At 38.1% G+C, this 72,089-nt stretch overlaps 3 protein-coding genes across 3 annotated transcripts; all 3 read right to left on the bottom strand.

The window, feature by feature from the left end:
- Window positions 1-11,445: 11,445 nt before the first annotated feature.
- LOC120526510 (trace amine-associated receptor 1-like) lies at window positions 11,446-12,489 on the bottom strand. The gene has a single exon (XM_039749675.1). The coding sequence runs from the start codon at window positions 12,481-12,483 to the stop codon at window positions 11,446-11,448; it is 1,038 nt and encodes a 345-aa protein (XP_039605609.1). The 5' UTR covers window positions 12,484-12,489.
- Window positions 12,490-39,918: 27,429 nt separating this feature from the next.
- LOC120526509 (trace amine-associated receptor 1-like) lies at window positions 39,919-46,898 on the bottom strand. The gene is made up of 2 exons (XM_039749674.1): window positions 46,809-46,898; window positions 39,919-40,989 (listed from the first exon to the last, which is right to left on the bottom strand). The coding sequence occupies exons 1-2, from the start codon at window positions 46,896-46,898 to the stop codon at window positions 39,919-39,921; spliced, it is 1,161 nt and encodes a 386-aa protein (XP_039605608.1).
- A 9,412-nt stretch (window positions 46,899-56,310) lies between these two features.
- LOC120526508 (trace amine-associated receptor 1-like) lies at window positions 56,311-62,378 on the bottom strand. The gene is made up of 4 exons (XM_039749673.1): window positions 61,974-62,378; window positions 59,958-60,034; window positions 57,036-57,352; window positions 56,311-56,963 (listed from the first exon to the last, which is right to left on the bottom strand). The coding sequence occupies exons 1-4, from the start codon at window positions 62,376-62,378 to the stop codon at window positions 56,311-56,313; spliced, it is 1,452 nt and encodes a 483-aa protein (XP_039605607.1).
- Between the last annotated feature and the right edge of the window lie 9,711 nt (window positions 62,379-72,089).

Raw genomic sequence — 72,089 nt, 5'->3', positions numbered from 1 at the left:
AAAGAAGAAGCCTTTGATTTCAGTCTGTAACAGCCGGTGTAAAGTTTTGCTACCTGTAAAAGATATCACTGAAGCCATATCATCAGACACACAAACCCTGGTGATTAATGTCTTCTTGGTATATTGTATCTTGGTAACCAGTATCTTACGAGAATATGAAAACTTATCATGTGCTTCTGCAATTAACAGTGTATTTAATCAACAGCTGCAATTCACTCATTGCCTTCCCTGTAGTGCATGGCTCCATATGTATAAAATAAATAAATATCTATGATGTGAGGAATACTCAAATGTTCCCAGGATCTTCTATCAAATCTTCTACCAGATCTTCTACCAAATAATGATTTTGTGGGCCATTAATCAGCAAAATGAGTCTGTGGCAAAAATTTAAACAGTGTCTTCTCAATAAATATAATTAATATAACAGCCAATAAAGACCCCTAAAATATGAATCCCAGAAAATTAATTAATTACAATGCTTATAAAATGTTTTTCAAAACTTAAACAAATGAATTTTGTAGCTCTTAGGAAACGACTTTCTAGACTATATAATTTTCTAGACTACTAGATTAATTTTCATGTATTTTCACAAATGTGTGCAATGATGTTCCTCTTAACTGATATAACTTCAACAGTGAAACATCAGCTCCTTCAAACCTGATGCTTAAATGTTTGAACACTTTACATCCCAGATAAATAAAAGAGGAACCAAACTTTATTGCACTTTTCCCTCTGTCCTTCCTCTTTATTCTGTATCAATCTAGAAGAAGATTTGAACAAATTCACTGTAAAAAGTGAGATAATGTTGAAAATTAAAAAAAATATATTTTCAAAGATTATGCACAAAACACTTAACACTTGGCCTTCTAGAAGATTAAAAAAGCTAATGATATGGATTTCACTAATAATAGCTCACATAATTAGGCTAGGAGACCAATTAAAACAGATGTTGGCTAAAACAAAAACCTGCAGCCCCAGGGGAACACCAGGACCAAGTTTGAGAACCACTGATTTATCACTATCACTAAATGATTATCACTTATTGTAGACACAGAACACACATGAAGTGTGTATATTGAAAATAACTACTGTATATTATTTGCCCTATACAATTCCAGACACCTAACTCCCAGATAAAGAGACATCAGCTCTGAGAATTTTACATCTGACTTGACTTCAGGTCCTTCAGTGGAGGATGGGATAGCAGGCTTCTTGCTGTTTTGTGCTGATTGACACGCTTGCAAAAGAATGACTCTGATGAGGAGCTGCAAGGGAATTTAAGGTAGCCTGGCATACCAAATATTTTTGTAGGCTTCAGGAGTTCTAGTCAAAACAAAAACAGTCGAAACCAAGGCCAAACCTGAAATCAGAGTCAAAAGTAGTAAAACAAAAACAGTTAACCTAGAAAACATTCACAAAATAAATCCTTGTTTTTTCTATCAAACTTGGATAAATAGGAAGTGCTTGTTGTGATATTTATACACAAGAACCCCTGATGTCACAACCACTAATTTTTGGGTCATTTCCCTAGGAACGTGGCAACAACCGCTCCACGAGAAGGTGGGGAAACCGTAAAATAATTCAATTTTTTCCTAACTACAGGAAGGGACATAAAGATCTCTCACATTTTAAGTGAGAAATGTGCAGGCTGTAGAGGGGGTAGAGAGGTGGGGTAGGTCTCATTCAGTAGGTTACCCATCATGAGTTGGACTGGTGAATATTGGGGCTTTGTTGTTCAAGCATACTATGAGAACAACCATTTTTTGTGACAGTGACGCAGAGAGCATTCCGTATATGCTTTGCGTTCGGTCGAAATGCATCTGTACCAGATCGGAAAATGATTTTACTATGGATTTCTAGACTTTGGGCAACTGGGTACACACTGAAAAGAAAATCACCTGGCAGACCTAGGACAGAACATGTATAGTTTCAACAGACGGGGCCACAGCTCACACAGCACAACGTTTGCTCTCTTTAAGGGGAGACATGAGGTGGCTGGCACAGTCACCAGATTTAAGCCCATGTGACTTTTTCCTTTGATGATACCTAAAGGAAAAGGTTTTCAAACATCATCTTTGATCTCTTGAGGATATGAAGGAAAGGAACAGACAGGAAATCGACACCATTTTGCCTGAGATGACCCGGACAGTGATGAAGAACTTCTGGGAACATCTTCAGCAATGTATCGCCAACGGCAGCCTCCATTTATCTGATATGATTTTTAAAACCCATTAAAACAAAAGTTTTTTATGTACTTTTCAGAAATATATATATTTTTTATTTAGATAGCTTTGTTCATTTTTTCTATCCCTTCAAAATCTGGGAGATCTTTATGCACAAATTCAGAATCTGTGTGTTAAAAACAAACCGTACACATTCATTTCCAGGAAAGACTTCAAAAAAGGCACAAAAAATTAAAGAAAAATGCAACAGATGCTGTTTCTGTTTTCAGAATTATTCTTTGGTGTGAAACGTTACGAAAGGCTTCTTCAAAGTTACAGTAAATTATTCCATGTGGCTTGCTTGTATCTGCTACTCCAATTTCCCATTTGTAAAAATCTAATCGATTCATTTGGCAGGATTTTTCTTCAGTAAACCTACAGTGGTTGTTGTTTAGTGTGTTTTTTTTTTACATTTACATTTTTTACTTTTGCCCGAGCAATTCTATTTATTTTTTCCTTTTGGTGTCGTACCGTGTTAGCCATTATGAATGTAGTGAAAAGTCAAGCAAAATTATACCTTTTATTGGCTAACTAAAAAGATTACAATATGCAAGCATTCGAGGCAACTCCGGCCCCTTCTTCAGGGAAGATGTAATTTTTTCCTTTGCAAATACTTGTGCATTTATTTAATTTATTTGCAATTAACTTCTCATATCCACTTGAGGCAGTCAAGATGGGGGTCGGGTTGGAGAGGACCTTGGTTACTGGTGTCTTCACCAGCTAAGTGAGCTATGGGAGAGCTGGGACCTCATGCATAATGCCGTGTGTAGAATTCACACTGAAACATGGCGTATGGACAAAAGCAGAAATGTGCGTACGCACAAAAAATCCAGATGCATAAATCTGTGCGTATGCAAACTTCTATATTCTTCCACTCCACAAATCCCAGTCAGCATGAAAAGTAATGCACGTACACGCGTCTGTTGCTCCACCCCGTCTCCTACCCAGAATTACGCCTCTTTGAATATGCAAATCTATATAAATAGCCCTTAAGTTCAGCTTTCCATGAAAAAAAAATGTCAAAAGCACAGGGGGAAATAGAAGAATTTCAGCGAATACCAAGTGGCAGCAAGGAAAAACATATGATTTGTTGGTTTAAACAGTGGTATAAAAAACAATATTCTTATTTTATGGAGGTGGCACTGGCCTTGTTTTCAGAAAGGGTTTGTTTTAGTGCAGTGTGGGGACATGCCGCAGACCTCTGTCACCAGTTGCACAGGGTTAATTGAGGCATGGAGCCTTCCCGTGCAACTGGAGACTTAAGGAGGGGTGGTATGTAGTATAGTGGGTCCATGGCTAGGAAATTATGACCAATTTTAAATAAATAATCATACTCTGAGAAGGTGCGGGTTCCAAATGGGTGTGAGTGCGTTTCACTCCTCATGTAATTGGGGAACTGGCTGACCATGTTGCATACACAAGTGGAGCATTCAAGCACCCCAATGATGCCACAGGGGGAGCAACTCCTCGCACCCATACCCAATTCAGCAGCAGAGGATTAAGCAGCCTGTATGCGACAGAAGGGGTGACCTGAAAGGATAGAAGAATGAAATAATAGTTCACAGTTCACAATAAATATGCCAAAGAGTGCATAAGCAATAGATTGCAACAAACAGAACTTCAATCTGCACAATGCCACACCGATTTACATTTGCATTGTAACAAGCCAAAGAGTGGTTACGTTGATCAAATGTGAAAAGGTGGCACTGGCAGTTTTTGCTTTTCATTTGCTTTTTCAGTATTTTTTGCAAGTTAATTTGCAATTTTATTCCATCTAATGGCACAGCCAGTACCAAGTTATTTCTTCTGCTGCATTTTGATTTTTCAGGCTATATTGTTTCACATAATTCACTAAAAGTCAAGCATTGTGATAGAAATGGAACCATTTGCAGCAAGAATCTATTGCCATGTTTACATTAGTTGACAAATTTATGTGCTTGACACATATATTAAGTTGTGATGTTTAGATTATTACATTTTAATGTAGTATTACATTACAACTTTTTTATTAATATTTTACTTCTTACCTTATAGCTTATTTCCACTCTATTGATTTTAAAGGATTCTACAATCACCATGCCTATTTGGAATAGTAACTCTAAATCATCATAATTATTGTAATATAACTAAATAATTATAACTCCAAAGACATCTACTGAAGATGTTGTTTGACTAGCTGAGCTGTCTTAATCAGTTTTTATCCTTAACTAGCAAAATACCTGTGCTTTGCAGCGGAGAAGTAGTGTGTTAAAGAAATTATGAAAAAGAAAAGAAAACATTTTAAAAATAATGTAACATGATTGTCAATGTAATTGCCATAGACTTTTTTTAGTATTGAGAGTGAATTTGATGATTGCAAAGAATTTAATTTATGATTGTAAACATTATGTATGAGAAATGCACATTTCTAGAATGTAAGGATCTCTTTGTAAATGATGTTTGTAGTTCTGCCCTCGGGCTATAAAATAACCAAGCTGTCTGCTGTGCTTACTCTTGAGCATGCAATGTACAGTTGGCCATGTGTGAAGCAATCTTGTGTCAAGTCAATGGCAACCTTTTTTAGAGTCTGGCCCTGTGCCTTATTTATTGTCATAGTGAAGCAGATCCTTACTGGAAATTGGAGGCGTTTGATTTGGAATGGGAGGTCAGAGGGTATGAAAGGGATGCAAGGAATAAATACAGTCTTCTCTTTGATCTGTAGCCTGGTGCCATTACAAAGTTTTGGTGGTTGTAAGTTTCGTAGTAAATTTGTAATTGGTGCGGCGACCTTCAAAAGTACAGTATGCAGAGGCTTGCCCAGAGGATTAAGAGTGTGAAGAAGCTCTACCGGATAGTGCACCACATCCTTTAGTTCTACAACAGCGTCGATAGACTTACATGTTTTTGTTTCGGAAGTCAGTTGGTGAAGTAAAATGGTGTTTATATGTGAAGACATGTTAGAATAGCTCTCTCCCTCAACCATGAGACGTCTTTTTCATGCAGATTTCGTAGATTGGGGTAAACATTTTCAATAAGGGTTTGTAAGGTATTCACCAGGAGACAGAGATTGTTAGGAACATTGGTTTTACAGTTCTGTTCAATTGAATTGCCATTACCTATTTTGATGAGGAGACCAGCGATCTCTCTGGCTTTTTTGTCTCAGTTTAAGTAAACCCTCTTGTTTATTCTTAATGTAAGAATGTTGGTCTTAGCCCATAGGTATGAAGACTTCAGACATGCTTTAACTTTGTCTCCAGCCAACAAGAGTGTCAAGCATCCCATCATTTTTGTTGTGTTTCTGATGTCTTGTAGGGTCTTGACTAAAGCCTCAACACCTGGGGCCTCATGTATAACGCCATGCGTAGAACTCGCTCTATAACATGGCGTAAGCACAAAAGCTGAAATGTGTTTACGCACATAAAAATCCAGATGCAGGAATCTGTGCGTACTCCAACTTCCACGTTCTTCCGCTACATAAATCCCGATCAGCGTGAAAACTAACGCTCGTGCACGCGCATTATGTAACGCCCCAAATCCTCCCAGAATTACGCCTATTTGAATATGCAAATCAATATAAATCACCCTTAAGCGCAGCCTTTTGTGAAAAGACAATGGGAAAATATAAGAATTTCAGCGAATACCAAGTGGAGGCAAATGAAAAACATACTATTTGTTCAAATAAACCGTGGTATAATCAACAAAAGGAAGTTGATCGAGTGACATAGCGTGTTGGAGAAACTTGAAAGCTCACATTGACAAATCGCACAGTGCCGGAAATAAAAAAGAAGTCACATATCAAAGTCGCCGTGAAAAGCCGAATTGTAGCCCACTGTCTGAGTGTCATATGAAAGCTTATTAGGGTACAGAGAAAAAAGGCACACAGTGGGGAAAAAAGCAGGAAATGTCAACTTCAATCTCGACATTTCCACTTTAATCACGTAGTTTATTTTGTCATTAAAGTAGAACATCATAAACTTCATCTTAAAATCGTTTAATTAACCAGTTTCTCAAATCACATCATAATTAAAGCACGTTAAATGCTTTGTTTTGTATTTGATCTTCTATGTGCTCAATGTGTGTGAATCACTACTTGCTTCTTAAACCGGCTCTCTTCCTCCAACTGGACACAGAATCAATTACATTCATATTACAGCTCTCTGAATAACTAAAATACTGAGATGTATATGTGATATCATTTTCATGATGATAGGAGTTAAAGCACGTTATTAAACATGTGTTTCACTTCGATGAAATAATTTATTGCAGCAGTACTCAGGGGCGGCTCTAGGCTTGTGGTGGCACTGGGCAGAGGAAGAATCGGTGGCTTCTTTGCCCGCCCGTCAGTAAGGTAGCTTATGCACAGTGGATGGCTACCTCCGTTGCGGACACTGCATAGCCGCCTCGTGCTCATGACACAAGCATTTAACTTTTGCCGAAATTTGTCGCTGTGTTTTTAGCTGTGTTGTTATTTTCTTTCTGTTTTATATTCAATATATATTGGCGTAGCTGTCACTGCAGTCAGTGCTTTTCTTTCCCCAAGTAACCGATCGCCATACAATCAGCTCTGTAATAGACGTTAAGCCATCTGTAAGCTTAGCCGATTCTTCAAAACGTTTAAAGAACATTGAAATATCTTCGTAGTACATGTTTAATTATTCTATCCTTAACGACACTCCCAGTGAAGAATATAGATTATTTAAATGAAGTTAAAGTTTTATCTGTATAATTTAATAAACATATTTTGCTGAATCTTATAAATGATATCGTTTCTGTTTCTGAACCGCGAGGTCCGTACAGGAAAGGCTTTAAAACATTTTGCAGTGGCTGAGACAGCGTGTCCTTGAAGCTGTATACCGATAATTCCCTTTCCGATCAGCTGCTGCTGTGATTCACACTCAGATACAGTGATATAAATACTCCGAGTGGTGCAGTGAGAGAAATATTGAAAAAGATGATCCGCTGTGGCAACTCCTAACAAGAGGAGCTGAAAAAAGAAGAAGACGAAGAAGTGAGAGTAACAACACTAAAGCAGTTATGGTATTTGGAATACTATGGCTGTTCCCTCTACCATTATATTGTTACAAGTTAATTACAATCAGATGCATTACACTAATAAACAATATGCGGTTAGTTTCGGTGTATTTATAAAGCCGCGTCAGGAAAATAAGGTGTAACCACACAGGAACAGTAGCACAGCTTTGACGCTGGGTGCCGCCAGTCTGCAAAACCGAGCGGAGAACTTGCGTACGACAAGGTATGAGGTACCGTGGAAAAGTGCGTGGATTTACGCCAAGTGTAGGTTTTATACATCGCGATTTGAACGTGGAAAAGTTCTTACGCAACGTTTCTGTGCGTACGCACCGTTTATACATGAGGCCCCTGCTCTGTGTGCCATAGATCATTCATCCCATACAATGAGCTTACAATCGTGCAGCACTTGCGCCATTGGGGCTCAGTTTAGATATGTTACACATGGGGGAATTAGTATAGGTGAGGTTTAGAGGTAACCTGAAAGAAGAATGAGTAGTCCTTCCACCCTTGAAGCGGTGGAGTAAAGAAGAAGGGACCAGTGAGCATGCTGAACAGCTGAGCACGGACAGTGGGCATGTGGAAAAAGGAAGGAGGACCGGGGGTGGATCTTGTGCATCTCTGCCGTAAAATTAATCCTCTGTTAACGGAAATAAGGAATGAAAGTGCCAAAAGGAGAGGTCAGTTTTGAAAGTTCCTTACAGCATAATGGTGACAACTGACAAAAAGAAGATATTATTTTCTACAGTTTGTTACGGGGCATGGTTCAAAATGAAACATACTTAACGTTTGTAGGTACAGTATAAAGGATGAGCATGGGAAATTTCGGCTTCTTACATATATTGGAAGTCACAGAAATGACTTCCTTAGAAGGCTGGTGCCTTTCAACATCTGCAATGAGATGCTGCAGATGTTCTATCAGACGGTTGTGGCGAGTGCCCTTTTCTACACAGTGGTGTGCTGGCAAGGCAGCATAAAGAAGAGGGATGCCTTACGCCTGGACAAACTGGTGAGGAAGGCAGGCTCTATTGTAGGCACGGAGCTGGACAGTTTGACATCCGTGGCAGTTTGACGGCCGCTGAGCAGGCTCCTGTCAATCATGGAGAATCCACTGCGTCCATTGAACAGTATCATCTCCAGTTAGAGGAGCAGCTTCAGAGACAGACTGCTGTCACTGTCCTGCTCCACTGACAGACTGAGGAGATTGTTCCTCCCCCACACTATGCGACTCTTCAATTGCACCCGGGGATGGACATTAACGTTATACAAAGTTATTGTCTGTTATACCTGCATTTTTATCACTCTTTAATTTAATATTGTTTTTTATCAGTATGTTGCTGCTGGTGTATGTGAATTTCAAGTTGCTTTTAAAAAAAAAGTATCTATCTATCTATCGAGGAGGGGTTTCCCCTATCTATATATACAGTTTAGGGGGTACACCCATTCACCCCCTTGGGTGTTACAATAGGACATGAAACACACTTAACATTTATAAGTACACTGTGAGGAATGAGCATGTGAAATTTCAGCTTCCCACCTATATGAAAAGTGGAAGAATTACTGATGAGTCAGTGAAGGCTTTGCTTTTTATATGTATAGATACAGCAGGTCACTTCCAGGGTAATTATGTCAACCTTTCCTAGGTGTGTATGTGTGCCTTCAACAGATTCTGAACTCTGGAACTTTCTTTTTAGATATCTTGAAAGGTGATGACATCCAATGTTGGAACCCACTAAGTCCAGTTTGAGGTCACAGTGGCTCAGAACCTATGTAACTACTTACACTTACTCCCTTACACTGGGGCTAATTTAGTATTGTTTACTTGTTTACTGCTGATGTAGGCTCTGCTGGTCTTTACAAGATTGTTATTCGCTCTGATGTCACAAAGTAGTCATGTTACTTGTATACACTGAATTTGACATACATTTACTTACTGTATTGGTGTCACTGTAGCGGTCAATTTCACTACAATAAGTATGCAGTTAGGACATCACATTCACATTTTAGTTAGTCAGACGCTATGTACTTGACTCTATCTTCAGCATTCTTTTGTCCATTTGATGATGTGATTTGGTCACTGTATCTGTTTTTAACCCTTGAATTGATTTTTTCCTCTTCTAATACTGTGGTTCCAGTTTTAAATGGTTTTTCACTGAGATCACCACTGTTGTGGGTTCATATTATGGCTACAGTCATGATTATTTTAAACTGTGATGTTAGTCGCTGGGCACATGACTGGGCAACGTGGTTGTATGTGACATAATTGCTTACAACATGTTTAAGAGGGCACTTTGTGGTGCTTGATATACAAGCTTTGGAAAAATAATAAAAACAGCATATCAATGAAGCAAGGCTTATTGTTATTTAGTATAAATTTTTCTACATTTAGTTAGACTATGACTCTTCTTTTGTGTATTTGGCTTTGATGATTGGTTTTGAATTGTTCCATGCCCTTTTCAAGACTGGGCTTTATCCCATCTCCTTTGCAAATTCCAATACTTAGTCTTCACTTTTTCATCTGCAATTTTTAAGCTTTGAGTGTCTTGCCACCTGTCACCTTCCAAAAATTACAATTATATATATACCTGTAGGTGCTTTGTCTGTTCACATAGGAAAAGTCCAGCAATATACAGTAGACCTTTACCAGTTCATTCATAAATTCTAAGAAAATAGTCCTGTAATAATAGACTATTTTAGATAGTGCCTATTACTTTAGCACAAAATGACCCTTGATTTATAGCATGTGTTGCAAAGTCTAATATGGAAAAGCTGTTTTGGATGCCCTCAAATTAATGAAAAAATGTACATCAAGCTCAAGGAATAAATCTTCAAAAGAACATAATAAATATCATATGGTCCCTTGGTAGAAGAAGAACAATGTTTGACTGTCAATAGATATGAAATGTTTATTGCAGATTAGCTGGCTATTTCAGAAAATATTGATGCTGTACAGCTCAGAAATCTTCAAGTGTATCAACTCTGAAGATCTTAATGTTTGTGCTATGATATGCAATATTCTGAGGGTTTTATTTTTGTTTTAATGTGGTTGGTCCCGTTTAACCCTATAACTCAATACTGATTCTTACATAGTAGATTGTGCAGAAATGCATATTGTACTCCTCTCCCACTAGTTACTTATAGTTTATATCAGATTGCACAGTATTCATGAAAATTAACACAAGGTCAATTTCCACTGTGAGTATAAAAATTAAATGTATGTACATTTGATAAAGTACAATTTTGATGCTTGCTTAGGCATTGAACAGAAAACTTAAAATAATTTGCAAACATAATAAAATCATTCTGGTGGTTTGATTATTAATTTTTTAGACAAAACTATAATATGTAATTAGATCATACACACCCTTTATGAAGCAGGAAATTATTCATAAGACAACAAATACTGAATGTTGTTCTTGTGTAAATAGGGTACAGAAGAAAAAGAAGTAAATTCAACCACATATAGTTTTTTTTTTCTTCTTTATAGATTAGAGATATATTTTACATTTGATTAATAAAATCAAAATTAAGAATATAGTATGACAAACAAAGAAATAACTTAAAGGTGTATAAATGAAAATAATACATGAACAACACAAAAGACAGTGTATCTAAATAGAGAAAAAGGTACCATGATTAAGATGGGATTCTGTGGTATCCTAATACAAAATGCTATTAAAAATCAATAATTTCTCAATAAGTATATATTGAAAAATACATTTCAAATTAATTATAATAGCATTCTTGAATTCATTTGAGATTTTTTTTTATTAAGTGATACATTTAATGGCAAGAAAGATATCCATGCCTAGAATTTGACACCAATAAAAAAATAACATTCAGCTGGCAAAGTATATACAAAAGAAGAAAGCAACATTATTAAAATGACATTTAAATGAAGGATACCATAGTGCTTGTAGTTATTTTGGTAACAAACTACATAAATTACTGACAACTTTAATATATTTGACAAAAAATATAATAAAATGAAAAACATTAAAATACATTTCAGATTATATTAAATAATGTAAATAGATAACAGATAATGACATGATTATGACTACAAGTTAATTTTATATCAAACTACAAGAAATCATATGAGGTCTTCCTCTTCATGTACAATTAATATATACATGCTTAAGGGTTGCATTAAATATTTTGGGAAAGTATTAATGCTCTCTGCTACTAGTGAGAAAATTGCTATTGGGAGAATAATTTAGTCACTTAAAAGTTTTGTCCTAGAAGAATTGTTATGGAAAATCTTGCCACTTGCAATTAGTTTAAGAGCTTTTCTGAACCAGCTGTAAAAGAAACCATAAACAAGAGGGTTAAATGTGGAGTTCATGTAACCAAACCAGGTTAATAGTTCAATAAATAAAGGTGACATAACGTGATTCAAAAGGGGATCGATGATGTTGCACAAGAAAAATGGGAACCAGCAAACAAGAAAAACTCCCAACACAATTGCCAGCGTTTTTGCAGCTTTTGTTTCTCTTCTGCTCGTTGCAGCTTGTTTTTTTTCTTCAGCGGTCTGGTTTAGATGTCCTGTGTCTCTTATTGCCCTGGCCTGCCTTCTGGCTACTGCAAAAATTTTCAGATAAATGCATATCATAACAAAGCCTGGGATATAAAAAGAGAACAATGACGATGCAAGACCTGATGCCTCATTTTGCATCAGGTAACAGCTCCCCACACATTTCGTATTTATATATTGTTCTTCTATTCCTTTTATATTTAACTCAAGAAATAAAATTACAAAACCAAGCACAGCTGACAGAACCCAGCTAATAAAAATAAAGATAAATGTTACAAGGGCAGTAACAATATTTCTGTACCTTAAAGGATAACATACAGCAAAATAACGATCAACAGATATTAGACAGAGATGAATGATTGATGCGGTGCAAAGCATTATAGCTGAGCTGAGATGAAACTTGCAGAAAAAATCACCAAAATACCAACAACTTTCAGCAATTCGAGCCATGAGAGGTGGCATTACAAAGCCCCCTAGAAGTAAATCAACCATTGCCAAAGAGAGGATGAGATAATTTGTTGGAGTATGAAGCTGTCTGAAGTGTGATATGGAAATCACAACCAAGAGGTTTCCACATACAGTCACAACGATGATTATGCACATCATTATATATGTTATTAATGAGTTATCAACAGAATAGAGTTGCTTTGGACAAGAATTATTAATTGACTCATAGCAAACTAGTGTATATTTAGTAATCCTGTTTTCATTCAAGTTCATTTTTCTGTAAAGTGGACTTTGAAGTGTCCTGTCCTAAGGAAAAAAATAATAAATTCCAGTTTATATGCAGAATATTAGGTCATCAAAATTAAATGAATAAAATTTAACTTAGCACACAACAGTAAGATCTCAACATTTTAAGACAAGAATTCTATTTTTCAATTTTCATTCTAATGCAGCATGTTGTTTAAGATAAAAACTGTTAATTACAACTCTGAATGATAACTATGATAGGGTGGATAAGTCAGAGCAAAAACAATCAGAGTTCGCTACCTCCAAACCTATCACTTTTGGTCTTTTCACAATTAAAGAGCTAAATTACTTTTATATTGCTAAATGTCATTACATTATACTGCACATAATTTAAACCATCCATCCATAATGTGAATCTAGATTTAGGGTCATGGGCAGACAAATGAGGATTTACTGAAATTATTTTTTAAGATGACATTTCCAAAACATATAATTTTCCACCCAAACTAACAGAGTATGTTTCTTAAAAATTATTAAAACCAGTTAATTTTCACAAAGAATGACTTGATCATATTTGTCTTTTCGTATACCTTTCAGATTTGATCCAATATATTAATTTAAATTGCAGTAAATATACAGGAAATAGAAGTGATCTTTTCACTTTTTAAATTTGTATTTTGTATAGTACTTGTACTCTCCAGTACTACTAAGAATTATTATTTTTTATTTGATCATTGTCCATTTCCCAGTTTGGACTGCCCTAAGTCAAAGTGATTTAAAAAGTCATGCTTTTAAAATATTTTATTTTTGAAAAAAGTAACAATGGATTGTTGATTGAATAATGGTGCAGTTATTTGCTTAAATAAAACAACTAATGAAAACAAAAAAATTATATCAATAAAATCTTTCACCATCCTTTTTTTCTAAAAACTTTAATTAATTTATTCAGATTTGTATAAACCTTTTCACACAGCGTAGGGCGCAATCCAAACCTTAGTCAGGCTGTTTTTTTCTTAAAAATAAATGTTATAGTATCCATGCACTACTGCAAGCTTTGTCACTTTTTGTTAGTGCATTTTATATTTTCATAATATTTTCACTCAATAATAAGTTATGTCATAGTATATATTAATTAGGAAATCTTGAAAGTGAATGCATGTGTAGTTGACAGATATATTTAAAATAATTTGTCATCACAGTATCGTGTGATTTAATATGTATGGTATACTTTAGCAAAAAGTATACCAATGTTAATGTGACAAATCAGAATGTGCTATGTGTATTTTAGTTCAAATGTTTCTAATGCTTTTTTAAGTATTAATCAATTTCCCTCCAATGTACATGTATTGCCATTATGTTTTCTGCAGACAAATAGCATATTTATGATTTTACTTATGCTTTAGTTACGTTTTACTTACGTGTTTTTAAATGAAATGTATTAATATGATGTAAAATTTGTCTATAAATGATAGAGACTGAAAGCTTTCTCGAAGATTAAAAGGGAACTCTTTAAATATATGCTTCATAAATTGAACCAAAACTCTGCTGTTTTCTTATGATACTAATAATTCGCAGTATATACTCTTCATAGAAAAAAAAAAAATTAATATGACATAAAATTAATTACATTTTTGTTTTTAATGATTGTTAATCAATTATTTAAACATAAATGCATCATTTATTTAGTTGAACAGTGGTATTGTCTTAATTGAACCTGATCTGGTTGCAGTTTAATATGGTTAATGTTTTTATGTTTTCTTATAAATTAGATAAATGAATAGCTGAATATTTATTGCAATGTATTGAAAATAAATGATACATCATTATTTTAAATGTTATGCTATGTCTATGCAATTGTGCTTTGCCTAGTAATGCATGCAAAATAAATGGATATATAGTTAACTTCTAACATAAAAAAGAAGACCAGTGAAAATGTAAACTGTAAACAGATAAGTCTGATCACATACCTTAGTTCGAACCCTTCTGCTACTACAGTACTGCATTTCTTTAGGAAGACTTTTATATACCTCACCAAAGCATAACAATCATGAAAATCAGTTAACTACCTTTAGCATTTGGATTTATCACAGACTTGAAGACAGCTAAACACACGTTGTCATCCTGAATTTCCCAAAGGATTGTTGAGTCTCCCAGTAGCATTCAAAGTTTATCCTAGATGATTAAACAAAAACACATTCTTGAAAAGCAATCTAGATACTTAAACTGAAATGCTTACAATGCTTGTTATTACTGTCATTTTTTCAGCGACACAATTAGAATTTTTATGTCAAATAAAAACAGAATTGAAGCCCCAACAATATGTTATATTTTAAAAATATGTAAATATTCTGTATACTTATTCATATCAGTGAATGAAATACTGTACAACTGAGGGAGGGCTGGAATTTGAAATTGTCCTGTAACAAATATCTGTAAGTGTGTGAAGATGTTTTGTAGTGAAAATCAAGAAAATTGTTTAATCTCACATTTTCATGGAAATCAATGAAAGCAAAACAAGTTAATGATAACTAATGCTGTACGACAGCAAATGATATAAGAAATGTCCATGCGAAAAAAAAATCTCACATTACTTTTATCACATAATCCATAATTCTCACATCCAGTCATTTCAAAATTTTAGTCCCATGTGATTTGTGTTTCCTGTTTATGATGTGCACTGATTTTTAGGGAAGCATGTATTTAACAATATTTTAGCAAATAAATCATGCATTTTGCAGTATATGGAAAAATGGCTAGCTAACTGAAATGTGCATTATGCAAGACAAGTAACATGCCATTTTATTTTTTTCCATGGATACTTTTTGTATTGTTGACAGTTGTACAGCATTGGGATTGGCTTACATTATGTTGTAAACATTTTTATCTTAGTTCTCCATGAATAGGCTTTTCTTAATCATCACTTCAAAAAATATTATTTTGGATGTAGTATTCCTATAATATGATTGGTAGTAAATGGAAGATAGTTATTAATAAAAAAGAGAAAGGCATTTAAGAAAAATCAACACAATTTCTATTCTAGTGCCAACCTAGCAGGTGTGCTTCCAGCACCTTCTGCTTCCTGTCATTGACTCAAATTTTAATTGCAAATTAATTGTAGGGTTTTTAGTCAAATGATTGTGGTATATCAGGTCCACAGCTCTCTTAGCAAAGGCCGTTTTAGTTTAAATAAATAATCACCGCGCTCGCGGCTTAGTGAGGGGGCGTGGTGGCTGTAGTAGATCTCAGGGCGATCTGCAGTGTGGGCATTTCTCACCTAGTGCACAGGTGAGGGACTGCCCACATCGATGGTTGTTTCTGGGATTGCTAATGTGCAGTCGCTGCTATGGTCCCCCTCAATACATAGAAGCGCGAGCCGGTTAGGAGTAAGAACAGAACGGACTAAGAACAGAGCAGAGTAAAAAAAAAAAAAAAACAGGAAAAAGAAGAACAAGGAAAAGAAAGAAAGAAAGATAGAGGTGGCTGGAGAAAGCAGGACGCGAGAGAGAGACAGCCAGTGTGTGGATGGAGAACAAGCGTGCAAAAGAATGCTCACAGGCAGCTGTTTGGAAGCCTGGGTGTTAGGCCGACACCCAGGAATCGTAGTAGTGGTCGCTCCCGCTGAGTGATCATGTAGCAGGAGTGACCAGTGAAGGGCAACTGGCCGCAGAAGACCGGAAAGGCAGTGTTAGTCGGGAGGCTTGGTGGTGGATTCTCCAACGTGTGTGTCCTAGCTGCTGGGTGAGAACCAAGCCTCGGGCCTGGGATGAGTACGTCACCAAAGCCAGGGATTGGGAGGCCCCCAGACCCGTGTAAGTAGGAGAAAGGACAGTTGCAGAGAGGGCGACTCTCCTGCTGCGGGGCCCAGACAGGTGAAGCAGGAGAGACGCTAGAGTAAAAAAAACACCGGACGTAAAACTGTTTTAAGAATGCTTCCAGCAACGTTTTAACCTCGTTTTAAAGGATTGTTTTTTTTATGTGGTGTTTTTAACCTCCACATTTCTTTTATGGATTATTTATTTAAGGAAGATCTTTTGGGAATCACTGCACTATTTAATTGAACACTTTAAACACTGTTTTGTTTTGTTGGATTTTAAATAAAAGCACTTTTGCACTTTTATACACCATCCCCTTGCTCCATTGTTATTGACTCACTGCTTAGCTCATCACGGTTATAACTATCGACGGTGTTGGGTCCAAGGGCTCCCAAACAGCCGATGGGAGCATGAAGCTGAATCCGCATTGTCACAATGATACCATGCCACTCTCTGCTTTCAATCTTTGCAGTGTCATCTTTTTATAACGTAATATATGGCCATCTTCCCTTCAATATAACAAGTTTACAGTATATTCAAGTTTGCTTCAAAAAGGATTGCTTAATAAATATTGGAATAGTCTGAAAAAATTAGAGCTTGTGTAGGAAATTAATTTCAAAAGTATTTTTTTGTCAGACAGCTGAAGGGTTGACCACTTATTAACACCTTCTTTATTACTTCCCATTAAGGTGCTGTAGTTGCTTTTTAAAACATCTCCTTATGAACTTAATTCTCAAATGCTGAGACTGTTTAGAGAAAGTCTGTGGGAAAAGCTTCAGTACAGTATGCCGTGGATGCGAATTAATTTGAAAAAGGATGTCTTTATCCAAATAAAGTTTAAATCAAGAGATGTTATAAAATTAATCTAATTACTAATAAGATTGGTAATGGTATATCTGGATCAATAATGAAAACAATAACAGGTAAGTAATAATAAAAAATGTCCAAAAAAAACAATAGTAGCTAATAATAATAGCAAATAAGTGAAAAAAGTGCAACACTGCACAGATATTGCATACTCTTTTTATATAATACTCTACTGTGGCTTCGTTTGTCTGTCCAGGATTTAAATCACCTGTAGCTCTCAAACTGTTTGAACTGTTGACCTGAAATTTGGAACACATATACTATGTGACATCTACTATCCACTTTCATGTGATGCTTGACCTCCAAGGTTATTCCTCTTTTTATTTTTATTTAATTTTATTGTAGAATCAACTCTTGGCAGCAGCCAGCAGGGCAGTCATATGACGCATGCGCACAGTTGTCTTTCTCGTCCCTACCACCTTTGCCTTGACTTCCCCTACCTCTTCATATCTTAAATCATTTTTGAGGCAGATTGAAGACTTAAGTGCCAGCTTAAGTGAGAAATTAAAGAAAACATACCAAGTAATTGCAACACAAATACACACGAAAAGATGCCAACAAAAGAAGAGAAGAAGCGGGTCGCTAGGTAGAGAAAAGAAGAGCTGCTCAGGAAGCAGCAAGCGCATCAACCTCTGAGCAAACGAATACTAAACATACAGAGAAAGAGGATGAAAACTAGGAATGCTCAAGTCAAGTGTATTCACTGCACGTTATTGTGCAGTACCCCGTTATTGGTTACATATATTTGATGTAATGCATTTGTTAATAACTTATTATCTTAACTTACAACAAGAGTGTTAAAAATTTTATATCAAAAAAAGAAACAAGGACAAGAAGGATAGAAAAATGATAAGAAAGAATAAAAAGACCTGCAGCAAGCATTCAGGTTCAATTGTTTAAACATAAAATGCACTTTACTATCTTATATTTAAATGTGTATTTTCTGTGTTATTCTCTATCTAATTATACCCAATTTATTTTAGGTTAATCAAGCTAATATTACATTTTAAGTGTTACATAATTCTTAAAGGTGTGGAAATCTAAAGCCGTATTATTTCTTGGAAACCTATCAGGAACAGCTCTAAGTAGTACCTTCTGCACTATTTTGTTTTGTTCATATGACCTATATTCTAATCCATTTTCAGTCCAGGCCACTTCAGCTGCAAATCCTGTTTAGGTTTGGAAGGTAGCAGGTAGGAGATTGCTTAGTTTCTTCAGAGGTTCTCTAGGATTATTTAGGTAATTTGTAGATGTAGCCAGCATGTACAACTCACAATTTAGCAGGCAAAAGCTGGCCATGATTGAAACCTGCTACATTAAGCTTATGGTTCATCTGATTTTAACAATCTGATTTTTCAAAGGTTGATTGACAAGTCCCAAAAGATATAAACATAAGATATAAAGACAAGTAGTAAGTTCTAATTTAATTTCTCAAGTCTCTATAGCATAAAATTGTAACTTTTCTTATTCCCAGGTTTTACCATATTTGATAATAAACTTCCCAGTTAAGTTCTATGCTCTCTTAAAGTTTTTTCTTGGTTGATCATAATAGCTGATCAGGCCAACAGTGCATTTAATCAGGTTCAACATGCCATATGTTCAAAACCACAAATATTTTTGCAAAAGAGTGGAACCATTTCTGATTGTATATACATCAATCTCACATGCTAATGAACTTTAGCATAACACTGGATACAGTAGTCATTGGATGCTAAAAGCCAATCCCAAACCACTGCCTCAAAGTGACCAGCCTTGCAATGAATTAACCACTTGCTACAAATTTGTTTCTAAACCTGTCATCATCACTGTAAAAAATGTTTCTTTGTAAAAGTAAACAATACTCATCCTACATACAGTTTTGTTTTAATTTAGCTTACATTTTTAAGAAATAAACTCAAAATAGCACAATAAAATTTACTTAATCTTCCTAATGAGAAGTCGAGCAAAATGACACCTTTTATTGGCTAACTAAAAAGATTACAATAAGCAAGTTTTCGAGGCAACTCAGTCCCCTTTTTGCCTTCTTGCAGTATTTAATCAGCTCTTCTTCTGTGCCAGTTGTACAGAATACTATTGCTCAGGTGTTGGAGCATCACAGCTACCAAATTAACAAACCCATTGTGCAGGAGTTGGCCACAACACTTTGCAAAACCCATCATCATCTTGCAATTGGAAATCATGGTCCACTTTCTACTTGGAAGCGAAAGGGTTACTACAAGAGCCATTTCACTATTGTTGAACCAAATGAATATATTTTAGATTCCAAGAAAATAACAAACTTTTCAGTATATACCAATTCTGAAGTCTTTGAATCAGGTTCTCAATTGCAAACATATCTTGGATAAAGCTATCATCTTTAATGAAAATGCATGAGAAGTGGAAAGTGGAGAGCCAGTGTACAAATTGTTCCTTGGTGGCCTAATTTTCAAAGAGATCCCATTAAATTCACAAGATTTTGTTGTTTCTTTGATACTTTATTTGGACAATTTTGAGATTTGTAATCCAATTGGCACATCAAAGAAAAAACATAATATTTGTGGAGTTTACTGTTTGCTAGGCAGTCTTACCCCTGGTTGCCATTCAGGTTTGTCATCAATATATTTGGCTGCTTTGATTAAAAGTAATGATGTACCATGTTATGGGTATAACAGAGTGCTGTAATGTTAGAATAGCATGGAGTTTATGTTAGCAAGCTGGGGAAACCTGTAGAAGGTACAGTTCAGCTTGTCATTGCAGATAACCTTGCTGCCCATGGTATTGCAGATTTTGTTGAAAACTTCTCTGGAACATATGTGTGTTGATATTGCACAGCAGAAAAGTCAAATATTCAACTGAAAGAAGGTAGGAGTGATGAATTCTCTCTTAGGACGGAGGAAATTCATGCAGGACATCTTAAAACAGTTAAAGAAAATGCAGTGACAAGTTACTGTGATGTTAAAAGAATCTGTGTTTTGTCAGAGAAGCTCTCATTTTTCAGTGTAACAGGGGGTTTTCCACCTGATATAGGACATGACATGTTTGAAGGAATTGTTCCAGTAGAGCTAGCTCTGTGTCTGTCTCTGTTGACCTCCAAGATTGTATGACCTAAATTAGTCGATTTTCTTTTCAAGTTGAGAGATCAAACAAACTGCCCTCATGCTGTTCCTATCAATTTTGCATCCAAAAAAACAGTTGGTGGGAATGCTCATGAAAATTGGAGTCTCCTGAGGTTTTTTTGGTTGTAGAGTTCCCAGTGATGAACCAGTTTGGCAAATATTAACAGACCAGAAAGATATTGTTGACTTAGTGGTAGTTCATCAAAGAGGTGTTTCCAGATTTAGCTCTTTTGCCTAAACACCACCACTTCTTGGAGCACTATCACCCACTCATTCGTCAGTTTGGTCCGCTAATTGCACTTTGGACGATTCGTTACAAGTCAAGGCATAGCTACTTTAAAAGGCTCATGCTGCACATTAAATGTTTTGAAAATGTGCTACACTATTTGACAGAGAGACACCAGTTTCAAATAGCATATTACTTGCATGAAAGCTCTATCCCCAAACCTTGTTTAGAAATAACAGATGTATCCAAACTTCCACTAAATGTCCTAAACAAGGATATTGCAGAAGCTTTAAGACAGAGCTATGCTGCGTATATTATGCATGCTTTTCAAAAAATGTTGCTTACAATGGGGAGAACTATAGAACTGGGATGATTTTGGCACATGGTTCATTAGGAGGATTTCTTGAGTTTTGTGAAATTGTTCAAAAAGACAAATTTTCTTTTGTTGCAAGAAAATTAAGTGCTTAGTAGTTGGAACACTACAGAGCCCTTGACCTTTAAATATCGCCTGATAGAGAAGTCCTTCTTGTACAGCTTCATGAATTAATGGACTCAAACCCACTTTCAGCCTACTTGGTTTCAGGCATGCGGCTCATAACACTTAAGACACACATTCATTCATAATAGATACATTTTTGAATACCTAATTTGATCAATTTAATTTACCATTCTTTACATTCAATGAAATATCTTGATTTTTTTTTCTTAGATTTTGTTGGCATGGGCAAGACTGAGAGGATGTTTTAGGGTTGTTTTTGGCAAAGATGATGCCAGTAAAATGAACTTTCAGATCAATGAAGCCATAAGGTTACAATACTTGGATAATAATTTTAGGAATTTTGTTAACATAACAGACATTTCTGATATTCAATATTTTGCAACCTTAAAAGTGATTCAATTGTAAAGTCTAGATGTTCAAAGTACTTCAAGACCTTCAAGTGATGATTCCTTTTCTGTGGTGTCAGCAGATTCAGATGACACTGATCCTTCAAAAAATCTGAGTCCATTTCATCCTGAACCCTGCCATGGCCACACATTTTCCCCATCCCTCATTTCTCTTATCAGGCTGAGCTTCAATTGGAAAAAGGAAATGCACAATACATGCCCAAAAAACAATGTTGATGATCAGCTAAAAAATGAAATCAGATATACTGCAGAAATTAGCAGAGATTTTCAAATTCAAAGAATATCCATCAGATGCTGACCTCTGTGAGGTTTCAGAAGACCTAATGCTGTTACATCCCTGTTTAAAGGAATCAGGTTAGTACAATGGTTGCTATGGATGGAAACAGAGACAAATGTAAAATGGGAAACTATAAAAGCCAACTTAAGTGCTGAGCTTACTGTAAATTTACTCAAAACCAAAGCTGATGAAGACACTATTCAGTTTTTTTTCAGATTTAGACAGACACTCCAGCTCATCAATTTCTTTAGCAGCAAAGATGGAGCCATACGAGTCAAAACTACAACTACATGACTGCTTTGGATCAGGTACAGTGAAATGTGGCCTTATCAGAAAAGCTATGTGGCCTTATCTGAAAAGCTTTTAAGTTTGTCATGATACAAACCATGCAAAAACAAGACATTATTTATTTAAAAAATTATATATAAATATACATTAAAATCATATTACTGTTCTCATTTTCAGACCAGTGACATCAACACATGCTGTATCTTGGTGAAGATGACAAGTTCCTGATAAAACACTATCTGGTAAGCACAAATAAACTCGTCTTTTCTGCAATAATTAATATTGCTCTGTAAAATTTGCCTCCTACTTAATGACAGTATTATTAATTCTAGTGAAAGTGCATTTCTAAGAGTCATCTAGGGAGTCTAACACTGATGATTTTATCATTCACTGTGCATCCACAATAATTAATATGGCTTGAACATTTGGCTGGGACATAATGAAAAAATGCTACTGTTTTTCTAACCAATGTTCTGCTCCAAGTTCAAGTTATTGGAATTTTTTCCGACCTATTTTTGCCTTTGACTTGGTGAAATGTTCAGCAGCAGGGTGGGTTACTACCATTGTAGTATTACTTGTGCAGTGTATGCATATAGTTTACTTTCTTTCTGGAATTATGTCCCACGGGATTGTCAAAGTAAGAAAGCTGAACAAGCATTGGGAAGAATGAGAATTCACTTTGAGATGTTGGGATAATCATTGAAAGTGTTGAGGTGATGAATGAACTCTCTTCATTTGCCTCTGCTTGTGTAACACTGTTTGGACTAATATACACACTAAACTTATGTTATCCAAATGAATTGAAAGTGACATTTGAGGTGTTTCAGAAAATCTTCATTAAACTAGATGTATAGAAAAAGCTGTACATCTGTTACTTATTGTTAGAGTTATCTATACCTATATCCTGGCCCAAAAATCTTAGTATGTTATTATAGTTTGAAGTTGGCACATATCTCACACTGGTAAACGTTGTTCATGTTTGAAAAGATAAAAATCTTCAGGCAGGCTTATATGAACTTTACTTAAATGGAAGAAACAGTTCTTATGATGCAAAAAAAGTAGAATTTGTATTAAAAATACATTAGTACCATATGCAGATTATAAAAGCAATTAACATATGCTATAATTGCTCAAAATTAATATATGTGCATCTAAAAACATTAAAAAACAGGATGAGAAAAAAATAATACATATTGTGAAGTGATGTCTAAATACTGGAAGGACCTGGGGAGAGAACTTGCACAGGGCATTAATTCCCTTGGAATGCTATATGGGTTGCTACAGCACTGCGGATTCCCACAGGACTACGTGGTAGTTGCAGTTTGGTACAGTCCTGTTGGGTTCCGTGGGTGCCACCAGCGGGGTTTGCAGGAGCAGCAGAGCTCTACCTCACTGGGCTTCTGCCTCATCCAGAAGTGCTTCTGGACCATGCTAACATGTCATCGGAAGTGCTCCTGGATACAACATTAAAGGAGCCAGATGCCACTGCCCCAGGAGGAAGTGGGAAAAAGCTTGCTTGAGGAGGAGTGGAGGCAGAAGAAGGGAGATGGAGAGAGAGATAGAGAGACAAGGAGAATAAAAGACATAGTGCTTTATTATTGTGCTTGTGATGTGTACTGGGGCTATTTAAAGGAAACCAAAGAAAAGAGTTTCCCACAGCTGAGTAAAAGTGTGTGTTGTGCCATGTGTCTGCCTGTTTCCGGTTTGAGGAAATTGGATTTGGGGAGCTGGTGTGCCCCCAAAGGCCACAATACAAATAAGAACCACTTTATGCCTAATACACTAATATTTTGTGAAAAACAGAAAGGACCGCGATTATAATTGACTACAGCATGACAAACTAACATGGCAAAATTTTACTTTTGTCTGTACCAATTCATATATTGTAAGCGGTTTATTATGAAGAAACGCAGTGGGCCTGTTCTAAGAAAAACTAATATGTTCTATATAAAAGGTTTTTATTCACTTATATGCAAGTATATTTGACATGTACATTGTCAAATTATTTTGTTGTGTTTGCTAATAAATGCATTCAAGCTCACATTTATTTAATATGAGCGGGTAAACAATTTATGTATGCAGACAGTTTAATATCTGGATGTTGAGTAAAATTTGAAAACTATATTTTGGTGAGAAAAGGTGCACAAATGAAAAAAGATATAGGTGTGTGTGTGGTATTTTTTATTTATTTATTTTTTTGTTTATACAATTACTGTATATAATTTCTATATCCAATGTTTTACATACTGTAAAGTTTAGCTGAAATGCATTATTAAAAGAAGTATTAGATTTGGCCAGATTAAGCCAGTTAAATTGCTGTCTGTCTGAAATGTATATGCAAAATGTTATGTATGTTCATTGTATATGAATAAAAACTGAGCAAACAAAAATTCCCCACGTTCTTTTGAAAACTGTTTTGTATGTAAAGTACTAAATCAGTAATTTTGGGTATTTTGATTTGAATAATTCTGTCAATTTGCAACATACAGACCAATCTCACTTGAATAATGATGTTAACATAATCCCCAAAGTCCTAGCTATAAGGATTGAGAAAGTGCTCCGTTCAGTAATATCACAAGACCAAAACGGATTTATTAAAGGTAGACATTTGTCTTCCAATCTTTGATGCCTATTTAATGTAATGTATTCACCCATAAAGTCCAACACTCGAGAAACCTTATTATCTTTGGATGCAAAAAAAGCATTTGATATGGTTGAATGGGATTACTTATACACGTGCATGGATCAAACTACTTGTATACCAGTCCAGAAGCTTCAGTTTGTATTAACAACACAATCTCAGACTACTTTAAACTAGAATGTGGTACTAAACAAGGATGCCTCTTGTCACCACTGCTATTTGCAATCACCATTCAGCCATTGGCTATTCACTTTTGAAATGTATCAGAGATAAAAGGGATTTTCAGAGAAGGACTTGAACAGGAAATATCACTATATGCAGATGATATGGTACTGTACATATCAGACCCACAAAATTCAGTGCCTGCAGCCCTAACTGTACTAGCAGAATTACAAAAGATATCTGGACTCAAAATTAATTTGAACAAAAGTGTGCTTTTTCCAGTGAATTCTCTAGGAAAAAGCATTAGATTAGACACCTTCCCCTTTATCATTGAAGATCAGTTCAAATATCTAGGAGAAAACATCACAAGTAAATATAAAGTTCTTTTTCAATAAAATTTTGCAGTTTGAATGGATAAAATTAAACAAGACGTGCACAGATGGTCTACCCTCCATCTTAATTTAGCATGGCGAATTAACACTATCAAGATTAATTTCCTTCCTAATATACTGTTTCTATTTCAAAACATCCTCATATACATTAACAAATCATTTTTTTAAGAAATTAGATTTAATCATAACCTCATTTATTTGGAATTCGAAATATCCATGCATCCAAAGGGCGACCCTACAATGACCTAAATCAGAAGGTGGCATGGCTCTACCTAATTTTCAGTTTTATTACTGGGTGGAAAACATAAAAGCTATAAAAAACCTGCACACTGACACAAATAGATGAACACACACTAGCTTGGTCTGCAGTAGAAGTGAAATCATGTACTACCTCTTTATATTCCTTGGTTTGTACCCCAGTAAGTACAAGGTATCATCAATATACTAACAAAACAATCGTCCTTCATTCACTCAGAATATGGAAGCTCTTCAAAGTTAGAGAATATTTTATCTGAGGGACCTCTACATGATAACCACCTTTTTCCACCCTCTCAAACTTACATGTTTGCACGTTTTTAATGTTTGGAAAATGTATAGAATTAATTTATTTCTAAGTAAATAATGTTTTTGCATCCTATGAACAATTACACTCTAAATTTAGTTTCACATGAACACAATTTTTCCACTATTTCCAAATTAGAATTTTTTCTAAACAAAATCTTATGGGTGGGTGTTGAATTGAATGTAGCTTTGTTAAGTTTGACTTGATTGTATAGAATGTTGTATGCTTTAAATAAATTTGATAAAAGTTAAAATAAATAAATCAATTATTTGCATAACAAAGAATTGTTAGCACAACCCAATTTGTAATTCAAAAGTAACCTGTTTATACTGGTGTGCTCCAAAAGAACATACACAGGCTTGGTCCGCAATAGAAGTAAAATCCTGCAGTACTTCTTTGTATTCCCTGCTATGTGCTCCAATAAACACACGTTATCGGCAATACACTAATAACCCAATTGTGCTCCACTCACTTAAAATGCTTTCTACATTGGTTCCAGATTCTAAGACGGAGAAGCTTCTATCTGTGGCACCTCTGCAAGAGAACCACCTCTTTCAACCTTCGCAAACATATGCAGTTCTTAATATCTGGAAAAAATATGGAATTAATTTGCTTAGAGATCTTTATATAGACAACGTCTTTGCATCCTATGAACCAGGGGTGCGGAAATCCAACGCCCGACTCGTCCGACATGGGTAAATTGACCGTCGGATAAGCGTGTTTTTCTGGTTTAAGTTGTCCGCGGACAAGTGCAATTTTCTGGAGAAAAAAGAATTATATGTACTGTGCAGGGCACATTTTTACCACTACTTTCAAAGTTTAAACATTTGGGTACGTACTTCGTGCTGTAACAGTCTACTTAGGCATGTTCTTCATGTCTCGAATTGGTATTCAATATTGTTTACAAAATGACGGCTGATTTTTCAAAGTATTGGAGATGCGGTCATTTTTTTCATGTTGACATTACAATGTAATTTGATGATTTTTCATTATAATCGATAACTTTTATATATTATTGATAAAATGTATTTTTTTACATAAAAATTCGGTCATTTCACCTACAATGCAGTTGTTTTCCCCATATAAAGCTTGTTAGGCAGTTAATCTTTCCCGAAATTTGCGATTTCACATTGGTTGTGATATATTGAGGAGTTAAGAAATTTATTGTGTGACATCAATTTTGGTGAGCTGTCTATAGATCGTTTTTGATTAGAGAATTTTTCAAATAAAACAAGTTGGTTTTGCGCTGTCAGTTTATTAAAAATAAAGAAGAAAACATTCCAACAGTTTCCAAATGATATGAAATATCAATAAAAATCTGCACTTAGATGCGATTATTTTTTTCCTGACAACATCGGTAATATTTACTTCTTTGGAAATGTACCATCTTGCGGAATTTCGAATACGTCATTAGGAATTACCTGTGTAACCCATAATGCACTGCAGTAAGCACGTTGTTCTTGCTATATGCATGTTGCTGAAACTGAAACAAGTAGCATTGCGGATGAGAAATGGATCATTGCTTGATTAAAACAGGCCCTGAAAAACCTACGGGAGCGTATTAAGGCCAAGGTGAAAAAAATAAAGACAAAAAAAATGTAAATGTCGAGATTAAAGTCGACATGTTGACTTTATTCTCAACATTTCCATTTTATTCTCGACATTTACATCGAGATTAAAGTCGACATTTCCACTTTATTCTTGTAGTTTATTTTATCAGTAGAATGTTGCAAACTAAATTTCATCTTAAAATGAATGTTCCATTTACTAGATTTTTCTCATACCCTGTCATAAATTAATGTAGCACATTAAATGCTTTATATTAAGTGTTCCCCGACCCAGTTGTTAATCTCTGTGCGCTTCTTAAACTGACTTCCTCTTGCACTGAGGAAGCGCCGGCAGCAATCGCCGCACATTGACTTCATGATATTCCTGCTCAATGAACATTCAGAATACTAAGATAAATACTTCATATCTTTTTCACGATGAAATGCATTAAAGCATGTATTAGACATGGGTGGCGGGGGGCACGGTGGCGTGGTTGTAGTGCTGCTCCCTTGCATTAAGGGGTCCTCAGGTCTACGTTCAGTGTAGAGAAGTTTATGGCAGGTGTGACGAGGCTCCAAAAAACTGGATATTTGAATGGGCATCACACAGGTTTAACTGAAATATTGTGTAAATGTTGGGTTCGTGATCTGAAGGTCGCAGACACAAACGCAGAATTCAATGGATGTTTTTCTGAGCAGGCTTTCTTTATTGCATGTTTGCTGTGTCTATCTTACGTACTAAACCCCCAGTTCCTATCCTTTGTCTTTCTCCATTGTGGCCCCGGCCGTGGCTGGAGCCCGGCCGGGACGCCCAGGTGGACGTGAGGAGGGCTTGTGCCTCCTCCAGACCGCGAGGGGGCGTCCGTCCTGGTTCTGTTGGGGCCACGGGTTGAGGGCATGGAAGCCCTTCCCTGTAGGGGCCCGTGGTCACCGCCAGGCGGCGCCCCGATGCCGGTTTATCCCGTGCGGTTGCCGGTCGGGCTGGAGCCCGCCGGACGCTTGAGGACCGGAGGAGGGCGAGTGCCTCCTCCAGACAGAGTGGGGCGTCCGTCCTGGTTAGGCAGGGGGCCTCGGGTACAGGGCTTTGAAGCCCAGCCCTGTAGGGACCCGCGGCCACCACCAGGCGGCGCCGGTGCCTAATTATCCCGGGAGCCCGCACTTCCGCCACACCAGGAAGTGCCGGGGAAGATTTGTGTGGCACCCGGAGAGCTGCCAGGAAGACAGCCGACACTTCCGCCACGCTTGGGCGTGGCTAAGGACGGAACACCTGGGGCTCATCCGGGAGCCTTATTTAAGGGGCCTCCCTCCAGTCAGTGGTGGAAGTCGGGAGGAAGCAGACGGAGCTGGAGAGCGAGGACAGGAGGCGGCCAGGACATAGGCACAGAGACTGTGGGCCCTGGACTTTGGGGGATTCAGTGCCAAGGGCGCTGGGGTTGTGAGTGCACGTGATTTGAACTTGTCATTGTAAATAGTGTAAATAAACAGTGTGTTGGGCAAAAATATGCTGTCCGTCTGTCTGTGCCGGGGCCAGCGTTCACAGTGGCGTAGTCGGCAGGATGCTCCGCCTGGTTCAAGGCGGGACCTGTGTTATTAAATCAAAATATTCTGTGAACGGCCCGCGCAGCAGCGACCCACACACTGGCCGCGGAGCGCCCGCACAACCGCGAGAGCGTTCGCCCAGAAACCGCCACCGGACAGCGGAATGGCATTCCCCGGGGGCGGAGGAGAACCGACATCGCCGAGCGCAGCGGGCTCCAGTCGCGCTGTCGAGACAGACAGCCAGGCGGCGTGGCAGCACAGAAGGCCACACCGAGGCGGGGCCTCGCATGACGGGATCCGGAGGTAAGTGCCCTGCCCTGCATTCATCGGCCCTCGGGTCGGTCTTACCTTCATTTCTACAGGGAGGGACGAACCGGATCCGCGTCCGTGGCAGGAGCACGCCGCGCCACGGGCTGTCGGCAGCGCGGCGACGGCGGCAGCAAAGAAGGCTGCGGAAACGGAGCCGCTGCGGCTCAAGGAATCGCCGCAGCCACAACGCGGCGAGGAGGCACGTCTCCGCACTCGGAGCAGGGGAGGCAAGATGGCCGCGGGCCGGAGGTCCCGCCCGCTGACAGGCACGGGATTGGCCGGTGTGTCTTGCGTGCCCGCCGATGATTGGATAGAGGCGGCCCAAGGAACGCCAGTCTCGTGCCAAACCGAGACCCGATTGGGCCAGAGGGAGTGGCCCAGAGGAGGCAGGCGTCGCGTGGAGCTGATGGACAGGTAAGCCCACCGACGTCTGTCTCTCTCTCTCCACCAGCGGCTCGGCGTGTGTCGGAGGAGTCCCTTCGGCCCGCCAAGCCGTCTTTAGAGGAATTGCTGCGTGTTCTCGCCGCTCAGTGTGAGCAGCTGATGGAGATGGCGGTCGCGTCGAGAGAGACACCGCGTGAGACGGAGGATCGGCGCGGCGCTGGAACCGGAGGCAGGCAGAACACGGCGGGAGTGGTGAGTGTTGCCGTTCCCGTAGAGCAAGTGGGGAGGTTTGCCGAACATGGCTGTGACCGTTACGGACGATCAGCTCAAGTAAGCAACCTCCCGACAGCAGACGCCGCGGTGCAGACGGCTAGCGCGGCGAGGAGCTCGAATATGCAGGGGCTGGTAGGATCGGGCTGCTGAGTGCCCTGGGTCCTAGCGCCCTGCGCCCAAGCCTGCAGCTGTCTCCTGTCGCTCTGCCTGGACGCAGACGGGGCTGGATTTGAGCTTTTGCTGTGCTCAGACCCAGACCGTCAGCGCGTCCAAGAAAAGAAGGAGGAACCGAAGGGTGAATGCCGGTTCCTCCGATAGGAGAGGACGCGGCGCTGGGTGCGCGCGTCCGGAGAAGGGCCGTCCTCTGGATGGACAGAGGAGATCCCCTGGGCGGCTGGGCGAGCTGCCTGCGAGAGCGGTGCCGAGGCCGACGAGCGGACGGGCATGGAACCTGCGGCGGAGGACTTCAGCAGGCAAGTTGGGGGCTGTCGGAGGGGGGCAGGAGCACGGTCGATACGGAGACCGACGGGGCACTCGGGGAGAGTGTCCTGGCTGTGCTTCTGGCCCTCTTTTCCTTTTTTCCACAGGCCCGAAGCCCCGACGAGCGCTGAGGACGACGTCGTCAGGGACCTGCCCTCCTGAAACGGGCCGCTCCGCGGGAGGGCTCCACGCCGAGAGGCCAATAGTGTCCCAACTGCGGGGAACAGCGGGGGCGAGAGCGGCGCAGACCACAGGGGCGCGTTTGCGCCGGCGGGGGTGCCGAAGACGGATGTCCCAGGGTGCCGTGTTGGACCCTGGGGACATAGTAGGACCCTCGCTGGGGACGTGCTGCCCTTTCGGGTTGTGCCGTTCGGACCCACGTGTCCTCGCTAGCGGTGGGGCACTGTGGCCCCCGGCCGGGACGCCCAGGTGGACGTGAGGAGGGCTTGTGCCTCCTCCAGACCGCGAGGGCGTCCGTCCTGGTTCTGTTGGGGGCCACGGGTTGAGGGCATGGAAGCCCTTCCTGTAGGGGCCCGTGGTCACCGCCAGGCGGCGCCCCGATGCCGGTTTATCCCGTGCGGTTGCCGGTCGGGGCTGGAGCCCGCCGGGACGCTTGAGGACCGGAGGAGGGCGAGTGCCTCCTCCAGACAGAGTGGGGCGTCCGTCCTGGTTAGGCAGGGGGCCTCGGGTACAGGGCTTTGAAGCCCAGCCCTGTAGGGACCCGCGGCCACCACCAGGCGGCGCCCCGGTGCCTAATTATCCCGGGAGCCCGGCACTTCCGCCACACCAGGAAGTGCCGGGGGGAAGACTTTGTGTGGCACCCGGAGAGCTGCCAGGAAGACAGCCGACACTTCCGCCACGCTTGGGCGGGCTAAGGACGGAACACCTGGGGCTCATCCGGGAGCCTTATTTAAGGGGCCGCCTCCCTCCAGTCAGTGGTGGAAGTCGGGAGGAAGCAGACGGAGCTGGAGAGCGAGGACAGGAGGCGGCCAGGACATAGGCACAGAGACTGTGGGCCCTGGACTTTGGGGGATTCAGTGCCAAGGGCGCTGGGGTTGTGAGTGCACGTGATTTGAACTTGTCATTGTAAATAGTGTAAATAAACAGTGTGTTGGGCAAAAATATGCTGTCCGTCTGTCTGTGCCGGGGCCAGCGTTCACACCATATAACCAATCACTACAGGATAAACGTCTTTGTGAAGTTAAAACTAGTTATAAATCTAGACCTCAGAGTTTTCAGAACTTTAAAAAAAAAATTCATTATACATGTTTAATTATGCCATCCATTCAGAGGTCTAAGCTTATAACTAGTTTTAATTTCACAAATACGTTTATAGTGTGGTGATTGGTTATGTACAGAAAGAAAATGGATAGGAACTGGGGGTTTAGTACGTCAGATAGAGACATGAGTTTAAAAGTAAGAAAAAAGTTGGTTCAATTGATAAAGCGTTTACTAAAGCTGAATGCTCAGAGGTTGAGCGTTATGCTAGACTTATCAATACTGCCTCTTTAGAAGAGTTTGACCCACGGCCAGCTGTGGAATTTTGGCTGTCACCTGGAAACAGGCACATCACTCATAAAAAACCTGAAAAGTCATCAGCATCCACTTCTTCAGGACCATCAGTCCAGGAACCATGCAGTTCAGCTCAAGCATAAATGAACAGCATTCAGCCCATGCTGTCTTAGATAGTAAAGATTCTTGGGGGAGAAGATGTTGCAAGACAAAAGCTGAAGAACATGGCAGAAAATGAATCAGGACAGTGTTCTATTATGTAACTGTAATATATGAAAAAAGAACTAGTGTAGCTATAATGAACGCATTGTTTATTAGCCAGTTAAAATAAGGGAATCTTTTATATAATGTTCTAGAGCAAGGTGGCAAAATACTACTTCCTGAAAGAACTTTTTTCAGTTTTAAAATGGAAGGCAGTTTTGGCATCAATAAAAGAGATCAGAAAAAATAAACTATTTTTCACTTTTGTTATTTGTTTATGGGCAAGTGAATTTAACTGGCGGACAAGTGGATTTTCTAAGTTTACTTGTCCGTGGACAAGTAGAAACAAATTTGATTTCCACACCCCTGTGAACAGTTACATTCCAAATTTAACATTCCAACTACACATTTCTTTCACTATCTTCAAATCAGGAACTTTGTTAAACAGAACCTTCCAGATTTTCCTCATCTTGCACCTACATCCATGCTGGAAAAAATATTGCTCAATCTCAAGGACTTAGACACCATCTCTACAATATATAAAATCATTTTACAATCCCTCCCTTTCAAAGATCCAAGAGGTCGCTGGGAAAAAGATCTCTCAATTAATATATCAGAAAAGGAGTGGAAAGTAGCAATGCAGAGAATTCACTCGAGCTCCATATGCGCAAAGCATACAATTATACAACACAAAATTATATATCGAGCACATCCGTCTTGCCTAAAACTCTCCAAAATGTTTCCAGGGCAAGATCCAACCTGTGAACGCTGCAAACTAGTTCCAGCCTCACTGGGTCACATGTTCTGGGCCTGCACCAAATTAACATTATTCTGGACAAAAATTTTTAATTACCTTTCAGACAGCCTTGGACTCACAATACTTCCTAACCCATTAACAGCTGTGTTTGGGGTTCTTCCAGGGTGGCTTAAAGTGGAGAAGGACAAACAAACTGTGATTGCATTCACTACAGTTTTGGCACGCAGACTTATCCTGATAAACTGGAAGAACCCAAACTCTCCTCTTTTAAGTCAGTGGGAAACTGGTGTGTTATACTATTTGAAATTGGAAAAAATCAAATACTCAGTTAGAGGATCCGTACAGACTTTTTTCAAAACATGGCAGGATCTAATCAGTAATATTTTAAAATAATCTCATAAAACACAGAGAATGTATTAATTTAGGTATGTTTACAAGTCTTAAATTTTATGCTCTTTGGCTTGCTCTCCCTCTCAGGGGTGGGGATCGATTTGCTCTTAACTAAATTTTTCTTTATGTAAAACTTGATTGATTTGTATGGAATGCAATAAAATTAATAAAAGAAGGGAAAAAAAGTAACCTGTTTAGACTGGTGTGCTCCAAAAGTATCTTTCCTTAAATAAATTTCTCATAAATTGCTGAAGTCTGAAGAACCTTGTATTGAAACTGAATTGGTATCAAGATCAAAATATTATTTTAGACAAGGAGGTGTGAAATGAATGTTATAGGACATAGGGCAACAGTGCATATACCAGGGCAAAGAGGTGCAAACATCACAATGTGTCCAGCCATATCAAATGCTCATCATTCATTCCAAAAGTTGGGCCATATAACTCTGCCAGGCTTTGTTGATTCATTTATGAGCTCTACAGACAAATAAAGGTTTCCAAACAGGCACTGAATCCAGAGGTCATTAGTACATGCTATGTGGTCAAATCGGACAATGTTCCATTCCATCACGCATCTGTAGTGATGGACTGGTCAAGGACTTTTCTATGCAGGTCTGTGAAGTTCCTTTTTCTATATTCCCTATTCCTCAATCCTGCTGAGGAGTTTTTTTTTCTGCATCTTGTAGGAAGGTTAATGACCACTGTCCTTTTGATCAAATGGCATTGTTGGATGCTATGACCGAGGCATTTAGGACAATCACAGTATCAGACAGTCAGGACTGGATCAGGAATGCCTGCAGAAATATCTATCACAGCATTGCCAGAGAAAATATATTTCTGTGATATGATTTGATGTGGCTCAATATTGGAGACAACATTGATGAGAGAGATTGAAGGAAAAGGCAAACCTTTGCTTTGCATTTGTAATGTTTATCATACATACAGTAATTTCTTGGTTTCCTAAAGTGAGCAATCTTCCAAAATATATGAAATATAGTAAAATTAACAGACCTACAAAAAAGATGTGTGTGTGTGTTCTCATACATGCATTTAATTCTGTTGGACCATCGGTGTGCGTACTGATGAGTTTAGGTCTAATCAGTATTTTATAGGGTGGATTACAGTAAATGTCCTGTTGCATTTCACTATTAAGACACCAGCACTACACTGAGAAACTGATCACTCTTTGTGCTTCATCTCAGTGAGAGTTATGTTTAGTGTTCTGCTTGTGATTATTGAATGAATTCTTGCACAGTACCTACTGTGATGTTTTAGTTACAGTGTGAGTGAATTAGGCAGTTTTGCAGCATGAATGTATGGTTATGATTGGAGGAGTCAGTTTAAAAGTCAAAATGAAGAGTTTATCAAAGCACATTATTGTTTCACAGGTTGTGTTGAGTGTGTTGAGAATGTGGCTTTCGTTTTGAACAATTATGCTTAAGCAAATCAGAAAAACTGTAACTTCTTTTTTGTCTGTAATTATACCACCAAATATTTTTATGAGAAAGTTGGAGATAAATTTAATTTGCCTGTCAAATGCACTTTCTACATCCTTCAATATACCATTACATTTTGCAAGCTGCAGCTTTTCCTAAGTGGTCATTCATAGGAAAATCAAGCTGTTGAAGGTCTTCATGTTGGGAAACATAAGGGACACTGGTCTGTATTCATTTTTTGGAACAGAAACAATATATAAGGTGATTTCTACAGCAGTAATTTTTCTGACAGATTGAAAAGATAATAGAGGACACCAGAAAATCATGTGTATAGGCTCCTCAGTTTTCTCCTCAATTGATCATCAGTTATGAATAGCCCAAAATGAAGGTCAGAGTCATCAATGGTCATACCAGATGCAGTTGGAAAGCTAAAATGCATGCAGGGAGTTGTCAATGCAGTAGAGATGATGTGGGGGAATTGACGAATGACTGTAGGAAGGAGTGAGACAGGACAGGTGCAACAGAGCCAAACCTGTTAATAAACTATTAATAATAATAAATAAATAAATAAAATCTATTTATTGTTGATGAGAGAAGTTAGAGGAGAATGGTCAGACTGGTTCAAGCTAAAAGAAAAACAGTTACTCAGATAACCATTCTATACAAATGTGATGAGAAAAAAAGCATCTCAGAATGCACAACATTTTGCAGTAGATTGTCTAGAGCAGCAGAAGAACATGTCAGGTTTCACTCCCGTCAGCCAAGAACAGAAAACTGAGGATGCAGTAGGCACAGTCTCACCAAAACAGGTAGGTTAAGACTGGAAAAACATACCCTGGTCTGACGAATCTCAGTTTCTGCTGAGGCACACAGATGTAAGGGACAAAATTTGGCACAAACAGCACAAATCCATGCACCCAATCTGCTAGGTGTCAATACTCAAGGCTGCTGGTAGTAGTGTAAGTCTTGGCAGACATTGAGACTGTTATCCTCAATCAATCATTGCTTGAATGCCTCAGCCTATCTGAGTATTATTGCTCACCATGTGGCCTTTCATTGCCCATCTTCAAATAGTTACTTTCTGCTTGATAATTCACCATCTCACAAAACAAAAGTCATCTCAATGTGGCTTCATGAACCTGCCAATGAATTGAGTGTCTTTATAGCCACCACATCAGAATCCAATAGAAAACCTTTGGGATGTAGTAGAATTGGAGATTCACAAACTAATCAAAATAATCCTGTTCATATAAAAGATGTCTGTACACCAATACTGTGGCATCCACAGTTGAAAGAATATAACAACATTAAATTCCATTAATCCGTGCAGTAGGCTGGCGCCATGCCCAAGGTTAGTTATCTGCCTTGCGCCCTGTGCTGGCTGAGATTGGCACCAGTTGGATAATTAATGGATGGATAAATTCCATTAAACATTGTTATTTTTGTTACATAGAAATATGACAGGTATAAAAAATGAAAATATTCTTGCAGATTAATTTCCACCATCTGATGTGAAATCATTGTCAGGAGATTCCCCAGTAAACCTGGCACTCTTCACTACCTGTGTGGATAAGTAAAAAATGCTAAACACATGATAAATTTGAATAATTTTATTTATTCAAGATTGTTCTTTCACTTTTTCCCTTTGCAAATTTCATTTCCTATACTGGTGTCTGTTATTTTTTTAAGCTGTGTGCTTCTTGAACCTGTGAACCCCCAAAAATTACAAAGTTCAACAATGCAAACATTTATCAGTGCTGTCTAGTAAAGATAGTTTCGTAATAGCAGGCTATACTATAAATGGAGTTTGTGTGTTTTGCAGCAGATGCTGTTTGATTAATTGTATGCACAGCAAAGAGTAATACAGGAAAGCTGTTCTGGATTCTGTCTGTATATCAGAACCATTGTAGGACAAAGTGGACATTGCCAGTTCTGCTAGGGTTTAGTGGCACAGCAAGTCTGTTAAAGTAGCAGAATTAACAGGGATGCAGACATCCAGTTTCACCTTACTCCTGCTTTTATTCCAAAGTAAGGGACTGATCTCTTCATACCAGGAACAACCTATATTTCATTTGATAACAAAGGTGTAAATATGTCATGTCCAGCCAGCATTTCCCCCTTGGCTGGAGTTCAAAGCCATTTGTTGTGTCTCATTTTATGTAATTTTTCTAGTAATGTTTAATTATTATGTACATTTATCTTTTTTTAGGAGTAATGTCATAGGTTATGTCCCTTGTGTTTTGTGGATGGTCCAACAGGGGCAGGACCACCTGCCAATCACCTCCAGGAATGGCCCTCCATCCTATTTACAGGAGGACCTTCCATAATCCCTTGAAGTTCATTTTGAACACACTAGGGAGTGAAGATTTTATTTTGAGTATCCATGCCTTTGTTTTGCCTCATGATTTTCTGTATTCTTCAACCTCTGCTTTGTTTCTGATCATGCCCCTGGATTTTGTTTTGTGACTTTGTTAATTGATTCTTTGAACCTCACTCTATTTTTTGACCATCATTTTTGGATTCTGATTTGGGACTTCTCTGCTGTGTTTGCCTTGCCTCTTCAGGTGTCTTCTTGTACTCTGCAGAGCTTTGTGCATGCATGGCCTTTGTGAAAATAAACTTTTTATTATTTATAAAGATTTGTCTCAGCCCTTTGGGTTTCTAGTCAGGGTTTTTAATGTTTTTTTTCTCCTCTAGTGGGCAATTTTTAATAGTGTTTTTGATATCTGTGCTCTTGAGACTCCTGAGTCACGGCAAAATCAGAGATGAACTGATACTTTTGCAGAGGGCCCCCTGCAACCTTCTTGAGTCAGATGTCACTAAATACATTCAGGCAAGAACAAAGCCCTATAATTTAAGGAATGACAACTTGGATGAACAGAATAACTCACCTATAAGCAGACCCTGATTTTGTAACTGGAAGTGACTTTAATCCAATCATAAGAGGTTCTACCTTTCTTCATAAACTAGTTACACTCATCCCACCTGGGTAGATTCTCTGGACACTTTTATTTAACTGTCTGTAGTGTTTCTTAAGGCACTCTCTCTGGGGCACTATAACCCAGGGGAAAACTATGCTCTCACATACTCCAAAATGACCTATTGCTGAAACCAGAAAGCAGATGATCCATTTTCTCTCTTTGGGGAGCTAAAAGCTATGAACATTTTTTTTTTTCTGGATCAGAAAGCTAAGATCCAGCCCTCCAAGCCAAGCACAGTACCAGTGGTCTCAGAAGATTGAGAAACAGGTATCACTGCAAGAAGGGAACTTCAGCATCTAAACTCTTGTGCCAGTAAGATTAATGTTTTCCCTATGAAACCGAAGAAGACACAGCAAAGGGTCTAACTGAGGAGGAAAGCACTGCACACTACTGACAAAGAGTCATACAGCAAACAGAAAGAATTAAATCCTTCCCTTGCACCCAGAACAGCAACAGCTCCACGCAACACTGGACATCATCTTTAAAGACTTGGAATCATAAAACTATTTATCTGTACCAAGATAGCAAGTAAACTGCCAGCCATTTCTGTGTTATATGTTTGTCTGTTTATTCTGTCTGTGTACAGTATTATATATATAATATATATAGCAACATCAAAAGTCAAAGACAGAGTTTCTGAAATGGGAGTGAGCAATACTGGAACACCACAAGGAACAGTCCTGACTCAATTTGTCTTCAATCTGTACATATCCCTCTATAAATATAACAGAAGGTCATGTAACTTGCAGAAATTCTGAGAATACTCTTCACTTAATGTGGGGGATTAGACAGAATGTGGGAGTCATGTGGAGGACTTTATTTGTTGGTGCATTAAGAATGGTATGCAACTTAACATCTGCAAAACCTAGAAACTGGTTATTGACTTTCACCATAACAAACAGTCTCTATGTCTGGTCTCAGGAAATTGATGTAGAGACAATGCACCCCTAGAAATAATTGGGGGGGTTCACATTAATGATGGGCTGGACTGATCATAGAGGAATTATGTAAGAAAGGGCAAACAGTCACTTTTTACTTTTTTCCTTTAACGTGGGAAGTGACATCCTTCACATCTTCTATAACTCTGTGATGGCCAGTGCGATTTTCTACGTTGTGGTAAGCTGGACTGGTAACTTCACTTCAAGAGAGGTCCACTAAATCAATAAGTTAATTAAAAGGGGAGGCTCAGTTATGGGACGCCCTCTGGTCTCCCTGGAGGCAGTTTCAAAGGGGAGAATTAAAACAAAACTTAGTGTTATTATTATCGATGCTTTCAGCCAACAAATTATTCAGCAGCAGTGTGTCAAGAAATGTTACTGGGGCTCCTTTATACTAAAAGCAATACACCTGCATAATGTCTCACTGTGACTGGGACTCTCAAGTCAGAAGTTTTTCTTTTCATTTTTTTGTGTGTGTTCAAACTGTAGTGTGTGGGAATACTTAAAAACCATTTTAGTTTCTGCTTATTTATTTTTAATTAATTTTTAATGCAAATATATGGTAAGCATATTTTATGAAGCTGTTGTGACAACCGACAGGAAATTATTAATGAGACAAAAAAAAAACACTGAATTGTTCATATCTTTTTATTATTGTGTAAAAAAGATGCACAAGGAAAAGAAGTGAATATCTTTTAAGAAAAAATGTAGCCTCATTTTAAATCTAGAGACATTTTCTACATTTGAATAATATCTAAACTAATGAACACTTATAACATATAATAAAAATTACATTAATACAAATAAAACATATGAAAAATATCAAAGATAATTTATCTGAAAAGAGAAATGTGCAATTATTTTGCAGATGATATTTTTGAGGTAGGGTTTTACAATATCCTAATTTTGGATGTTATTTAGAAATACATCATTTGTAAATATATGTAAAATTAATTTGCAAATCATTATTAAAATATCTCCATTTTCCTTCAAAGTAATACATTAAATGATTTAAATAACAGAGATATATAAGCGTAGAACGTGACAGTTGTAAATAATAACATTTAGCTGGCATTGCATTTATAAAAAATAAAGCAACATTATGAAAATGACATTTATTTGAATGATACCATAATGCTTATAGTTTTGTAGTGGCACATCACATACATTAATTGATAACTTTCATATGTCTATTACGGTATACAATACATAAAATGTAAAACACTAAAATACATGCCATATTTTATTAAATAATGAAACCATCTAATAATCATATAATTACAATTCGATGTCAATGTGTTGCTTATCATTTTTCGGTAGAGAAAAGTCCATTTTTTTAATCTTTTAAACTAAAAGCAATAAAATCATATGAAGTGTTCCTTAGTTGTGTGCAATTAATGTAGGGATTCTTAGTATTAATGTTAAATATTTTACAAATGTTTTACTGCTTTCTGCTTTTAGCATACACAGTGCTATTGGTGGAATAAGTTAATCATTTAAAAGCTTTGTCCTAGAAGAATTGCTTTCAAAAATTTTGCCACTTCTAATTAATTTAAGAGCTTTTCTGAACCAGCTGTAAAAAAAGCCATAAATAAAAGGGTTAAATGTTGAGTTCATGTAACTAAACCAGGCTAACAGTTCAATAAATAAAGGTGGCATAGAATGATTCAAAAGCGGATCAATGATGTTGCACAAGAAAAATGGGAACCAGCAAAGAAGGAAAACTCCTACCACAATTGCCAACGTTTTTGTAGCTTTTGTTTCTCTTCTGCTTGTTGCAGCTTGTTTTTTTTCTTCAGTCGTCTGGCTTTGATGTCCTGTTTCTCTTATTGCCCTGGCCTGCCTTCTAGCTACTGTAAAGATTTTTAGATAAATGCATATCATAACAAAACCTGGGATATAAAAAGAGAACAATGATGATGCAAGACTCGATGCCTCATTTTGCATCAGATAACAGCTCCCCATACATTTTGTACTTGTGTATTGCTCTTCTATTCCTCTTAAGTTTAACTCAAGAAACATAATTACAAAACCAAGAACAGCTGACAGAATCCAGCTAATAAAAATAAAGATAAATGTTAAAACGACCGTAACAATATTTCTGTACCTTAAAGGATGGCACACAGCAAAATAACGATCAACAGATATTAGACAGAGATGAATAATTGATCCAGTAGAAAGCATTATATCTAAACTGAGATGAAACTTGCAGAAAAAATCACCAAAATACCAACAACTTTCAGCAATTCTGGCCATGAGAGGTGGCATTACAAAGCCCCCTAGCAGTAAGTCAATAAGTGCCAAAGAAAGGATGAGATAGTTTGTAGGAGTATGAAGCTGTCTGAAGTGTGATATGGAAATCACAACCAAGAGGTTTCCACATACAGTCACAACAATGATTATACACATCATTATATATAATATTAAGGAACTGTTGACAGAATAGAGTTGTTTTGGACAAGAATTGTTAATTGAATCATAGCAGACTAGTGTATACTTAGGAATCCTGTTTTCATTCAAATTCATTTTTTTGTAGACTGGACTTTGAAGTGTCCTACCCTAAAGAAAACATAATAAATTCCACTACATGTAGAATATTAGATCAGCAAAATGAAGTTAATAGTATTTCACACAATAGTTACATTTCAAAAACTTTTGAAACAATAATTCATTTGTTTAGTTGTCAGGCTAATACAACATGTTGTTTATGATAAGGATCCATGAGGATGACATGGTTTATGCTATAAATCAAGGCTGATAAGACAAATAACATTTGTCATTTTAAAAGCTAAATTGCTGTTACAGTATACTGAAAAATTTCATTGCATTACACCGAATTGCCATGAGCAGTTTCTTAATTGTTTTCTCAAATTAACTGATCTCTTTAGAAGTGCCACTTCCAAAACATGTAACTTGACCTCCCAATGCAAAAAGTGCATGTTTCTTACATACTGTTAAGTATTATTTATAAATAATACTGACATAGATTTTCTGCAGACTAAAATGTGCAATTTTTAAAATATGCTATATGTATAACTAACACGCTAATTGTTGTTTTCTGATAATGTTCATCATTTGTACTGTCACAGAAAAAAAACTAATTTATATAAACGATTTTAGGATTTTATAATTATTACTTAAAAACTTGAATTTCAAATTGTTTTAATAAGCAGTAGTATGAGTTGCATTTTAATATGGTTAATGCTTTTATTTTTTAATTTAAAAAGTAGATTACATGAATAGCTGAACCTCTCTTGTGATATCCTGAAAGTAAAACATAATATATTTATTTTTATGCTTTACCCTTGTAATTATACTTAAGTGCAGTTCAAGTAATGAATGCAAAATAATCACACATATAGCTGAAACCAATACACAAAACAGAGAAGACTAGTCACATACCTTAGCTCGAACCCTTCTGCTGCTGAAGCACTGCATTTTTTTATGAAGACGTTTATGTACTTCAGCACAGCACTCATGAAAATCGATTACCTGCCTTTACCTTCTGGATTTATCACAGACATGAAAGTTGCTAATTAAACATGCTCTTATCCTGAGTTACCCAAAGGATTGCTTCATCTCCCTGTGGCCTTCAAAGTTCATCCTAGACGATTAGACAAAAATACAACAAAATAAACATTCCTGAAAAATGGCATACATATTCGAATGGAAATGTCTATATTGATAAAACTGTCCATTTTTTTCAATGTCACAATTTGTATATACATGTCAAACAAAAACAGAAAATAAATCCCAGTAGACAGTATGCTTGGAAGTATTTTTTCTAAGATTTATTACTGTTATTGAAATGAAAATACATCTTATCCTATTAACAATATATTACTTTTCTTTTTTATTATTGAAAAATACTATTCTGGAAACTTATGCTTTACAATAGAAGAGTTATAACACAGACGTTAAAATGCACAATACTGTCACTTCAGTCCAAATTGGAGTCACATCCAGTAAATTATAGAAAAAGTCAGTCAGTCATTTTCCAACCCACTATATCCTAACACAGGGTGCTAGTTAGAAATGAAAATCTCATATTAAATATATTGCTTAAAAAAAGCAAGCAGTAGCTGACTCTAGAACAGTGGTCCCAACCTTTTTGACACCAAGGACTGCTTTACTAGAAGCAAATTTTTCCAAAGACTGAGAAATTCGGGGCGGGTTCATAGGGCAGCTTTATACACAATTTACATTACATTTCTATTATTATTAAGTTATAATATCATAATAGAAATTATACAACTTATCATAATGCAGAATCCGTGGGAGCCCTGAGCTTGTTTTCCTGCAACCAGACGATCCCATCTGGGGACGATGGAAGACAGTGACATGCAAAGTGTGTTACTTATGTTCAGTCTACTCCATAATCTTGTTTTGGTTGCTGTCACTGCAGAAAACACTGCCTCACAAAGATAGGATGTTGGAAATAGAAGCAGACTTTTCAGTGCTTTTGTGGCAACCTCAGGATATTCTGCAGCCACAAGCAGTTGATCCTCTTCAAGCACAGAAAAGTTAATTCACCTGGCTTATTCACAAATGGGTCATGGATCCATTCCTTCCCATTTTGGTGGTCTTTTGTGGTTGGGAATAATACTCAAACTCTATTGAAAGCTGAAATAGGTGATTATACACCAGCTGGGAGAAAGAAGTCCCTGGCTTGGTAACATTTGAAACATATCAAAAATCCCAATTTTCACTCATCTGCCCCATAAATCAAGTTTGGATTTGAATGCAGCCACTTTATCTGCCAACTTGGACAACGGGTATCTTCTGCCTCTGCCGCACGTGCTGCTGCTCCACCGCTGCCTCAGATTTTCCTCCTCAGGCTCCCTCAGCACTCCTCAAGCCTAGCTGGATACTGAGTCTGCAGAATGAGTAAAGGTGGGGTGCCCAATAGTGCCTGTATGCCTGTTCATATTGTGAGGTTTCTGAACTCTTTTGGGATCCCCCCACCCAAAGGGAACGTCATGATGAAGTGCATCCCAAAGCGTGATTGCTGTGTCTGTGTAAGATTGTTTGTCCGTTGCCGGGGCATGGCAACAGCAGGCTCACAACGCTGCAGTGAAACGGCACAGAAGCGACTCCTAAAAGATCGGGGTCGCGTAATAAGTCCCTGTTTTACACCCCAAAGCACAAGGCTGAGTCTCAGTACTTTAGCAAAACTAGTTTTATTCAGCTTGAATCAGGAACAACACGGTTATTTATTGTAGCGGGATCTGCCACTCTCCTATAAATAGAACCAGCAGTCAGACGGGGTTGTGGCCAGGTTAGTGACAAAGTAATCCTGTTCCCTGCATTTAAAATGTTCCTTGCATCACCTATCGAGATCTTTTCTGTTTGCTTCGGTGAAGAGCCTCAGCAGAGCTGTGAGCCTGCTGTTGCCCCGGCAACAGATGAACAGTCTTCCACAGACGCGGTGATCGCACTTTGGGGCAGTCTTCGGCGTGTTGTCCAGTTGGGGGAGGTCCCAAGAGATTTTAGAAACCTCAAATTTTCTTCAATGAGTGCCACATTAATAGGAATGTTTCTTGAATGAGCATCACTGAACAACATAAAAACTGCTTTTTCAGCGTCTTCAAATGCAGCAGTTCGTATACGTTTGCAAACTGAGATTTTTCTTCTTTTTTGCATATAACAAAGACATATGCATTGCATTTGTCATTCCAACAGATTGCACATTAGAAACATTAACACTGTTATCGTTTTTTCGTGTCTGGCGTTTCTATAGGAGGGTGACAATGTGTTAAATTCCAATAGATGTTTTTCAAATGTTGACGAGCAATAAGCAAAAGGTATCACTGAAAACCACAGAAAACAAAAACAGCAAAAAAACAGTACAAGGGAAGTTTGAAGAAAGAAATTTTTTTTACAATGTTTCTGTTTCGGGGATCGTTGTGCACAACTGAGCTGCGAACCACAGAACTAACTGCTCTGTGGATGATTCATTCAAGCATTTCAAGGTCACTTCGTTGTAATGAAAGTATCTGCTGAATGTACTTTGTAGTGACGAGATTTCTATAGATTTGTATCATATGGGGAAACTGCCGGGACCATAAAAATACTTTGTTGTAATACTCTCTCTCACCTCGGTCTCTCTCTGCGCCTCTGCAAAGCCCGAATGCCTAGCATTCTGAAAAGTGTCCTCAGTGAACAGGGCAGCCATTTTGCTTAGCCCTTCACTGAGTAAGTCTCTGTTGCCGGCGGTTTATGTTAGGTAGAATGCCCAGAGGGGACTGGGCGGTCTCATGGTCTGGAATCCCTACAGATTTTATTTTTTCTCCAGCCGTCTGGAGTTTTTTTGTTTTTTCTGTCCCCCCTGGCCATTGAACCTTAATTTTATTCGATGTTAATTAATGTTGATTTATTTTGTTTTCTTATTGTGTATTTTATTTTTCTATTCTTTATTATGTAAAGCACTTTGAGCTACTGTTTGTACGAAAATGTGCTATATAAATAAATGTTGTTGTTGTTGTAGTTCTGTCACGGTCCGGCTGAGGTTGGGGACCTCTGCTCTAGAACATCAATGATAATTTCTTGCCAAGTTCTAATGAAGTTCTTAAAGAATTTTTTTTTCTAGATTTAGGTAATATAAAATATTCTGTTTCAACTTTATTTTAAGGTTTACCACCTAGCGATCGTTTTAAGTATTGACGTTGTCAATATGCTCAATTCACCTTTCTTAAAAAAAAGCAGATTAGTGAAGTTCTGAACGCTGTTCATGACACCAGTTCTTTCATGTTAAACTCTGGCGAAGATATGCCTGTAAGTCTCTCTTTTAAATAATTATTTTATAAATGTTCGTTAAGATGTTTATCTGCTACAGTTAATTTTTTAAATGCATTTCTTTATTGATTGATTGTTTGGTGTGAACATTGTACTGAAAGCACCCTTTGTATTGTGTTTTGTAGTTTTACAATCAAGAATGAAAGATTTATCAGTAAAAGCCTCACTCTGATCAAGAAACGAGTTTACTGGAGTTATTGTTTGCTATCTGTCTAGCTTTTGCACAGATATGCAATCACGATGGCAGAATATAAAATATAATTTTGTCATGGAATAACTGACAGTAAATCAGAATTCTCCCAGTTGACCAAAATTAGTTGTGCTAAAAGTGTAGGAAATCACCATGACTTTATCACTGGATAGTCTAATTCCATCCGACAGTGCTCCATACACTGCTGGAATGACTATAAATTTGACACTATCTGATTGATAAAGAAATATCTTCAGCCAAAAAAGTCTTAAATTGTTAAGTTTGATTTTTTTGAAGTCAAAGTTATTTTTACAATGATGATGTACTTTTATTTGACCCATGAAAAAAAGAAATAGTGCTCTAAAGTGAACATTTACTAATTTTTAAAACATATCTAGTACTCTCTCATTTTATAATGGAGATGAAAGGTACTCAGGTCTAAGTGTGAAAACAAAAGCATTAAAACATATCATATCAAAAACATTTTTTCAAGCCAGCAGTGTTATTGAATACTGATACACATATTGAGATTGCACACATATTGTAAAACTGTGTATCCATGTTGTTTTAATGAGGAAAGAATGGAAATCGTTTTTGTGAGATTCAGCCTGGAGATCAACATGTGCTCATTTTCTTTCCTGAATGGGTGGAGAAGAGTGACAGGAGTAATTTGTGACAGATGGGTATCAGCAAGAGTGGAAGGGAAGGTCTACAGGATGGTAGTGAGTCCAGTCATATTATATGGGTTGGAGACTGTGGTGCTGACCAAAAAACAGGAGACAGAGCTGGTGGTGACAGAGTTAAAGATGTTAAGATTTTACATTGGGTGTGACGAGCATGGATAGGATTCAGAAAAGGTATTTTAGAGCAGGGGTTCCCAAACTTTTCAGCTCACAACTCCCAAAATAACCATGCCAGTGACTCGTGACTCCCACTATCCTCGGAAGTGGTTAAAATATACAAATGTTGCGCGCAACGGTGCACATGCGCCAATAGGCCTATCCAAACATGAGCATGACAACACGAAAGAACACAATGGTCTAACAACCATATAATTTTTTTAATAGTAATTTACTCATTTGTTTAATTTCAACAAAATATCCTATCCAAACAAGAGCATGACAACAAAAAAGAACATAACGCTCTGACAACCATATAACTTTTTAAAAAATTGTTATTTACTCATTCATTTAATTTCAACAAAACACCTCACCTAATGAGATGGATGGGCACAATGCTTGGAGCACAGCAAGTCCATTCTTGGGTTAATTTTGGAGACCGCAACTTGGAGATCATCCTCCAAGTTCAGTTGTGACCTGTATTTATTTTTAATGTATGTGAGTGCCAAAAAAGTCTTTTTGCACAAGTAGGTAGTGCAAAACGGTCACAGTACATCCATAGCCATGTCGGAGATACTCCGGGTAACAGTCCCGTTAGACAGCGACACTGATTCTAGCTCACGGGCTAGTTTATCCCCATACATAGCCCGACATAGCTATAGCAACGGGTTTAATGAGGGTTTCCCCGATCGTGTGTGGCTTTTTTGCCTGTGCAATTAAATATGCCACCTCATATGATGCCTGTTGAGCTTTTGCGGGGATTGTTGTGTGTTTAGTTAGGACTTTCTTTTGGCCTTGTAACTCTCACTCCTTTTGCCGGAAAAAATCTACTGGTTTAGTAGCAAGAGAGTGGTGCTTAGTTTTCAAGTGTTGTAGCATTTTTACAGGCTTTAGGCTTTCATGTGCAAGCACCTCAGTGCACACCACACATTGGGGATGCTGTACGTTATTGACGATGATGCATGTGAATCCATAATGGATAAATTCCTCTCGATAATTTCGACTCTTGGAGTAAGGCTGAGCCGACTGTTTATGGATGTCCTCTTTATGCACACTCCGGTGTCTTTCCATACCTGAGGACGATGGGCTTTCTGATGGTGGTGCTTCTCTGCTTTCCTCCGCTGGCCTATCTGTGTTGTCATTGGTCGATATTAACCAACATTTCATTTCAACAAAAATAATATCCTAAGCATAAAGCGATGAAAATTACCTACACGTTATGTGCACATGTCGGAATGTTTAACGTGGTGCTGTAAATTGATCTGCTGCAACTGACGCCATTGATGTGTTGTTAAACTGTCGTAATCACCTCAGAGGTCGCGATTGAACAGAAAGAAATTTGAAAGGCTGATGGATTTTTAATTTGCATGTTTTTTTAAAATGTAACTATTAACTGCTAATTTTTATCTTTTGTTAGTTATGGATAAAATGTTAAATGTTATTTCTAAAAAATGTAATTAATTAATTTCTAAAAAGTTTAAAAAAAGTATTTGATTTCTTGGAAATCATCTCGCGACCCCAATGTCTCACGACCCCCCAGAGGGTCGCGACCCCTACTTTGGGAACCACTGTTTTAGAGGGTCAGCTCAGGTTGGACGGTTTGGAGACAAAGTCAGAGAGGCCAGACTGCATTGGTTTGGACATGTGCAGAGGAGAGATGTTGGCTATATTGGAAAAAAGGTGCTAAGGATAGAGCTGCCAGGCAAGAAGAAAAGAGGAGAGCCTAACAGAAGGTTTATGGATGTGGTGAGAGAGGACATGCAGGTGATGGATGTAACAGAGCAGGATGCGGAGGACAGAAAGATATGGAAAAAGATGATCCGCTGTGGCAACCCCTAATGGAAGCAGCTGAAAGAACAAGAAGTTTGATCCTTTCTTCATTTTTATTTTCTAGCTCATGAAGAATTGAAATTACATTGTTTTAAAAAAAAACAATATATGTGAAAATGACTGGGAACTTATAGAATATGTAATGTAAATCATTTACCAATTCTTATGAAACAGAAATTTTAATCACTGCTCCAATACATAGAATCAAGAGAAGGATGTTGATAATACACAATTCAATACTTATATTAAGAAAGTTTTATTTTCCAAAGCGTGATTTTGTTATTTCGTACTCTGTTCTGTTAATGTAGAATCCTTTGACACCGCAATCAATTTTGGTGCCAAATTTAGAACTGAATATCCAATGAATTGGAAACAAATCAAAATCAGGCATATAAAAGAGAATGCAACTGAAAAGCTGTTCAGAGCTATTCACATTTGATTGAACTGTGTATAGAAATCTGCAAAAGGTGTCAACATAATTTCTTTAATGTGGTTTTCAATTATTTCCTCCATCCATTTTTTACCACATTCATTCTTGTTAGACTTGCATGAATTCTATTAGAATTCTTGAAGTAAAGAACACAAATTTGGATTTTCGTCTCTTAAAGAAATGAAAATATGTGTTCATTAAGTAAACACAAATGTTGTGGAGTTAGAACACTCATTTATCCTAAATGCTAGTAAGCGACATTACCAGAATATTAGATTTAAAGAACTGAATAAGATGGTAAGCATAATGAAGCCTAAAAAACAAAATGTCTGCTACTGTGACCCATTATCTTTTAGAAGACAGAAAGCAAAATTTATTTTCTCACATATGTGCCTAATTATCACTGATGCCCTGCTTGTCCACATGTGATAATATAGTCTTCACCATATAATTAATAACATAATATCCCTTGTCATTTTGTTTAGTTCAACTTCATATACATAACAGTTAGCCATTCACAATTCAGGTACGCGAGGTAATGTTGCATTTTTAATTTAATTTAGTTCTGCATTTAGTTAAGCAATTTATTAACTTGTAATATCCCAATTATCATTATACACAATATATCAGTATTTATTGAAATATACTGTATCTTGGTTTCACTTCTGAGTAACTATTGTTGATGAAAAAAATCTATTTCATCAATTGTCTAGTGCCACCAGTATTTTCTTACTCCTTTCAACTCTCCCATTTACCTGAATGCTGCCTTGTAAATAGGAGTGATCTATGACTTTTTTTATTAATCTTGACACCACTTTACTGGCAGGGTGTTTGGACTTTCCCAATAGTTTACCTTCGCTTTCTAGAGGGGTGTTCCTTACTCATTTACCTCATTTTAACCTTGGAAAATCAAGCTGGTTTCTCTGAGATGAGGCAGACCTCACATGCTCAAGCTTTAAGCCACGTTTAGTTACCTTAAGGCCTTTTCCTTATGTTTTAATAATTCATTTTTACAACTTCATTTAAAAATTGTGGGATTTTTGAGACTCAGACCACCCCGCAACTGTGCTGTGCGCCAGAATTCTGTTACAGGCAGGGACCAGTTCTCCACTGCAGATGCAACTGCAAATTTGCAGGCTCCCTGCGTAATACGTTTATCGTCAGATGGTTGATAAAGTGAACATTTAAAACCAGCCACTGTCCTGAACTTGCATGCATTTTCTGTCTCCTCACTTGTGCAGGAAGGTTATCTGGTCTTTCGGCAGGATGATGTCATCATCAATGCTTGCATGATGTATGTGTTTGAGTGAAAGCTCCCGTTTGAATAAATGTTGGGAATGTTCCTGTCTTCACACAAATAAGCTGATTTTTTCGGAAACATGGACTTACCTCCTTCTCTGTTGTGCAAGTTTGTGACCCACATGTCACAGTATATACTATAATAATTTATGAATGATTATATATTAACTATAATTGCATACCATATGCAGGGACCATAGCATGGACTTTATTATCAACCCTGTTCTCATAAATCTTTGGGTACCTTTCTACACATATTTGGGATTATCAAATTATATAAGTGATTTTGTCATCACGGGTTTTAATTGATTCCTCCGTTCTTCTCACATCTGTGTTTTCTATTATCTTTTTTTTTGCTTTAGGCAGTTTTTTTTAGTTCATGAGACTGAAGTAAAATTGAAAGATTATTTTTTAAGCATTATTTTTGTCTTTATGTTATTTTTTTTCTGATTAATTTGTGAGTGCATCACAGTGCTGTTTTAGAATCACTATGGGAGAACTTGCAGTGTTGCTAAAGAATGCATCCTAAAAAGCACCATAATTCACATCAGGAGGATCGCAGGAATCGTGGGGTAGAGGGGTCCTTTCATCGGATTGGGGGAGGCAGCTTAGTGGCTGAGGTCTCCAGGACTATAAACAAATCCAAATCATATTATGTGATATCATCTACTGTTAAATTCTGCTCCATACTTGTACATTTTTTATTTTTATACTGTATTGAGGATTTGTTCTGATCTGTGTATTTTATTGTATTGACCCCCTTCATTTTGACAACTACTACCTACCCAGCCTACCTGGAAAGGGGTCTCTCTTTGAACTGTCTTTCCCAAGGTTTCTTCCATTTTTTCCCTACAAGGGTTTTTTCGGGAGTTTTTCCTTGTCTTCTTAGAGATTCAAGGCTGGGGGGCTGTCAAGAGGCAGGGCCTGTTAAAGCCCATTGCGACACTTCTTGTGGGATTTTGGGCTATACGAAAATAAATTGTATTATATTATATTGTATCATGAAGACTCGCTTATAAATTCCAGTGCAGCACCAGTAGCATTTTGTCAGAGATTATCGATGTGTCCTGGGAACAAGAGTGGTTTAGTGATTTAGGTTCTGGCATTCTTGTTTGCTCATCTCAACTCAATTTTCTGGTTTAGTGTTTTGGTTCAGTTTAATAACACTGCACAATAATTTTTTTGAAAAGTCTTGCTTCCTTTGCTGATTGTGACAGGTACCTATGCACAAATATAGTTTTGGTTTTACTGCATCACGTAGGAACTCTGAGAAATAGACATTTATATGTTTACTGACAATAACGTATTTAGTCACGTTTATGTTTCGCATAAGCTATTAAATTCAACATAATTAAAAGTGTTTTGCTCCTGATTTTCTTTTGGATTCAACATCTGGTGTATCACGTTGCAGTGTCCATCAGTAATCAGCAAGCATTGACAGATTCCAGTTGCCCTGGTACCATTTCTCCATCATAGCAATGACCTGGTGAAAACTTTCACCGTGTTCATCACTGATAGCACCGAGATTTGCGGGGAAGAAGTCCAAGTGTGTGTTTAGGAAATTAATCTTGAGTAGCATTTTGCACTTCATTGTCTTGTATGCTTTGAGAAGTTTGTCTACCAGCTGAATGTAGTTTGGGGCTCTGTAATTGCCCAGAAAATTGTCAAAAACAATTTGAAGGCTTTCCAGGCAATTTTGTCCGGCCCAACTAACAGATCTTCAAACCGTTTGTCACTCATAACATGTCTGATCTGTGGGCCAACAAAAATGCCCTCTTTGATCTTGGCATCAATTATTCTTGGGAACATCTGTCTTAAATAACGAAAACCTTTGCCTTCTTTGTTCAATGCTTTCACAAAATTCTTCATGAGTCCCAGTTTTAAGTGAAGAGGAGGCAAAAATATCTGTGCCACATTTCTCTGTCCTGGAACTAACTTTTTACAGAGTGGCCAGTTCTGTTGAGAATATTACAACTCTTTGGCATGGCTGTCCCATTCACAGATGAAACAACAGTACTTTGTATTGCCGAGCTGCAGTCCTAGTAATAGAGCAACGACTTTAAGATCTCCACAGATATTCCAGTTGTACCTGCTATACTGGACGTGCTTCAGCAACAGTTCCTTATTCTCATACGTTTCTTTCATGTGTGCTGTATAGCCAACAGGTACTGAAGGATAAACGTTGCCACTGTGTAGCAGAACAGCTTTCAGGCTTAACACTGACAAATCAATGAAGAGACGTCACTCTTCCAGCTCGATGAGTACGGTTCAAAATCTGGGTCACTGTCACTGTCAGTACCCTGCATTGCAGTTTCTTCATCTGATTCTTCTAAGGTCCAATCCTCCGGTGGTTTCGAAATTGCAATTCTGTCGTGTGCCACGGGTCTCATTGCTGAAGGAAAGATTAGGATATTCAATTGATTTCTTGCTTTTTGCAGAAAAACCAGACACATTAGTCAAACAGAAGTAACAGTCCGTTCTGTTCTCGCCATATCATCGGAAGAGCAAATGGCATTGTCTTTCAAGTGCCTCTGAGCCATACTCTCAGACTGAGAGCACATGTCGTACAGCAAATGTGAGGCGCCCATTCCCAATTTTGCAGCTGAAATACAGATGATAAGCTTTCTTCACAAGAGCAGTCATCCAACGTCTCAGAGGAGCAAATGTATATTCGCCACAGATATAGCAGAATGTATCGCGGCTGTTAGGACATTGACGAGACATATCGCCTGACACCAAAACATCTATAGTATCAAGCTTACTTACTGTTATATTGCTACAGATATTGTTTACTTTACTATACTGATACTCTACATACACACTGACTATCTATATAAACGAAATGAGCAGGATCGGTGTATGCAAGCCACTTTAATAGCATGCTGAGACAGCGTCAAGCTCGTTCAGACCTGCTCAGTCATGCCCAGGATGTCAACTTCCACAGAACTGCTTCCAACCTGGCCTGATTCTATGCCTAGACATGCCCAGGCTGCACAAACCGTTGTTAATAAGTCACTTACGGGAGCGAAAATGTTTGGATACAAATATAAGAAAAAATCATGACAAAAGATTTCTCTAAAATGTGATGTGATCAGCACCCAAAAATCTATAAGAGCCACCCAACAGTGCTCAAGAAGCAAAAACTTTGTTGTGCAGTGTAATTGTTATTTTGCAGTTTATCTCCACTTGTAATAATGTTTTTTTTTTCTTTGGCTTACTTAGCAAATTACAATTTCTTAAGGAACCTGTTTTTTCTTTGGTTTCTTTGTCAATTGACCTGTCCATCTCCTGCTCTGTTGCTAACTGTAGGCCTACCTTAGAAGCTGCTCTTTCTTGCCATATGTCAGCAGGCTATCCAAAAGTATCAGCTGGAGATAAAAGGCAGACATTGTCCATGCTGTGCTCCAGCTAAGCTGCTTCATGTTTTCATAACTCTCATAACATTGGGTAAGGTTGTTGCAAATGTAATTTTAGCCTCATGTTGGAAGTTGCAGATTCTTTGCCTTCCAACTACCGGAAGTGCCCTTTCTATAACTTAGCTCTGTTTGAGCTTTCTGTGCAAAGATTTTTGAGCTTTTGGATGCTAATCTATATGAGAACCACGTAATTGTGTGATATTTCATTTTCTATTAATATTATTTTCCTTTCTATTTCTGGGCTATCTACACACTAGTCTCTCTCACTGAATGATGTGCACATCATTGTTTTACTGTAACTCCCAGTGATATTTTCTCACAGCAGAGTGTAAGTGGAGGTGAGTATTTGTGTTGGGGTGTTTTCTATCTTACTTAAGATATTAAAAAAATAGAATTGTCTGTTTTCTCACATCTACTTCAATAAAAATGTGATAATGACAAAAATATGAATGTCTTCTATTTTTCAAGGCAGATAAGTGTTGCAGAAGCCATAGTATTTCTTGTCAACTTCACAGATAAGACAGGAATTAATTGAGGGTGAAACACTAATCCATCAAAATGTACACACATAGAGATTCATACTTGGATTAATTACAATATATTCATCAGCTAAATTAATACACGTGTGTGAGATGTGGAAGGAAATTCAGAGTACCCAAAAAGACACCAAGCAAGTCCAGTACAGGGTTGGAACAATAATTTTTAATCAAAAATAAGACACAAAGGGGGAGGCAAGAATAGAAGTAACACATAAACAGTAAAGGGAACAAAACAACTAAGACTAAGCCCTTTTCAGGACATCCTAAACACAGTCATGAGAACTAGAGAACTGCAGCAGGTACTATGTTCTTCCTACCTCTCAGTCTTCTCCTTTCTCAGTATAGTAGACTGTTCTTACTCTTAATCAGACAGGTTCTTGTCTCTGTTGCTTGCCTAACTGCAAACTTGTCTGAAGTAGGAGGCCTTATAAGACTACTTCCTAGAGCACTTCTGGTACTATTTAAGTCCACCAGGAAACACTTATGAGCCAGCATTCTTCTGACCCAGGCCCAAGGAAAGATTACTGTATCTAAGAGCCTTTGTGGAAAGTTGAAAAACAAATAGTGAGTATTTCTGCCACCACTATAAGAATTGGAGATTAACATTTTTATATTTATTATCTAACCAAAACAAGCAGATGAGGATCCTATCTGTGAAAAAACCTTCCATCCTGGATATGTCCTCTCACATTTGTTACTGAGTCCAACACAACCATTAAGATTTCAAATTCACTTTGCTTTACTGGGCAATAATAACTAGTTCTACTTGTTATCACTGTAAAATAATAAATAAATTATGTTAGATGTTGACTATGCATGAATGTAATATATGGTTATGTTTGTAAATACTCATACGTAATTAGAAAAATGAGACAGAAGGCTAAAGCGGGCTGAAAATGTCACCTCTGAAAACAACTTCCGCAACCTTTATGCTTTTTATACTGTGGTCAAAATGATTAATCGTCTAAAATTTTACAGCAGTATGAGGCCACTCCACCCATCTATCTAACAGGTCCATTACCCATAATATGCTGACTGTATTTGCAAATCCACAGCCATAAGCTTTAGAACTCAAGCTACCTGGACAGAATCATTTCCTTACCTTTGATGACAGGAATTATGGATTTAAATACCCATAAAACCATCAGCTTCTATGACTCCAGTTTGTCCTCCAAGGTACTTTAATCTTAACAGCAGACCATGAAATAAATTTTATGTACATTACTTTTATTTATTTTAGTTGTGATTTTTACTTTTGTACTTCTATGACAATTTTGCAGCACCTGGGAGATTCATAACTTTCCTAACTTTATTTGTGGTTTGAAGTTTATTTTTAACCTGCATTCCATTTTTAGCAAAAACATCCCAATGAGAAAATACAATCTATCAAGTCACATTTTCAAAATCAAGAATACAAGGGCAAGATAGTCAATGGAAATCAAACATATTTCATACTGAATTTTAAAGCACAAAGTTCAAAAACAATTTAGTCAACAGAAAACAATGTATCATACTTCCCATAATGGCTTTGATCTCAAGCCACTAGTTTATTGTTGAAAGTCTACATTACCGGTAAAGGATTCTTAATGGAACCATGAACAAAGCTTCTCAGAGAGAAATCCATGAGAACAGTCTTATAGAGGAGCTACTGTACAGTACGTGTCTACCTTTAACTTTTCCATGTGTTGCACAAAAGAAGCAATCGTAACCAAATAGCTCATTATACTGTACAATGATTTAGGATGCAAATGTGCTAATAGATACCTCACTCCTCCAAGAGATAATAGGGACAGACTGATAAGTTTAGTATACAATTGTCTTTTAAAATTGTGTTAAATTGATAAATAAAGATCGGTCAGAAACATCACAAGTATTAGGATATGATAAATAGCCCAGCAGAGTTTTTATGGGTGCATAGAATTACTGTCATTCTACATAAATGTCTGTTGTAATTTAATGGATTTTAAAGGCTCATAAAACTGGTGGAATTTATTATATTTTTCTTTACATTCAAGTTTTAGGTTTTTTTTTTTGTTTCATTTGTCTGTACAACTGTTGTACCCTATGTATTATACTTTTAAAACTGCTCCATCACATATAAACTTAGTATGCATCTTTGACCTTTTTAATAACTGTGATATTCCATAACTCTTGAAAATTTCAAGGAATGAAAGAGACCCTCACTTTTGGTCATGGGATGTACAATCAAGCCAAGAGCTTGTAAATAAAACCAAAGAAACATGTTAATCCTCATTTATTAAAATATATCCTTCATTTTCTGAACTTGCTTATCCAGGAGAAGGTGCAGGGTGCATTGGGGGTGGGGGGTGCCAGAGACAATGCAGGGAATATGAGGCACATATCAGCCAGGAACAGGGAAGTTTACACATAAATGTATTGTTTTCTGACACTGAATTTAATGAAAAAGTAAAAAAAATCAATATGCAGATCTATGTGAGATTATTTTGGGCTTTCTAAACTTTTGAATAATTGTGTTTTCAATGCATACTTACACTGCTCATATAATTTATTAAGAAAAGATTTAATCGTTATAGAGTTTTGTTCTGGAAGAATCATTCTGAAAGATCTTTCCATTTGCTATTAACTTAAGAGCTTTTCTAAACCAGCTGTAAAAGAAACCATAGACAAGTGGATTAAATGTTGAGTTCATGTAACCAAAGAAGGCAAGGGTTTCTATTAGAATCTGAGGAGCTGGATGGTTTAAAACAGGATTAATGATATTACACACAAAAAAAGGAGCCCAGCATAAAAGAAACACCCCCATAACAATAGCTAATGTTTTTGCAGCTTTTCTTTCTCTTGTCCTTGATGCTGCATTTCGCTTTTCCTCGGCTGACTGGTTCTGCTGCACTGTATCTGTAATTGACCTGGCTTGTCTTTGTGCTACACTGAATATTTTCAGATAAATACAAATCATAACAAATCCAGGTAAATAAAAAGTGAAGAGTGATGACACCAAACCTGATGCTTCATTTTGCATTAAAACACAGCTTCCTGCACACTTAACGTTTTGGTAATAAAATTCTTCAATTCCTTTTAAATTTAATTCTAGGTACACAATTCCATATCCAAGTACAGCTGACAGAATCCATGAAAACAAGATCAGGTTAAGCGTTACAGACACAGTAATCTTAGCTTGATACCGTAGAGGGTAGCATATTGCATAATAGCGATCAATTGATATAAAAGAAAGATGTATTACAGAAGCTGTGCAGAGCATAATAACTGTGCTGAGATAAAACTTGCAGAATGCATCTCCTAAATACCAGCAAGTTTCAACAAGCTGAACTGTTATGGGTGGCATCACAAATCCCCCTACAAGTAAATCAGTGACTGCCAAAGACAGAACAAGACAATTGGTTGGTGTATGAAGCTGCTTAAAATGTGCGATGGTGATGATGACCAACAAGTTTCCAAAAACAGTGAAGACCACCGTTGCCCAGAGTACTGTGTACAGCAACATATGACTTTGGAGAGGAAGAACTTGCCTGCGACACGAATTGTTTACAGATGGATAACAGTAGTAGACAGTTTGTGAAGTTTTGTTTAGGTTGAAATTCATCCTGCAATAATAAATGCAAATAAACAATATTAAAGTTTTATATAATTTAATATAATTCTTGCAAAGAACACTGTTAATTATAACATTAATCTTATGTGCTGTTTAAAAAAAAAACACTACTACAGCTGAAACATCATAAAAAGTAGTTTTATTTCATTGTCAATGATAAATGTATGATTAATTTGGTGATTGTTTTACAAGAGAAAATTACTAATTGTATTTGTTGAACTAATTATGAATTATTTTGTAATACTATTTTATTAAGTTAATTTACATTTTCTTTTATTTCTTTTCCCGTCCCAATAAACTGTTATCATCACATCACTTTTACTGTATGGTTTTAGCATATGCACAACTTTATAGCTAAAACTATTTTAAGTAACACTTCTCATCACTCTACTATGCATACAAAAAATTGTTGTATAATTATATGAAGAATTCATTGAAATTAATTTTAATTTAACTGAAAAGTAAATTAGTATTTCCTAAAAAATATATTTTTTTACATATTAAAAACCAAACTGAAGAATTGACCTGTATAAATAATAACTGTAGCTGTTTTACCAGTGTAAATGTAAGACAATATAGTGCGCTAGTTTAGAATTTAAAGTTTACCTTAACAATGCTGTTCTGTAACAGGTAAGTATTTATCTTAGTAAAACAGTACCTTGCTCACCCCAAAACATTCCTGTTTTTATTGCTATTTGGTTTGCTTTTCTCCTTATATGCTCTTCAAAGGTTCAGCACAAACACAGAGTCCAATTTATCATTTGTGTACTGTTGTTTAGTTTGTGTGAATGTGAAAAAAGAACAACATTATGCATTCATTTACTCTAGGGCTTACTCCTATTGGTAAACAGTTTACCTTCGTCACAGACCAACCAGTCTAAATCTCATGGTATATGAGATTAAATTGCCCCCTGGGCCTAATGATTGGGCTATCTTAATCAAGGAAGCCTAATAGTGTAGCATCTAACGGTGACAAATGCTAAAACATGGCATCACAGAACACAGATATATATAGCAAAGACATTTTTGTAAATATTAATAGTATTTGTGAGATTCGGAAAATGAAAAGGAAAGCAGTTTAACTTTTAAGTTTTTTTTTTTTTAACAATTTTCTTTCAAAATAGACTTGAGGCACAGATAGAAGATTAACACCCTTTATATAGTTTATAGCAATATCTAACATCTTTTGTTGGTTTATGTAGCACATAATTTATTGCACTGAAATATTTTTCAGACTACTTTTCTTGAGCAGATTATTTAATCATTGGTATTCAGCATATATTAGGGTCAAGAAAAGTGTGTCATAAATAAAATGTATTATTATTATTAAAACCTAAAGAATTTGCAAACTTCCACCCATATGATGCAATCGCTATAAAAAGTATTCACCCCAATTGAAGCTGTCACATTTTATTATTCTACAACACGGAATCAGAGTGGATTTAATTTGCCTTTTGTGGCACTGATTATCAAAAAAGATTCATTATTGTAAAATTGTAAATAGATCTCCACAATGTGATATAAATTAACTACAAATGTAAAACACACAAACAGGATATCAGTGATTAATTGATCAAGTGATCAAATGCTCAAATAATAAACGAGTGATCCCATGTTGTATAACAGTAAAATGTAAATACTTCCATGTTGGTGAATAGTTTTTAATAAGCACTGTATTTGGTAAATTTTACTGCAAGGTCCTGGCTATCATTCTGCTTATGCCTAGGTAGTCATGAATATTGTATTATCTTTATAATGTTTGTGGAGACCACCTTGGTGTAGTATGTTATGGGATGCACTGTATCCCATTTATATCAGCATAGTCTCTTCTTCTCTCAGAAAAAGTCCCAGCTGAAGCAGGTATTGTGTCTCTTTTTGTAAGGGATAGACGGATCCCTCTTTGAATTTTCTCATCATTAGTAGGAGCAAGAGATGAAGACTTTAATAGCCAGGGTCCTGTCTTCCTTGACTCCTTGAATGAGTGATTCAAATTATTTCCTCAGCACATCAAATTGGCAGTATGTCGGCACAGTCGCAATGTCTATAATCCATGACTTCTCAAAAAAATTAACAAGGCCATCCTTGCAATGTCCATACAACAGGTACCAAGGAAACTATATAAAATATCTTTTTTTTAGAATTTAAAAGTTTTGGGTTCTGAACAAAAGTGTCACCATTAATTTGATTGTTACAATGGGGAGCAACAATCGCAGATGAGCTGAATGGATTTGAGTGAACAGGCTGAGAAAGTGGATGTGTGATGCCCATGTTGCTTGCAGCTGGCATTATCTTCTTTAAACCAGAACTTTGATAGTCATGCATCGAGGATTTATGGAGCAATGAGGAAATACACACATCAAAAGTGGTGAAAAATGCTCAGTACTTTTACAATTATAGTGTTTCCAAAAGACAAAATGCAATGCAGTTTTTTCAATAAATAAGGTAAAAACAGTGTTCAAGTGAAGGTTAAAAATTCAAATAAATAGTCTCATAAATAAGTTAAAATCCTTATGTTAAAACAAGGTCAGAATCCATCCATTAAAAACTACAATGAGCCTATGTGTTTCCTTCATAAACATGATGTCTTCTCTACTTACCCTTTTTCAGTCTCCTTAAGAAGAGGAGATGTCCTCCAAAAGGCGCAGTCATCCCTCAAATCTGGTAAATGTTCCTGCTACCGTAACATGCAAGCCCTGTTGTATTCTTTGGCAACAATCCCTTAACATTCAGGTTGGTCACTCCTGCTCCTTTGGCATTCAATAGGAGTGACCTTGCTTCATGACTGCCATACTGTCTGTCTTCTTGGGGCCACACAATCTTCTCTCTCCTTCCTTCCTTCCTTTTAATTTCTGGGCTCATTCTTTCTTGACTTGTCTCTTGATCTCCTCTCTCTGTCCTACTTGGGCTCCTTTTACGCTTCAGTTGGCACAAGTGCCTAATTATGGAACCTAGAGCACTAGTCACAAAATTGGCTAAATGACACACATCAGCACATGAATACGGGCTCCATCAATTTAACCCTCGAAACCCCAACACCACTCATCCACTCCACTGCATACACCTATGCCCCAACATAGCCCGAGTACACTGGTTTTTATAACAACTGCACACTGCCATGCACCCCTAATGTTCAAACACCAAAAGTGGTCAACCGAAAATGGTTTTCTGGCCCTGGCAATGTAACAGTCAATAAGCTTTACATGTGAGAAAAGGGATAAAACACAACCAGGCTTAGAATATGGTGTTGCCGGCTCAGATTCTGCAGCAGTAACAAATGTGGCAGAGGACTGTTGAACCCTCTGTAAATGTGCTTTATCTTCTGTAAGATTCTTTTGGCATGCTGAAGGCATTTGAATCTTCTTCTCTAGGGTCTTTACAGACACACTGAAGCTTGGAGCAACTGTTTCTCTGCTGTGCGCTTCTGCCATCTTGTTACTAGTAGACGAAAAAGTTTCAATACCTAAAGAAACATTTTATTTTTCTAAATGTGTATATGTGGGTATATATTTCTTCCTATATTTTTCGAGACATTTTTTATGTCTGTGTTATAATACTGTAATACTGTTTGGTAATTTTCTAACCATACTGTATTTAAAATTAATGTACAGCAAGCTGAGCTTCTAAATCTAAGTGAATTTTATGAAAATAAACTGAATTAATTTAAATTGAACAATTCCATTTTTTATATTCATTGTTTGCAGTCTTACCTTTAAGGGTATTTGATTAGAGTATTTAAATTATGATTAAAATATAAAATGTTTAAATGTGTTTTGTATTATTTCTTAGAATTAGACAACATAAGAAATGGCTAGATACTTTTGCAAAGTACTGTCATTTTGCATACAAAGCATCTTTAATAAAAGTTTTGTTCTTTTGTATGTTAAAAGATGTTTAGTTAATGGCCCAAAGGAAGGAAACCAATCCAAATGTACCAGATGGATTGGATAAACCTTTATAGCACCAATGAGAAATAGCATATGCTTCAGCAGCAACATGTGTGTACCCCACCACAAGCTGAGACCCCTAGGGGCCAGCGGCCCGTCCTGCAGGGCAGGTCTTCCATGGCAGGAAGCCGACAAAAAGACAAACAAAGAACAAGGCGTGGAGGAGTTGCCCTGACGCTGCCAGTTGGCATTTCTTTGCCTTGAATAGGGGCAACGCTACCTCCACTGACTGGCACCCTGGTGCTTCTGACGTCCGCCCCCCTTTTGAGACCTCCTTGTCCCCCGTGCTGGGACATTGGACGGGACCGCACATGCCCCCCTCACCTCAGACGGCTGTGGGGTTTCCCTCTGCACCCGCAGAGAGCAGCCCTTCACTGGACGTGCGCACCCAGCAGCATGCCCCTTCCTATCGGAGGAACCAGCATTCTCCCCTCGATTCCTCCTTTTCCTCTTGGACGTATTGATGGTCTGGGTCTGAGCATGGCAAATGCTCAGATCCGATCCTGTCTGTGTCCCTACAGAGCGACGGGAGACTGCCGCGGGCTTGGAGCGTAGGGTGCTAGGACCCAGGGAACTCATCAGCCCTTGTCCTCCCAGCCCAGCCCCCCCCACATTACGGCCAGTTTCAGCGGGTTCTCCCTTATGCTGTACGGGGTCGGCTGTACTCACCTTCCCCGTCGTACTACTCCGGCCAAAGGCTCCAGTATCGCGCCGTTCCTCCGCAGCACGCAGCATCTGTGATGACGCAACCGCCTTTCCCTTCAGCTTCTGCAACTCTGCACGGAGAGCACTCAGCACCTGCAATAAAGGTGACTCTACGGGCCGAAGGCACTCCACTGGCTCACGCAGGGCCACCGGCAAGGACAGGAAGACAGCCAACAGTGAGCTTACCTGCTCGTCAGCAGCACACGTCGGCTGCTTCCTGTGGGCGTTTCCCTCCAGCCCAATCGGGTCTCTCCCTGGCACGTGATGGACATTCCTTTGTCCCGCCTCAATCCACTCATTGGCAGGCCCACAAGACACACCATCCAATCGCATGCCTGTCGCAGGGAGGGACTTCAGGTCCGCAGCCATTTTGGCTCTTTTCCCCCTGTTGCGGCAGTATGCTGGCTCTTTGGGTTGCAGCGCCTCCCTCTCAGCGGCTCTCCCAGCTGCTGCCGCGTTAACAAAGCGTCACAGAGACACGCGTCTGCCACTGACAGGGATCCGGGCAGCCCCTGCCTGCAATACACAAAACACACTCTGCCCCACAGGGCTGGAAGCAGGAAACTTACCTCCCGGGTCCCGTCTGTCCGATACAATGTCCTCGGCGTGGCCACTTTAGGTGATGCACCATTCCGGGCGCCTCCAATAACAGCGCGCTCGTAGGAGCCCGCTGCACTCCTGCACCGCCCGTTGTCCTATACCAGGGGAAAATGACCCTTCTGCAGACCTGTAGCGGCCCCATTGGAGAATCGCTCCCGCGGGGTTGTGCGTGTGCCGCTCCCGCAGCACATGTGTGGGTTCCGCCGCTGCGCTGGGCCGTCCACAGAATGATTTTTTTTGCCTTGAACCAGGCAGAGCATCCTGCCGACTACGCTACTGTGGGAAGCAGCACAGACACAGACAGATGGACATCATTTTAAAGTCCACCACACATTTATTTACAGTTATACAAGTGCACCAACCCAGTGCCGCAGCACCAATCACCCCAGTCCAGGACAAAACCACAGTATGCCTTTCCTGTCTTCAGGCCGCCTCTTTCCTCTCCCAGACCTCGTCCTCTTCCACCCGACCAGCCCTGAATGAAGGGAGGCGGCCCCTTTTAAGTTCCCCCGGATGTGCTCCAGGTGTGCTCCAGCAATCTTCCACCGAAACGCCCCAGTGTGGCGGAAGTGCCGACTGTATCCCTGGAAGCACTCTGGGTGTCCCTGCTCCTCTTCCCCCCCAGCACTTCTTGGTATGGTGGAAGTACTGAGGTAGGGCTCTCCAGGTATTGGGGCGCCCCCTGGTGGTGACCACAGGCCCCTACAGGGTTGAGCTTTAAAGCTCTGCACCCGTGGCCCCCAAAGCAACCAGGGCGGTCGCCCCGTCATGGTCTGGAGAAGGTGCAAGCCCTCCTCCGGTTCTTCTGGGCATCCCGGCTGGGTACCACCCCCAGCCGCGTGCCACACATGGAACAGAAAATCAACACAGACATGATACAAAACGGTAAACACAAAGTGCAGTCAATATATTTCAGTGCCACACAGCAGGCATTATGGCGCAGTGGTTAAGGCTTTGGACTTCAAACCCTGAGGTGTTGAGTTAAAATCCCGCCAAAGACACTGTGTGTCCCTGAGCGAGTCACTTCACTCACTTGTGCTCCAATTGGAAAAAGAAAAGAAATCTAACCAATTGTATCTTAGTGTAAGCATCAAATTGGGAGCCTTGAGTAAGCTGACGGAAATTGTTGCAAAATCTCCAACTCCCGTTGGGCATAGGGAAAATGACTGGACCAGGGGCTTTCACACTTTCTCTATCACACCTAGATCCAGCTTTCACTTAATCTCGAGTACCACTTCTGTCTTTTTTGCCTCAAGAAGTCGACAGGGGCATTCCCTGACAATAACCCTAGGTTCAGTAATAATGTCATGAAAAATCAGGGAGATCCATCCGGTTTTTCACTAACCACCTCTTGGATAGACAGGATTACTGTTTCTAGCCCCTGCTTTTGGTTGGGCATCAAATTGAGGCCAAAGTTAAATTTTAAGTTATGAGCAGGGCTGGCTGGGGTAAGGTTCTGGTTCCTTTCATTCCATGGTTTCAGCAAGTTGATATACCCGCTCACTCGGTCGAAGATTGGGTTGTTTAAATAAATACTTGATGAGACCCTTTCGCTATTTAACTTCATATGGGCCTTGCCAATGGGCTAACAATTTGGAGTGGGAGGTGGGAACCAAGACGACATGGTCTTCCGGTTTGGTATTTCCGGAGGGACATATTATGCCTTTTCCATATTTTACTTTAGAATGGGCCTGATTTTTACAAATCTATTGCATAATTGTTCAATATATTCCAAAATAATTGAAAACGGGAGTGCCTCTTCCTCCCATCCTTCTTTTAGGATGTCCCAGGGTTGACGTACATATTATAATTCAAAAGTGGAAAACCCTATAGAGGCTTCAGGAACCTCTCAATAGACTAAAATTATGAGGGGGAGTAGCTGATCCCAGTTCATCTCATCCTCATTGACCTCTTTTGCATAGCATCTGTTTGAGGGTCTGATTGAATCACTCCACAAGACCGTCAGGTTGAGGATGATATACTGCGGTCTTTAAATGCTTGATTTTGAGTAATTTAGTGACATTCCCTGGTCTGTTAACCTCCTAAAATTCCCGTGCGATATTCTTGGACATACCTGTTCTCAATGAGATAGCTTCTAGGTAATGAGTAGCATAATCTATGAGGATCAAGATGTACTTATGTCCCTGTGCCGAGGGATCAAGGCCTATTTACTTTTAGGCGTTCAAAAGGCATGTCAACCAGGGGATTGGGAATCAGTGGAACACGGTCCTTCCTTGGAATCTGTCGCAATCCGGGCATGAAGTACAGAGACAACGGATCTCTTCATTGATTTTATGTACTCTTGGGTTTTGGTGGCATCCAAGTGGGCACCTAGGAGGTAGGCATGTGCAAGTTCACAGACCTGTCGCTGGAAAGTCCATGGGTCTAGTAGCAGCAACCTTACCTCCCCCTCGTGTCCAGCTACCCTATATAACAAATCATTCTCAATAACAAAGTGGGGTCCTGATGGCATGGGAAGGTGCGCTGGCCATTCATGAAGACTACTGCATTTTTGCCAAACTTTAGGGAGTCAGCATTACACTGTTCTCTTTTAAAAGAGTTCAGTGTTTGCCTAAACTGATAATGTAATTGGTTGGGGTTTCTGATTGTGGTGGCTCAGCATCAATTGATGATGTTCCTGGCTGAGTCATCTCAGTTTCCACCATGTCAAACTGAGCCACCCTGATTCCCTGTGTCCAGCTGTATACACGGCATGGAGACAGTTTGGGACGGATTAACACCGTCCATAACCAGGCCCATAGATTTCAATAAAGTGGATTAAATTTTACCGCTTTTAATGTTTGACCAGTCACAATCCAGTATTACCAGGTAAGGTGGATTTCGGTAAGGTGGCTTTCCCTCAAGGTGTTCTTGTAATTATTGACACAAGTGCCGAACCTATACCACCGAGATTTCGTGTGAATATAAGTTATACTGATGTATTCTTTAAGCGATCGTTGCAGCAAAACCTAATGGTGTGTATCAATAGAATATTTACTGCTGGAATCTATCAGTGCTGTAATCTTATTCTCACTCATTAATGACACTCCAGTTCAAGGGAAAGACAAGTGTTTAAGATGGTGTGTCCAGCTATGCCACATTTGAAACAGTGCGGCACAAAGCTGCACTTCTTCTTAGACTTGTTAGGCGATACGTCCCATATGGGCTTAGAGAGCAGACCATTCTGATCACTCAGATTGGCAAGCCATGCCATGTCTCTCGAGCATTTCCACCAAGGCATCCAAGTTTTTGTATGGCTGTCGGCAGACTGGCTGGGCAAGAAAGTGTGTGGGGTGGGGGCCTTTAATAACAGGTCGCAGGTTACCTGTTCAATGACCTGTTTGTAATATCTGGTCTCAGCCAGCATCCTGCCTTACCCCAGATGTCATAAGCCTGTGGGTGAGATGGCCACTCTGGGTCAAATCTGCATTTCCAATAAAGCCTAGCCTGCTGGTCTTCTAGAACACCGTAGTTCTTCACCTCGGACTTCCTCCCTTATGTAATAATTACTCTGCTGAACCTCAACTCGCAGGAATGGTACCAATATTTTGGCCCATTCCACATGCTCCTAGTATTTTCAGGTAGCTGTACGTTCAAAAATGAGAAAATAAGTTTCAATATCATCATTTTCTTGAAGTGTTAATAGTACCTGCAATGGATAAAATGACCGATCCTGCTGTATGTTGAAGTGTACTTGAGCTCATGCTTCTGATTCCGCCAGTTATGTCCACGTCTTTCCTAGTTGCACTTTGAGCCTCAGTAGCTTGGTGGCTATGTTGTTTTAGGACAGTGTTCAGGTCTTGTTCTTCTGTCATTTTCAAACCAAAAAATCCTGCCAACTACGCTACTATAAAATAAACAGAGCAAATACAAAGGTATGGGGTAGTCACCCTGTATACTTAACAGTATAAGTAAATTGAGGAGTCAAATCACAAAAGTCTTTACAGATGTGAGTCCAAAACAGAACTGAGGTATAAATGAAGAACATGGTCATTATATAGATAGATGACAGGAAGAGAAGGGTTCAAAGGAACCAGAAGCAGAAGTGATGTCTTTAGGAGGCCAGTTGAAAGGGACCAGAAGTGGAAGTGTCATCTTTAGGAGATGGGCTTTTCTGAAGGGAAAGAGGCGAAACCCTGGTCCAGCGAAGATTTATTCGATCATGTAAACTGCCTCCCATGTGCACATGTGTGACAGCATACAAAAATTAATTAATGAATAGTGTCACTAAAAATATTGTTGGAAATTCTGAGCGTGTGTTACACAGGAGCTGATTATGGTGAATTATGGAGGAATATTTCGGAAAAAATTTAATAAATACATAAATGCGCAAATAAAGGAAAGTTCTGTGAAATGTGAGCATAAATAAATAAATGTGTCATGAAATGAGAGCCTAAATAAATACATTTGTCATGAAATGAGCGTATAAATAAATGACTGTCACGAAATATGTTTTTTGTTGCTTATTTATTTATTTCATTTTGTCCGTAACATTCCTCCAAACCATCATGAAATACGACTTGAAATAAAACTGTCACTTTCACTCGTCAAAGTTGAGAGGGTGGGCTCTAACACACCCTCTAGTTATTGATTGGTGAATCGATAGCACAAGAATTAATTAGAAAAATGCTTACTACTGCCAATGAAATGGATTCTGCCGAAGATATTTCGTATTTTAGAGAGAGAATTGAAGATTTATCTGAAGAAATTACAATGTTGGCGGCCCTTTTAGACTCCGAAAAAGATTAAACTATTTTTGAAAATATTGAAGAACTGGTGAGAGCCTAACTGGAACATGTAAGGTGAATTTTTCTGAATGGGTGTGAAATTTTACACAACATACTAAACAATACCTGAAAAACGTCACTGAGTGTTTAAAACTGTACCCAGGCAGGAACAATTTTTGGTACACTGTATTAATCCCTGAAGGGAAATTGTCTTTTTGCATGACTAATGTGTTTATTATTCAGAGAGTGATTAAAATTCACATAATAAGGCAAACATGTTTTTAGAATGTGTATAGTATGGCATGATTTATTCAGTATCAATATTCTGCAAATATTTGTTTGGTATCAGAAAGAAAAGACCAGACATATATAACCTTATTTGAAAAATAATTTCTATTAAATAGCTGAACTAACTGTTCATTGAAGTTCACATATCACATGGAACTGACTATGAATTAACTGTTACATTCCATCAACATCAGCATAGCAAACTGATTTCAAAGAGGGGATTATATTGTAAGAAGCGTGGGAAATGCATTCTCTTCTAAGACCACTACATTCTTACTGTATGTAACGCCTTTATTAATGGTAGTATCCTAAACTCTTACAACCTAGAAAACAGGATTATAGTGCCATCTATTGGTATACTATTTAACGAAACTATCAAAAACTATAACAACAGATCTGTATAACAATGCTGACATAATAACATTTTGTTATCATACATAAGCTCTCTTGGCATGATGATAGAAAAAGAGATATAATACAGTATTTCAAAAACAGAATTTTTACAATTGCATAAATTGTATTTTGTTTTAGCACATGCTCAATATACCATACATGGTTACAACACTATCTGTCTATCTATCTATCTATCGACACACTTGATTTAATTTAAAGGGATGAGGTGAAAAGCAGCAATGACAAGTCCATAACACTGCTCATGCTCATCCACACACTCTCACATAGGAAAAAATATGAAATTTCATCTTGTGGGAATGTGGAGTGCATTTTATATTAAACAAGGTATGATGTTAATTCTTTTGTGCATATCATTAGGAGGCTACACATAAAGCCCAGCTTGCTTCATTATACTTGAACCCTTGCCCAAGGGGCAAACAACACACTTTGCCATTATAGGTTTCCCTAATCACCATTAAAAATAAATTATTGCTTTTCCCACAGTAATATGCAGAGTGCCAACTTTAGTATTTCTCAGGGGTTATCAAGAGGGCATCTTTCCTCCTTGGTGTTTCATTGAGTTGTGTCAATGAATGTGGGAAAGTGGGATGAATACAAACAAATACTGAAACAGTAAAATATGTCATGTGTTCTTAAAATAGATGTGTCTCCTTTTAGGACTTGGTGAGGATTATATAGGATTATATTCCAACCCATAGAAAATTGTTTATGTATTTTATGTCACCATTGTATGTACTATGAAGCAGCTCTAGGGGTCTTTTCTGCCCACTGCTATCAGGCAATTCAATGCTTCCAGATGGCTCTGTGCTGAATGTGGTCATAACTCATGTTATTATGTATTGTAGCACTGGTGCCACAACTGACGGATTCTCTGCTCTTTAAGGTGTCTTGCTATCCTTAAAAGGACTGCTTGACTTTTGCCGTACTAGTTGAAAAATGTATGTGCGACTGTGCAGAGTTGCCATTTTTATAGGTGCTCTTGCTATCGATGATGTAAAGCCAGCTCATTCTTTTCATGACTCATCCCTGGCTGATATAACTTGTCATGTGCCGTTGCAGCATTACGTACATATTCACTGTGCCTGAATAAAGTTTAATGAATAATTACCGAACTTCTATTTTTTTAAAGAAGACTAATGTAATCCCATATTTGTCCCATGTAAGTTCATAATAGACACAAGTCCAAAACTGTTTGACCGAGGATGACGTTATAAGACCATGTGCGAGATCACTTTTCGTGTCATTTACACCCTCCAAAAAGCACTTTGAGGCTTCTATTCTTCTAACAAAAACCCATGGAAAGATTATACAACTCTACACCCTCTGTGGGAAGTTGAAACATGACAGTGAGTTATTTTTTCTGGACTTCTATTTTTACTTCTGAATACCTGATTAAGAACAAACAGGTGAGGCATCCTATTCAGATATGAAACTTCCAACCTGTCCTCTTATGCAGATTAAACTTGTATTCTGCTTACCATTTCATATGTCACCAAAGCTAACAGAAAAATTATAATTTGAAATACACTTGGGTAACAATAGGTATTTCTATTTGTTATAATTGTAACTACAAAGTAAGTTAGGCTACATGTTGATTCTGCATTAATGTAGTATATGGTTATGAGTTGACAGACTCACATATACTGTAAATGATAAGAATGAGATAGAAGACTGCATCTTACTGTGGGCTGTATTCGTCTCCTCTGAAACAGACTTGTACAGAATTTATGCTTTTTAAGCTGTGGCTAAAATTTTTCTAGAGCAGGAGAGAGTCCACTCCACCCATCTACCTAACAGGTATCACCCATCACTCATATTATGCTGACTGCATTTCCAGATTCACAGCCACAGGCTTTACAGCTAATGCTATCTGACAAAAACCTTTGCATACTTTTAGTTGCTTTAAGCTTTAAGGTTTTAATTATTCATAAAATAGTCAGGTTCTATTTTTTGTCACCCAAGATACTGTTTTTCACAGTCAGACCAGGAAAGGAACTGTATATAAAGTAAATTTATTTATTGTAGTTGTGATTTCTTCCTTTGTGTTTCCATGATGGGTTTGCACCTCCCTGGAGATTTGTTAGCCTGCTTATTGCTCCCTAAATTTCTTTGTGAAATTTAACCCATGCTCCTAGAAAAATGAAATCGGTTCAATTTTTCACAAAAAAAAGTAACATCTAATAAATCACATTTTCAAACCATGGAATACAAGGACAACTTAAGTCACTGGAAACTAAAGTTATTTTTTATAAAATTGTAAGGCATTGAATTGCAAAAACTATTTAGTCAACAGAAAACAACTTATCATACATCCCATAATGTTTTTGATCTTAAGCCACTAGTTTAAAGTAGACAGGCTACAACAATGGTAATTATCCTCAACAGAACCACGAACAAAGCTTCACAGTGAGAAATCCATGAGAGAAATCTGATAGTACAGTATGTGTCTACCTTTTACTGTTCTGTTACACAAAAGAAGCAGGCATAACCAAAGAGCTCATTGTGCGTGACACAGAATGCAAAACTGCTGACACACAATATATATATATACATAAATTCTCCTCAAGATAATAGAGAAAGACTGATAAGTTTAGTATACATTTGTAATTTACAAGTATTGAAAAATCACAATGCTTTTTTCAGAAGTTGCTTCTTTTTACCGACACAAATACCTACCTAGATTATTAGGCAAAAATCCAAGTAGTGTGTCAAATTGATGAATAAAAATAGGACATGAAAACCAGTAGTAATTAAAGTATTAAATCTTTGATAAATAGTCCAGCTGAGTATTTTATGGGTATGTAGAATTACTGACATTTTACAGAGGTGCCTGCTGCATTCTAATGCTTTTTTTAAAGATAGATAGATAGACAGACCCCTAACTGCTTTTAGGTAAAATGAGAGTACATTTCTCGGCTAGAAGCTCCTGCTACCCTCTCTTCAGTAGTAAAAAACCAGTACCCACTGGTCTATTCCCTGTAACATGACATAACTTGATACACCACAATTTCTCAGTTTTTGTTTAGCCTAAAAATGCACACTTTTTTTTTAGTGTTGACATATTAAATGTATATACAATTTTTGTTTTTGTAGCTGGCTTTGTGGAGGTCTGATGAAAGGGAAATGCAGGTCTGGAAATCCTCCAATGTATATTATATTATTTATCCATCCATTTTCTAAATCCAGTTCATCTTGAGCAGAGTCATGAGTATACTAGAGCCTATTCCAGAAAGCTTCGGGTTCAAGCCTGGAACAATCTGTTTCAATTATTCTTTGTATTCATGTCACATTTGCACAAGATGTTAATTGGTAATTCTATATTGGTCCTTATATGTCTGTGTGTGGATGAGCATGGGGCCTGGTATGGATTTGTTATTTCTGGTTTTCACAAGATGCTACTGGAATGGGCTCTTTCCCTATATCCCGGAACTAGATTAAGTGTGTATATATGTTTGTATATAGATAGATAGATAGATAGATAGAACTTTATTTGTCCACTGCCGTGAATTTTTTTTTGCAGAAGCTCTTTAAATACCTAAATAAAAATACACACACTTTGGTCTGAACACACACTGGAATTACTATAAAGCATGAAAAGTTCAAAAAAAGAAAGGCTCTGACTTGGCTATCACAGTTAGACATTATGCAGATGTATTGCTGTTGTTATAAAACAGCCCCAGTAGTGTTTCTTAACACACTTCTGCTGAATAATTTATTAGCTGAAAATGCTCAGTGTTAGTGTGTCATAGAGAGAATGTGCAGCGTTGTTCATAACGGCATTCAGTTTTGTTTTAATTCTTTTCTCTTTTACGTCCAGGGGGTCCAGACTGCATCCTATAACTGAGCTTACCCTTTTAATTAGCTTGTAGATTTGGTGGGCCTCTCTTGAAGTGATGTTACCACAGCATAGAAAATCACACTGGCCATCATGGAGTTATAGAAAATGTGGAGGATGTCACTTCCCACATTAACAAAATGCAGCCTCATAAATAAAGGGCTCATAAAACAGCAGGAATTTATTATGTTTCTTTCATTCATTCAAATTTTATTT

The sequence above is a fragment of the Polypterus senegalus genome, chromosome 3 (assembly GCF_016835505.1).
Source record: "Polypterus senegalus isolate Bchr_013 chromosome 3, ASM1683550v1, whole genome shotgun sequence".
NCBI classification, from domain to species: Eukaryota; Metazoa; Chordata; class Cladistia; order Polypteriformes; family Polypteridae; genus Polypterus; species Polypterus senegalus.
Note: the sequence above shows the minus strand (reverse complement) of the source record. Positions and strands in the feature narration are given on the sequence as shown.

Excerpts from the sequence above, each read along its gene's own strand:
- LOC120526510 (XM_039749675.1), bottom strand. The coding sequence starts at position 12,483 with ATGAACTTGAATGAAAACAGGATTACTAAATATACACTAGTTTGCTAT.
- LOC120526509 (XM_039749674.1), bottom strand. The coding sequence starts at position 46,898 with ATGTATGGGGATAAACTAGCCCGTGAGCTAGAATCAGTGTCGCTGTCT. Across the intron at positions 40,990-46,808 it reads TCTCCGACATGGCTATGGAT|GGTAGGACACTTCAAAGTCC; the intron begins GTACTGTGACCG and ends TGTTTTCTTTAG.
- LOC120526508 (XM_039749673.1), bottom strand. The coding sequence starts at position 62,378 with ATGGCTGCGGACCTGAAGTCCCTCCCTGCGACAGGCATGCGATTGGAT. Across the intron at positions 60,035-61,973 it reads GGAGTAGTACGACGGGGAAG|CAGGAACATTTACCAGATTT; the intron begins GTGAGTACAGCC and ends ATGTTACGGTAG. Across the intron at positions 57,353-59,957 it reads CTTAAGGAGACTGAAAAAGG|GATGAATTTCAACCTAAACA; the intron begins GTAAGTAGAGAA and ends TTATTATTGCAG.